This window comes from Notothenia rossii, assembly GCF_949606895.1.
Source record: "Notothenia rossii genome assembly, contig: SUPER_2_unloc_1, whole genome shotgun sequence".
NCBI lineage: Eukaryota > Metazoa > Chordata > Actinopteri > Perciformes > Nototheniidae > Notothenia > Notothenia rossii.
In genome coordinates this window covers 130,904-201,915 of record NW_027640361.1, presented here as the reverse complement: position 1 = coordinate 201,915, position 71,012 = coordinate 130,904, and the positions used below count along the sequence as shown (strand labels likewise).

The window sequence follows — 71,012 nt, the reverse complement described above, 5'->3', positions numbered from 1 at the left end:
TTGACATAAACTTCTGGTTTGAACATTTGTAGTGGAGGGCCAACACACTTGATGAAAAGCAAGGCTGACATACTTTTTACCTCTAGCGTGCTTCTAGTTGTGGTTAAAATGTTCATCTGACTGAACCCACGCTCACACTCAGCTGTGGAGATGACCAGTGTGTTCACTGCTTGAAGGAGGGGTTTTAGCTCTTCTGGTGCTTGTGGTGTCATTTCATCAACAGTTTTGAGTTTCACCATATCAACATATTCCCTCATTCCTCTCTGAATTTGTCTGCCATCATCAAGCTTGAAAAAGGAGCAGAGTTCCTGTATTTCCTTTTCGGCATAACGAACACCACACACATCTGGCCAGTTTGATGGCTGCAGCACTTTGACATTGTCAAGAAAGCTCTGGTACTCTTCTTTGCTTCTCTGTTTTCCAGGCAGTGATCCCATTCTTGTCTCAATTTTAGCAGCCAAAGCATGAACAAAATGTTGGTGGTTTATTTCTCTGCTGTGTCTTAAATTATTTGTTAGTGGCACCCCTTTGAATAGCTTCAAACCGATTGCAGTCTGAGCCACTTCTGCCGCTGGTCCAGGCTGCTCTGCCATGGACTTCAACACACGGACCTGCCGACTGAGTATTGCTACAGCCTTGGGGAGCGTCATGTTTCTGTCTTGAAGAGAGAGAGAGAATTCAGACAACTCTTCTAAAGCATCATACATGATTCCAAGATTGTGCACAAAGGTGACATTAGAAAGGCGATCTATTAAACCACTGAACATGCATTTCTCTGTTGAACTTCTTTTAGGATCAACTGAGGCATTGGAAAAGTGCTTGTGGATTGCAGGGTACTGCTGCCATACAGCTTTAATGGTCCTGTAACTGGATGCCACCCATCTAGTGCTGAGAATTCTCCCTATGTTCAGACACTGTAAAGCAAGTTCCTCACAACATTCAGTGAGCTCACGGCGGTTTTTGGCTGATGCATGATAGAGACTGTATACTTTGTCAAAGAAAAACTGGAAGTCATTCATCCCTACAGTTTCTTCAACAGCATCTCCAACACTCAGCTCAAGACGGTGGTTCATGCACTGCCACACCATTACGTTTGGAAACCTTTCTACGATTTTGGTTGCAACACCTGCTTTACTTCCAAGCATTACAGAAGCTCCATCTGATGCAAAGCAAACAAAGCGTTCACTCAGAATAGCTTCAGAGAAGCCATGATGTGACAGATTTTTCATTAGAGCTTGATAGATTTCACCTGCATTGGTAGCAGAAAGCTCAACTAGATCCAAGAAGAATGTTAGGGGCTCTTCACTCATCCCTAAGCTCGCTCTAATATAAATGATCAATACTGATTTTTTACTGTCAGTTGTAGCTTCATCTATCATAACAGAAAGTTTTGTTCCACTTTGAAGGACCTTTCCAACTACTCTCTTTCGCATTTCATTTGCTATGTGTTGGCTGATTGTTGCACAGGAATAGTCTGAATGTAAAGTTCTTCCCATGTCTAGTCCATTCAAGACTTGCAGATCAATATCGGACGGTAGATCTGTGAAAGGCCTTCCAGATTTCACAATCTTGTAAACTGTAGGAAATACCCTATCAGTAGTTAAGAAGTGATCCCTTTGCATTTCAGAAGTCAATGTTTCCAATGTCTTTTCTTTTGCTTTTTCCATGGTTTTCTCAGCTGCTTGGTGATACTCTGACATTTTATGCTTGTGTATTTTCTTACGAAGAGACTGCAGCTGTGCTGCTCGGTTTGTACCATAGGCTGTAACCTTAACGTTGGACCACTCCTCAGCAATATGCAACTGGCTGCTCCCACCTGTATTTGGCCCAACCACTTTCATTTTCTGGCAGGTTAGGCAGCCAAGTTTTTTGCTTTGACATATTAGCCATGGATAATACTTTTTTTTCTCCCTGAACTTGGTAGATGTCCAGCATTCAGGGATATCTTGCTCATTATCTCCCTGGTTATTTTGGTCAGAATCATCGACACTATCTCGCTCTGCTTCTGCCTCCTCCTCTCTTCTTTTTTCTACCACAAAAACATAAAATCTGTTCAAACCCCCCCTTGGTAGGATTAGCTACATTTCCCCCTCTTCGAAAAAGAAAAGTGTCTATTTAGAAATATCAAACCTGTTCCTTCTCCAGCTCTAGTCTCCTCTGCTCTAGTCTCCTCTGCTCTAGTCTCCTCTGCTCTAGTCTCCTCTGCTCTAGTCTCCTCTGCTCTCCTTCCTGCTTCCTCGCCATGATTATCCTCTATATGAAGAAAACAAAGGCATTATGGTTTTGTTAGAATGAGCAGACAGTGAAGTAGGCCTACTGTCAAGTTGTGGTTTTTTTTCATATAAAATAAGAGCGATGACATTCAACCACCAGAAGCCGCTATCACACGATTCGGAGGCATGCATCACATTTAAAGCTTTTTAAGTAATACATTTTGGTCGCTCACAGTGACTAAAGGTGCAATTTTCACACTTAATTTATATTATATGATCTCACTAAAATGAATGGAAAGCTTATCAAACAAAGTGCTTAAATCACTAGTGGATACATGATCATCGAATTGATACACAAAATCAGCCTAAAGATCCTCCAGGAACCTTAATTCAAATGGGTTCTTTCGGAACCAGTTTTCATACTGAAGAATCCCAAACTTGGACTATCTACCATCCTTAACTGAACTTCACCGACTGTTTCAGGAACCGTCAACGACACCTGTTCTTCTCTGTGTTCTTCTGCCCCTGTCGTCTCTGCTTGTACACTAGCTTGCTCTGCTTCATCCTAAATTACATTTAATTTTTTTCCCCGACTGAACATGTCTAGGCTAATTAAGTGTGTTGCTTATGCGGTCGCCTAAGCAGTAAAGAGCTGTGGGAAACCCTGCGAGATATTCCATGTGAAAAAGAAATCAAATCTGACATTAACTTTGTGAATATAAGAAAGGTCTAACCTGACGTTGGTTACTATAGCAGCTAGTACTAGCTGCCTGGCGTTAGGCTAGTTAACAAGAAAAAAAACGAAAGCTCCCAAACTATAACTCTGTTGTTATCGCCTCTGTCCAGAGATTACACATTTGGTGACATATCAAAAGTATTCTTGACTTACCTTCAGTGGTACTTTTTGTCCTCTTAAAGCCGAAGTAGTCCCTCAGGTCAAGCTGTCCTTGTCGCTTACTGGCCATGCACAGGCTGCGCTGCTATCGTTGACGCTGACTGACTTGACATCAATTTCGTGATCGTGATATGTGCACGAGCCCCTCGTCCACAGTATTTTAGCGGCTAAAATAATGTGGACGAGGGGCACGTGACGTGCACATATAAAATGTAGAATGTTGAAAATTAAACATTGGCAATATTTCCACATTAATTGATCAAATAACAGAGGATGGGAAGGGGGGGTGGCCGTTTCATAAGGGGGATGGTTTTGACCATTTTAATACCTAAGGGGGATGCCATCCCCCCCCATCCCCCCTCAACTCGACTACTGGTTATGAGATCTCTTAAAGGTCCCATGCATGCTTTTCCGGTTATTACCCGTCTCCTTGTATGTTCTGTAGCTTTGTCTGCATGTAAACGGTCTACAGAGTCAAAAACCCTCAAAGTACACCCTGTAGCGAGTAAAACTCAACAAAGAAAATGAACCTATTGGTCCAAATGGACCAATCCGTGGAGCTCCTCACACACGCACACTCACTCAGCCGTATCTTTTCTTAGCCGCGATACTCCGCGGATTTTCGCCAGGAGACTCAGCTGTATCTTTTCTCATCCGCAGCTTCGTGGATCTCCACTCACAGTTCGCCACACACTCACGTGTGTGTGCTCAGGCTGAGTTTTGCGGTGTCTCGCTGTCTCGCAGACCCCACCCAGCAACCAGGAAACTACATCAGTAATACAGCTCACACTGTTGGCTCCTCGAGTCTCAAAGGGCAGAGCAGCGAGCCCCGCAACGTCCCGCCAACACGGCACCCAGACCCCACGCAGCATTCTCATCTGTTTGTCATTACTGGTGTCATTTTCTGGTTGTTAACAAACGCCGTTGTAACACATAAACACACATCAGAGCACAGTGGGCTCATAGGGAGGGGGGGGCAGGAGCTCCAACAAGGCGTTTAGGACAGAGAGTGAATACACATACTATACAGAGATGCTGTATGAGAAACCAATGTGATTTTGGAAAATTGAACAATGTAAATCTATTCTAGTAGATCTCAACAATGGAATTATGATCAGTAGAAATGGCCATGACACGGGACCTTTAATGTTGCTCTCAAAGTGCACCAGATTGAGGCATTTGACTCCAATATTAAAAAAAAAATCTTCCCGGGGTAGCATGCCCCCGGACCTCCCTGCAAGATGTTAGGTCCACACACCACCTAAAATAGCACTTTACCCCTGCTTAGCCCTAAATGCTGTGAGCTGATTATCAAGCCTTCATTGTAACAGTGCACTGTGTATGTGCATGTGGGGAGTGTTGCAGTAGAAAATTCTACTGTAGCGACCGGTACATTAATTGGAAACCCTAAATGTTTGAGCACCCTCTATGAAACGTCAAGCTACCCCACAGCACCCCCAAAAGCAAATCAAAAACAGAAAACAAATATGTGTGGATCAAAAATACATATGTAAAACCTTTTTTTTTTATTGGATTTTATTTACATGTGTTGGTAGCTTGGCACGCTACTTCCCTCTGATGCGTGTGTTGGTAGCTTGGCACGCCCTCTGATGCGTATGTATGTAAGCATTTAGAAATTCAAACCAGCAACCACACTTTATCCGGTCACATACTTCAGGACGCTTGCTGCAGAGCTGACCTTCTAGGAAAGAGTTGGCAGTCCCATGAGCAATGGAGGAAATCTATGCCAATATTGACGATATCAAAACCCTAAGCTCAAGATCATCAACAATACAAGAAGGTAAGAGTGTCAGTCAGAGTGTACTGTGGATTTTGGATTTACTGTATCACTCCCTGGTCTTCTCTGTGTTCAGGTCCCAGGAGACTTCTCAGAGCGTCTGTTCTTGGTCTGGGGCTGCTGAGTGTTTTCCTGCTGGCTGGACTCATCGGCCTCGCCGTCCACTGTGAGTCTTTCTTTTCATACGTTTAATAATATCATTTTGAACGTGTGATTTTCAAGAGCAATATTCTTTTCTGAAAGATGCACATTTGACCAAAACATTTATCGTTTTTCTACTTTTCTCCTAGGGCCAAATTGGTAAAACATAAATGTTGGTTTGTGTCAGTATGATTGCATCAGGTCATTTAAGAAATATCTATTTTCATTTCAGACCATAACTCAGTAGATGGTGCAGCTGCAGATCTCTCCACTGTCAAAGCAGACCTGTCCCCAGTGACTGAAGAGAGAGACAACCTGACTGAGCGTCTCCAGGCCAGCGATCAGCTGATCAACCAGCTGATCAACCAGATGATTAACCAGCTGAATGCCAACCTCACTGAAAAGACCAGAGAGGTGGACAGGCTTCAGAGTTTGATTGGCAAGGGTGAGTGCTTCATGTGGGGGTTTGCATAGGGCGCGGTGTATGTATGTGAGATATCAATTATCATAATATTTTTTACAAAATACCTCGATATTGATATTCTAAGGCTGACTATTGATCCTTTCATAAAATAGTTACATAATGTCACTTTTCATTAATGATAATCAAGAATTCGTTTTTAATGACTTAGTTGTGAGTGATTTAATTTATAGTTTGTTTTACTTTTCTTCACCCATCATATTTATAATTATTTTTTTAATATAAGAAATAGGAGGAAGAGCTTAGAGGTAGTTTGTTCCAGATATGTGCAGCTTAATAATAATAAAGGATAACAAGGTTTCAAACCAATTTAGAACTGTTGCCGAAAGTCAGACCCAGTTTTCCAGTCGGTCTAGTAACTAACACCGAGATGTTTCCACTGTCTGTGTTTAAGTGGATGTCATTGAAGACTTTAACAAGATCAGTCTCAGTGCTGTGGTGCCTGACTAGATCACATCGAAACAATTATTTAAATCCCAAAAAAAGAGAAGTAGTTGTTTTGCAATGAAATGTGTGATCTCTTTTGATCGCTCTAAAAATGCTTAATAAATATGTTTTTTCATTATTATTACAAAAGTGACATTTAATGCACTCAAGAGTTCCATATTCCAGCAGTTAAAGCAGTAAATCAACAAGATCTTACAACTTTTACAGATAAAACGTGTCCTGAAGGATGGAGGAAGTTTGGTAGTTCCTTTTATCTCTTCTCTACTGAGAAAGCTTCCTGGGAACAAAGCAGACAGCACTGCACAGCCAGAGGAGCAGATCTGGTGATCGTAGACAGTGATGAAGAAGAGGTAATGTGTGCTGCTTGTGATTGTATAACTCCTGCTTTTATCAATCAATGTTTTTATTGTACATATACTTGCAAATGTGTCTATCAGCTATAATGACTATGTTACAACAATGGTGTTAATTACATATTTCTGAGCTAGTAAAAAGGGAAAAGTTATCTGAATGTTGATGTCCATCCCAGAAAAACTGCATTTTTAATATGTGAACAGGAATTCATCACTAGCATGATCGAGGGAAGCACTTGGATTGGTTTGAGTGACACAGAAGAGGAGGGGACCTGGAAATGGGTGGATGGATCTCCACTGAATCTGATGTAAGGCTTTACTTTGGTTTAAATACAGATGCTGGTTTATGTTGTGACCTTTCTAAATGTTTCACATGTTTCTCTAATGGGAGTTAACACAACACACAGGATGCATTTAAACGTAGGGTGTCTGCCCCTTTCACCAGAAGATTTATTTGAGTATTAAGAAAAGAACATGGCTGTGTTACTTATAGTTATTTGTATTTGATGTCCATCTTTTAGTTCATCTTGTTTCCCTGTACTACCTTTTAGGTTTTGGAGCCCAAGACAGCCTGATAATGGAAGAGGGTATCCACGCGAAGAGGACTGTGTAGAAATACGTATTGAATACGCCAAAAGGTGGAACGACCAGCCCTGTGAGGACGATCTGCATTGGATCTGTGAGATTTAAGCTTAACATTGGAGTCTGTTTGGATACTAAACATGCAATCATGCTTTCACAATTGAGTTTAAATCGAGTTATTTAAAACTATACACAATGTCTGATTTCATGAATAAGAATGACTTTGCTCGAAATTAATAAATCACATGTATTTAGTGTTTTTTTGTTGTTGATTACAATCAGTTATAAATAAATAGTCATTTAATTTGTTGTTGCCAACTTTTGTTTGCCTCAATTAAATTAGTATTTGTATTAATCCTTTTACATATCAACAAAAACAGCTTATTAAAAACATCTGCTTTTAAGCCCACAGTTCCTGAAAGTTATAATATTGAAGGTGCCTTATTGAGCAGAATATGATACAAATAAGAAAAATAAAAACAATACAACAATACTCTAGTCCCAGCATTGGTCTAACTTGTTCAAATATGTAAAATAGCCTGTGTGTTTATACAGTATGTTTCCTAACAATGACCTCTTGTGGCCATGTGAGTACAAATCTATTGCAGGTATTTAACATTCATAGGTACCATCCACTTTGTACATACTGTAAGAACTAGTGCTGTCAATTAATACAAAGATGTATGTATGTTTATCACAATAATAATCTGGGACTTTAACTGCAGGATTAGCTCATGTTTCATTTAAAAAGTAATATGCCTTTTATTTGAAGTTACTGGAATGACAGTACTTTAGTAAATGGGCAAATTAGATTTAGCTAGATCAGGAAATATAACTTTCTTTGAGCATGCATACAAAGATAAAAACCGTATGAATATATTGTGGGTGTATAACATGTTCTCTGACAAGATAAAGCTCTTCCACTTCAACAAATTGCTGTTATCAGATAAAAAGCAGCTTTACCACTTCATCTTTTTTTCTCAAAGTGAACAACTCCTCCCTGAAAGTTGTCTTTGAAAGGATGTGAACTTGTTATGTTTATGATCAGCGGCAGACAGAGTACTTCAGAGGAAAGACATTTGTGTTTATGAGCATTTCAAATTAAGATCCCTGCTTTCACAGCAATGTCATGCTATTCTCTTTTTATCAACCAGTAAAAAGGATCTATACAGGATCAATACATTTAGAATATTAATCAATTAATGCAAATATTGGTTTGAGTGACAGTGAAGAGGAAGCAACCTGGAAATGGGTGGATGGATCTCCACTGAATCTGACGTAAGGCTTTACTTTGGTTTAAACACAGACACTGGTTTATGTTGTGACTTTTCTAACTTAATTTACACTGTGAGGGCATAAAGTCACATGTTTCTGTAATGGGAGTCAACACTACACACAGGATACATTTAAAGTAAAGGTTCAAATTTGATATAACTAGATGAGGCAATGGCAACTTTTGTTTGACATGCATACCAAGATAAACACCTCAAAATAAATACTGTGGGTGTACTGAATGTGATTTGACAAGATAAAGCTCTTGCAATTCAACCAATTGGTGTTATCAGATAAAAAAGTGACTCTACCACATCCTATGTTGTTATTCAACGTGAATAACTCTAAACGTTGTATGTTTATGATAGACAGAATGCTTCAGAGGAAAGAAATTACAAAAAGTAAAAAGCACACAACTGATGTTTGGTATTTGGCTTCATCAAGTGTCAATTGTTTTTTGTTAAGGAGGTCATTTATAGTTTATTTGTGTATTTATGTAATCATGAACCAATGTAAGTATTTTTGAAATGTTGTTGAAATCCAGATGTTACATTTATCTACCTGTTACAACAAATAAAAACTATCAAAAATAGTGAATCAAGAACTGCCAATATGATTTACCTTTATGGTTAAGTTTATGTATTTAGCAGAATAGATTTCATTGCCAGTCAGTCTTAAACTGTCTCTAATTGTTTTAACTCTCAGCAAAAGACTCTTACAGGTATCCACCTAAACATTCGGGAAGGGGAAGTGAGAGTTGTTAGAGGGGCTTCAATGCGGCTATAGTTGCAAATAAGCCTTCTGTAAAAGTTAGCAAAACCAGGAACTTTTGTAGTTGCTTACAGCTTTCCAAACTGGGCCTGTCATGGACTGCTTTCACCTTGGCCGGGTCCATTCTTACTTGTCCTTTGGCCATGATGTAGCTGAGAGAAGAGACTGTAGAACAGGGCTATTCAATTGGCGGCCCGCGGGCCAAATCCGGCCCCCGGGTTATATTTACTGGCCCTTTGAGCATAATGTTAAAAAGTAAAAAAAAAAAAAATTAAAGTTTAATAAAAAAAAAAAAGTCATTTAAAAAAGATGTTTGGGGGCCAGAGTGCCTTTATTCCTGAGAGGGTGTTACATTGAGAGATAGAGGGAAAGACATTGCCTGAAAACTTTGGCAGGCTCGGGTTTCGAACCCACCTACTAGCAACTCCTGTCATTTATTGCGTCTCTGCGCGCGTCCTCGCGGCTCGCGCTGCCCTTCACTACAAGCTCGCGCACCTTCGACGGTTTCGCGCCAATGGTACGATTAATCAAACCTGGTCAGCATAGTTGGATATCAAAATGTCTCTTTCTACGTTAAAAAAACGAAAGGTTGACACCGAAAACCGGCAATTCAACAGCGAGTGGAAAGAGAAGTACTTGTGTGTAAATGTCAGTGGGAGGCCCGTGTGTTTAATCAGCAATGAGTGTTTATCGGTGTGTAAAGAGTACAACTTGAGAAGGCATTTTAAGACAGCTCACGCCAACTTTGACGCCACTTTTCCAGCGGGCTCTGATGCTCGCCGCCAGAAGATTTTGGGGCTAACTTCGTGCTATGACCAAAGACGTAGCTCCCTGTTTCGGGCTTGCACTGACCAAGAGAGAGCTACCGCAGCGTCCCTACGAGTGGCCTGGATATTAGGCAAAAAGAAAAGGCCTTTTACGGACGCAGAGACAGTCAAAGAGTGTATGCTTGCATCAATTGAGGAAGTGGTTGCAGATGAGAAAATCAGAAAAAGCGTTATTGACTCAATTAAGAACATTCCGATTTCTGACACGTCAACATCAAGGAGAGTGGAGACCCTTGCATCGGACGTTTTTGAGATTCTCTTGGACAAACTGAGAAAGGCGGAGGTTATGTCGCTAGCTATTGATTAATCCACTGACAGCAGCGATGTTGCACAGCTGTGCCTCTATTTTAGATTTTTTGATAGTGAGTTCTTTCGGCAGGATCTACTTGGATTAATTCCTTTGGATGGATACACGACCGGTGAGGTGATGTTCCACAAAGTGGTTTCGTTTTTCAAGGAGCACAAGTTGGGATTGGATCGTATTAACATGCTTGTAACGGATGGGCCCCCTGCGATGTCGGGCCGAACACAGGGACTGTCCGCTAGGCTGGCAGATGTGGCTCCACAGCTGAGATCGCTTCATTGCCTCATCCACCAAAGCCTCCTGTGCGCAAAACTGAGTGGTGAGTTAAAAAACACAATGGACTCTGTCATGGCGATTATTAACTTTATTCGTTGTAACTCCAGTTTACAGCACCGCCTTTTCCGCCAGATGTTGTCAGACATGTCAGCTCGAGATAATGATTTGTTCATGCACAGTGACATGAGATGGCTAAGCAAAGGAAACGTCTTGAAACGATTTTGTGAACTTAAGGAGGAGATCGTGGCGTTTCTCCGCAATTCAAAACATAAAAAAGCCAACGCCTTTCTGTGTCTGATAGGGAATTATGAGTTTTACGCTGCTGTTTGCTTTTTGAGCGACATTTTCCAACATCTGAACCAACTCAATGTGGAGCTGCAGGGCAGAGATAAAATGGTTACACAACTTGTGGAGAGACTCCATGCGTTTCAAAAAAAGCTCACACTTTTTTTTGCAGATTTATGTCCAGGCAAAATGCTCAATTTTCCAACCATGCGCACTGCAGGTTTACAAATCACCAAGGTGATGTCTGGATTTATGGACGCATTGAAAACCAACTTTGCCGCGAGGTTTGACCATCTCAGTCTCCCGATTGAAGTGATGAGATTTGTGAAGGACCCTTTCTCTGTGAATGTAGAGGGGGAGTTTGCACTGAAAGCAAAGGAGCTGATTGTGACATTAAATGAGGCGTCTTTACAACTCGAACTCATTGACATTCAGTCATCAGATGACCTGCGACAGTCATTTCAGCTGGCAGGTTCTGAAAAGTTCTGGACTCATGAAGTCAGCCACGAGAAATTCCCTCATTCAAGGGGTCTTGCACTTTTTGTCCTCACAATGTTTGGCTCGACTTACACGTGCGAATCGGCATTCTCACACATGAATGCCATAAAAACTAATAATCGAGCATCCCTCACTGACCAGTATCACCATCACTGTATGCGTATTGCCATGACAACGTATACTCCCGACTTCCCTGCTCTTGCTAAATCGAAAAAATGCCATTTCTCTCATTAGATGGCATATATCTGCCAAGTTGGTTGCATACTGTATGTCAGTTATCACTATGTTAATCAAAAAAGGTTTGAGTTTTAAAAGGCTGTGTGTTGTGGTTTGGTAATTAATACAAGTCTTTTGATAATTATTTTTGCTTTTAATTAAGCAATTGATGTGGTATGGCTCACTTGTCTTTATTGTTATTATACCATAATATACACTGTTGTTTGTGTATGGCCCTAAATTGCTATTTTGTGTGAATTATTCGATCATTTAATCTAAATCTAATGATGTTGATGGTTATATTAGCTTCACATGTACTGAGTTCTGAACTTGCCATTTATAAAGACCTTGGGCCTATGTTTGATTTAATTAAACAAAATATATGCACTCCACTATGCTGTTGTAGTCATTTCATTTCATACCTTTATTTATGCAGGTGAATCCCATTGAGATCATTGATCTATTTTTCAAGGGTGACCTGTTGTAGTATTTACTGTATCTGAAGCTCCTAATATGATTGCTCATATTTCAAGCCATTTTTTTCCCGGCCCCTTGCTTTGGATCATTTTCATCAACCGGCCCCCATTCCAAACTAATTGAATAGCCCTGCTGTAGAAGCATGAAACTCACCACTCTGCTTTAACGAACATGCGATTCTCCAAAACAGGTGTGCTTCACATGCTCATTTTGTTTATTTAATAAACAAATCTGAATGTCATCAAGGTATATGAAAAAAATATGGTTAAGCATGTGCCCAAGGACAACATTTACCAGGTTTTGGAATATAGCAGGGGCATGTGTGAGTCCAAAAGCCATCACCAGGTATTCCAGATGGCCCAGAGGGGTGTTGAAAGCCGTCTTCCACTCGTCTTCTTTACGGATCCGGACTGGGTGGTTTGCATTTCGGAGATCAGGTTTCGTGAAAATGGTGGAATAGGGAGTCAAAGGCAAAGTTCATTAGAGACAAGGGATACTTACACTGACAACCCTGTCTCCTAAAAATTACGTTCAGACAGAACTAAACTGCATTCTCAATTACGTTTAGCAAGAAACGTATTTTCTCCTACGTTACGTTAGTTATGAACGTATCTCAAATACATTTATTTTCTACATATCTTCTAGAAACAGATTTTCTCCCACGTTACGTTAGTTATGAACGTATCTCAAATACATTTATTTTCTACATATCTTCTAGAAACAGATTTTCTCCCACGTTACGTTTGTTATGAACGTATCTCAAATACGTCTATTTTCTACATATCTACTAGAAACAGATTTTCTTGCACGTTACGTTAAATTAAATCAGTAGGCAAGGCTGTAATTTCTCCAGCTGTTACTCTCATGAGCGAGGCAGAAAATAATAGTTTTAACATGCCAAAAAGCTGCTGTGTCTTTTATTGCACCTCAAACATTAAAACAAATCCAGAGTTACGTGTTTCTGAACTTCCTCTAAGAAGAAAGGACAGTAACAGAAGAGCTCTGTGCCTTCAGGCTTGATCGCCGTTCAAATGACAGCGTTGGTTTCCCCAAAAGTGGGCGGGGCTGTAAAGTGACGTGGATTTTACTATCATCTATTGTTCAAAACCATTCTATTTATTCTAACGTAGATCACGTGCCAGTGTTTTATCTTTTTATTTATTTGTTTTTATTTTAAATCTTATAATGTTGGACTTTTTTTTGCATGTCGATGTATCCTTGGGCAAGATACTTAACCCTGAGTTGCTCCCGATAGCATGGCCAACGGTGTGTGTGTGAATGTGTATGCATGTTAGGTCCTAGAGTAACATACACTGCTCTGTATGAATGGGTGTGAATGGGTGAACGACATGTAGTATGTAAAGCACTTTGAGGGGTCATAAAAACTGGATAAAGCGCTATATAAGTACAGTCCATTTACCGTCTGTGAGGAAAAGAAATGGGGCTGAGAGCCTCAAAATACTGAAATCTGTATTTTTTAAAATCTTTTCCTTCTAATTTTTTATTCTTTTCTAAACAACACACTTTTATTTACTCAACAATAACACACAATTATCTTTGTTTTTATTTATTCGTTTAATTCTATAATCTTGGGCTTTTTAGCATGCTTTTTAGTCTTAAATAGCCGCCAAAACTGAATATGTGACGTGGATCCTAAATATATCAACAATTAAACAACATCTTACATTTCCTTTCACAAAATATGTCTCCTTGCAGTATCAACACTAATTCGGCTGACTTTTATATTTGATCCAATTGGTAGATAGGTTATGTTTACACCATAACGGTGCACAGCTGATAGAAAAGGACTTAGGTATAGACTATGGGAAGATATTACTGATTTTCTTTGAATATAAGAATGTAAATACTGAGTTGAGAGAATAGTCAGGGGATTTTGGTGATGGGAGACACATCTACAGTATGGAATCACAATTTCAATAGCTTACCATTAAATGGCGGATATACCTTTATGTCTGTGATGTTTTACAAATCAGATATTAATGTGTGGAAGTAAAACATGAGAAATAGTATAGCAATATCCTGTAAAAAAAAATGTAAAAACATGAATAAAACTACACATCTTCAGATGTTATACATACATAAGTGTCTAATAATACAAAGTTATTATTAGTATGCTCCTCTGCTCCCTTCACTGGCTTCCAGTAACTGCTAGAATCCACTTCAAGACACTGGTACTTGCGTACCATGCTGCAAATGGACGGCCCTTCCTACATCCAGGACATGGTTAAACTGTACACCCCAGCACGTGCACTCCGCTCTGCATCAGCCAAACAGCTCGCTGCATCCGCACTGCGAGGGTAGAATAGATAGATTGAATTACTAACAAAGCACTTATATACTAATAAAGGACTGGCTTATCTAAAGCCAGTTGAGTAGCACTTGACATGTTTGGCTCTATGAAACCTGATGTACTTTTATGATTCTGTTTTATTCAAGGTTATATCTTCCTGGTCGAATGTACTTACTGTAAGTCGCTTTGGATAAAAGCGTCAGCTAAATGCAATGTCATGTAATGTAAATGTTGTGTGTGCCTTGTGTGCACCGCCTAGTGGTTAAAGCACGTTATTGAATTATTTTTGTTGAATAATGTTATTTGATGAAAAACAAAATGATGAGTACATACTTTCATAGGGGGAAAGTAGAAGGTCAATGATAGAAATATAGAATATAAAAAATCAAGAAGATACTGTAAGTGATTTCTATAAAACAGTTTAGTGCTGGATGTGGAAAGATATTAATATGAGGATGTGCAAAACAGAAAAACGAATTAACCTTTATTAACACATTAAAGAATACTTTAGGTTAATGGTGGTGGAGACCTGCAGTGGGTGAAGAGGACTGTGCAATTCTTCTAAATGGAAGGTAAACCAGAAAAAGCTGGAATGATCTGCAGTGTACTACCTTTCTGCAATGGATCTGTGAAAAAAAGGCTTAGTTTGTGTGTATGGCTGTGGGGTAGTGGGTTTGTCTTCAAATGGGAAGGTTGTGGGTTCAACCCCTGCTCCTGCCGTCAACATGTCGCTGTATCCCACTTAACCCCAAATTGCTCCCATGGCCAATGTGTGAATGTTAGCTTCCTTGAGCAGGGGGCTCTTTGTTTGGCTGACCCTGCCTATGAATAAGAATGCTTTATATAAAATGCTATTAATTTACCAATATGTGTTAATACTTTTATAATTTATGCAAAATGACTTCAAAAGTGATTTTTGTAAGAGAGTCTACATCAACAAGTGGTTGGAGGGCCGGAATGAAGATATTGGTTTGAGTTTTGGCCACATTTGACTGCTTGTTACTGGGAATATTACATGGGAAACCAGGATGTTAGCATGTATCTTTATTTATCTGTGCTTTATACGTGCTCATGACCTTCATATGCAATTAAAGAAAGCTACTTATTGTACTGCTGGGGGGCTGTTTGATAAAGAAACTCTTTAAGATTGGGAGTTTAGCCTTTGAAACAATTTACATGCATAAAAACCTATATAACACACTAGGGAAGGGAAACCCCAACAAGCATAACAAGGCCCCTTTTAGACATGAGTTGGTGGATGGGTTTTGTAGAGGATATGTTCACGCACTCTGATACTTGTAACTTCCTATTTAAAAAAAAAAAAAGTGACATGTATCAAAAAGACGTGACATTTTTACTACTTTGAAAATAACCTTTCTGCACAATTGATACATTGTACGTACTGTATTACTAATCTACGTCAAAGTAGTTTAAAAGTTTAAAAGGAATGATAGATAGATAGATAGATAGATAGATAGATAGATAGATAGATAGATAGATAGATAGATAGATAGATAGATAGATAGATAGATAGATAGATACTGTTACTTTAATATGGTGTGTGTGATCATTGTCTGGTACAGGATTCTTAAGAAGCAAATTTTAACCCTTAGTGGGGGAGTGACTTCCTCAAAAAGATAAAGTGTTTAGAAATTGAAAGTCTTCCTTGGTCACATACTTCAGTGTAACTGCTGTAGAGCTGACCTTCTAGGAAATACTTGACATTCCTATGAGTGATGGAGGAAATCTATGTCAATGTTGAAGGTGTAAAACCCCTAAACTCAAGAAGATCCTCAGCAAAACAAGAAGGTAAGTGTGTCAGTCAGACTGTAACATCCCGTCATGTCTGCTAATTTATTCATGTTAAGTTAGTAAATCAGGTTCATGTTAAATGTTTCATGTTTAGTTCATAGCCCAGGTTAGATTTATGTTTAGTCAATTCTTTTTGTTCACCTGTCTAGCAGGGCCGTGGGAAATAGGGGTGCTGAGGGTGCTGCAGCACACCCTGGTGGAGGACAGGGGATCTGCACTTCCACAAGATTAAATACAAATATAATACAAACAAAATTAATTTTCAGCCTTGATGTAACAACATTCATAACTAGAGAATGCAATTCCTGAAGAAATTGCTAGTGGGAATGCTTTATGCTGAAAATGTGACGCTAAACTGCTATGCTGAAATGTAATGTGTAAGAAGAAAGGGAAGAATTTAGATTGAAATGATAAATGTACACAGGGGGCTTAAATGTGTGATGAGAGAAGAAAAGAAAGTAAAAAGGCTTGGAAAAGCAGCAGAATATTTGAACTGCAAACTTCTGAACTAACTTGATGGCGAATGATCTGTCGCCATGGCAACAGCATTTGATGACACCCCATATTACGCTTAGATGCGTTGATGGCTGCATCGTTACCAAACCTGTGAAGTTTTGGGGCGTTTGTAGCAGTTTCACTGAAGTTATGAGAAAGCCGTGTTTCATGGCGAGCATTGTGTTGCCATGGCAACGGATTTGAAGAAATCTCAAAACTGTCCCGTAGATGTCTTCACGGCTGGACTGTTAGCACACATGTGAAGTTTGAGCACTTTTTGAACATTTTCATAGGAGTTATAGCGACATCATATTTTATGGCGAGGGATGCGTTTCCATGGAAACGGCATATGATGAGATCTCAGAATTGGCGTAGAGCTGTTGAGGCATGGACCTGTGATATACAAGTGAAGATTGGGGGACGATTGGACCGTGTCGATGGGACTTACAGCCACATCGTGTTTCATGGCGAGTTGTCCGTCGCCATGGCAACGACATTTGATGACACCCATACTATGCTTAGATTCCCACTAAATTAAGTAAAGATAACACCCTTTTCACCCCGGTTACATTTTCCATTTGCCCTGTACGATGGGCGCTGTAAGTGATGATAGTGGGGGATGTTGGCTTATCAGGCGCCCGCAGCTCACAGCTCACAGCCAGCGTGAGAGAGAGAGAGAGAGAGAGATAGAGAGAGGGGGTGCACCTGTACCGGCGGGGAATGTTGTTAGCTTCTGCTGCGCTAACGGATATAAGAAGCTCTTTCTACAATAATGTGGAGGGAGAGTTCTGTCAGACTGAGAGGCTGATAACTACAGCTCAGGTGAGGTAAATTACTCTCCGAGTGTTTAGATAGTTAACTTAGTCTAAGTTATCTCAGTGGGTCTCAAACGTTTTGATCACAATGTATTTAAACAAATATTTCCAAGGCACTCCTTTATAATTATTAGGATAAATAAAAACAGGTTTGAAATCATTCCAATGTATACTATAGGACAGTAAACCAAAAATATTGTTTAAAACTGGAGAGATTTAAAAATATGCATAAATAAATAAATGTTAACTGATCAAATAAGATATAAATGAACCACAAAATAAAACAAGTTAGCCTACATGTATTTGTTATTGGCTATGGTAGGTTATCGGTTATGTTCACATACTTATTTGATTATTAAAATGCAAACCGATCTTTTTCATATGGGTGTTTAGAGTTGTATCCCCTAGATCAGTCTCTAGTAATTGGGCGCTCAAAGTGCACCAGATTGAAGCATTTTACTTTAAAATGTTAAAAAAAATCTTCCCGGGGGTGCACCCCCGGACGCCTCTAGAGGATGTGAAGTCCACCCCCCAATTAAAACATGTTCATGCAATACTAAATACATTTGAAGCCTTGCTATATAAGCTGTCCACTATGTCAATATGTTTCTCTGTTTGTAGTGTAGTGGTCTTCTGTAGAGGTTTTTCATTGCCAAGCAAATTGGTCAAAACCGGCCCTGGTGTCATCCCCACAGCACCCCCCATTTGAAACATGTTCCCACGGCTATTCTGTCTAGTCCTGTCATTGCACTTCCTCTTTTCTTTTGTACTCGTTTCAGAGCTGTCCTGCACTTGTGTGTCTTCCTCCCCGTGTTATTGTCAGCCCCTCCCTTGATTGTTGTCACCTTTGTCCCATTACCTCTTGCGTTTATATAGTCCTCGTCTCCCTTTGTCCTGTGCCGGTTCGTCTTGTGCCTTGTGCCATCAAGAGAGCCAGCTTTTCATTCCAAGAAACATTTGTAGCTGCTTTCACAATGATGACATGCTATTCTCTTTTTATTAACCAGTAAAATAGATCTTTACAGGATCAGAATATTTTGAATATTATTCATTTGAATGGATGGTAATCCATGGTAATGGTAATCTTAAATTGTAAGATTATATGTCTCTTTAACACAATGGACATGATTATCACAATGTTTTCAGTCTTAAATCTGGATTGCCAATGTGCTTTGGCAATAATGTGTTTTTAATATAGTCATATCAATAAGGCTTATGTGAATTTGTCTTGACTCTCAGTTTGAGAAACAAACAGTATTTCCTTATAGTCTTGTTTTTTTTTTTGGATAGATATGAAAATGATATGTGACTTCCTCCAAATTATGTGTGACTTCCTCAAAAAGATAAAGCATTTAGAAATTCAAACCAGCAACCACACTTTCCCCAGTCACATACTTCATGATAATTGCTGCAGAGCTGACCTTCTAGGAAAGAGTTGGCAGTCCCATGAGCAATGGAGGAAATCTATGTCAATGTTGATGATATCAAAACCCTAAACTCAAGATCATCTGCAAAACAAGAAGGTAAGAGTGTCAGTCAGAGTGCACTGTGGATTTTGGATTTACTGTATCACTCCCTGGTCTTCTCTGTGTTCAGGTCCCAGGAGATTTCTCAGAGCGTCTGTTCTCGGTCTGGGGCTGCTGAGTGTTTTCCTGCTGGCTGGACTCATCAGCTTCGCCGTCCACTGTGAGTCTGTCTTTTCATACGTTTAATAATGTCATTTTGAACGTGTGATTTTCAAGAGCAATATTCTTTTCTGAAAGATGCACATTTGACCAAAACATCTATCGTTTTTCTACTTTTCTCCTAGGGCCAAATTAGGAAAACATTTACTTTGGTTTGTGTCAGTATGATTGCATCAGTTCATTTAAGAAACATCTATTTTCATTTCAGACCATTACTCAGTAGGTGGTGCAGCTGCAGATCTCTCCACTGTCAAAGCAAACCTGTCCTCAGTGACTGAAGAGAGAGACAACCTGACTGAGCGTCTCCAGGACAGCCATCAGCTGATCAACCAGCTGAAGGCCAACCTCACTGAAAAGACCAGAGAGGTGGACAGGCTTCAGTGTTTGATGGGCAAGGGTGAGTGCTTCATGTGGGGGTTTGCATAGGGCGCGGTGTATGTATGTAAGATAAATATTATCATAGTAATTTTTTACAAAATACCTTGATATTGATATTCTAAGGCTGACTATTGATCCTTTCATAAAATAGTTACAGAATGACACTTTTCATTAATGATAATCAAGAATTAGTTTTTAATGACTTAATTGTTAGTGATTTGATTTATAGTTTGTTTTACTTTTATTCACCCACCATCATGCCCCATACACTTGTGTAGACCACAATATTCATACTTCTCTGTAAACTATGCTTATGGCCATTTTCCTTGTCTAAATTACTTTTAGTATAAGCAATAGGAAGAAGAACTTAGAGGTAGTTTGTTCCAGATATGTGCAGCTTAATAATAATAAAGGATAACAAGGTTTCAAACCAATTTAGAACTGTTGCCGAAAGTCACACCCAGTTTTCCAGTCGGTCTAGTAACTAACACCGAGATGTTTCCACTGTCTGTGTTTAAGTGAATGTCATTGAAGACTTTAACAAGATCAGTATCAGTGCCGTGGTGCTTGACTAGATCACATCGAAACAATTATTTAAATCCCAAAAAAGAGAAGTAGTTGTTCTGCAATGATATTTGTGATCTCTTTTGATCGCTCTAAAAATGCTTAATAAATATGTTTTTTCATTATTATTACAAAAGTGTCATATAATGCACTCAAGAGTTCCATATTCCAGCAGTTAAAGCAGTAAATCAACAAGATCTTAAAACTTTTACAGAGAAAACGTGTCATGAAGGATGGAGGAAGTCTGGTTGTTCCTGTTATCTCCTCTCTACTGAGAAAGCTTCCTGGGAACAAAGCAGAGACAACTGCACAGCCAGAGGAGCAGATCTGGTGGTCGTAGACAGTTATGAAGAACAGGTAATGTGTGCTGCTTGTGATTGTATAACTCCTGCTTTTATCAATCAATGTTTTTATTGTACATATAGTAGCACATTTGCGTATCAGCTATAATGATTATGTTACAACAATGGTGTTAATTACATATTTCTGAGCTAGTAAAAAGAGAAAAGTTATCTGAAAGTTGATGTCCATCCCAGTAAACTGCATTTTGTACATTTGAACAGGAATTCATTTCTCATATGATCGAGGGAAGCACTTGGATTGGTTTGAGTGACAGAGAAAAGGAGGGGACCTGGAAATGGGTGGATGGATCTCCACTGAATCTGACGTAAGGCTTTCCTTTGGTTTTAAATACAGACGCTGGTTTATGTTGTGACCTTTCTAAATGTTTCACATGTTTCTGTAATGGGAGTTAACAGAACACACAGGATGCATTTAAACGTAGGGTGTCTGCCCCTTTCATCAGAGACTCATTTGGGTTTTAAGAAAAGAACATGGCTGTATTACTTATAGTTATTTGTATTTGATGTCCAATCTTTTAGTTCATCTTGTTTTCCTGTAATACCTTTTAGGATTTGGGCTAAAGGAGAGCCTAATAGTGGAGGAGGGAATCAATCAATCAATCAATCAATCAATCAATGTTTATTTATATAGCCCAATATCACAAATGTTACATTTGTCTCAGTGGACTTCACAGTTTGTACAGAATATCAGTACGACAATACGACACCCTCTGTCCTTAGACCCTCACATCGTACAAGGAAAAACTTCCAGAGAAAACCCCACAGTTTAAAGGGAAAAATGGGAGAAACCTCAGGGAGAGCAACAGAGGAGGGATCCCTCTCCCAGGACGGACAGACGTGCAATAGATGCCGTGTGTAAATTGAAAAGATAATACATTTGCAACATAGGTAGTCCAAATGTTTTGAAATGCATGTGTGTATAATAAGAAGATGAATCCATGAGTATATCCATCCAGGACTTATGATCCAGGACCGCAGCCACGACTCAAGATCCAGGACTCGCAATCCATGACACAGGACCGCAGGATCATCCATGACTCCGGATCCCGGCGTATATAGACACCAAAAAGAAAGAAATTTGGGGAAGCTGGGTTAATCGGAACATGAGAGTACATAGGTATAGACAGAGAGAAGGAAGAAGTAAGATGTCCCCCGACAAACTAAGCCTATATCAGCAAAACTAGGGGCTGAATCTAATCAGCCCTAACTATAAGCTTTATCAAAAAGGAAGGTCTTAAGCGCACTCTTAAAAACGGATAGGGTGTCTGCCGTCCGAACACAAACTGGAAGCTGATTCCACAAAAGTGGAGCTTGATAAGAAAATGTTGTGACCAAAAGTTGTGACCTTTCTAAATGTTTCACATGTTTCTGTAATGGGAGTTAACACAACACACAGGATGCATTTATACGTAGGGTGTCTGCCCCTTTCACCAGAGACTCATTTGGGTATTAAGAAAAGAACATGGCTGTGTTACTTATAGTTATTTGTATTTGATGTCCAATCTTTTAGTTCATATTGTTTTCCTGTACTACCTGTTAGGTTTTGGAGCCCAAGACAGCCTGATAATGGAGGAGGGTATCCACACTGGGGTGAAGAGGACTGTGTATACATCTATCCTTACACCAAAAGGTGGAACGACGTGTCCTGTAGGAACGATCTGCAATGGATCTGTGAGAAACATTAACATTGGTGTCTGTTTGGATACTAAACATGCAATCATGCTTTTACAATTTAGTTTATATTGAGTTATTTAAAACTATTAAAAATGCCTGATTTCATGAATAAGAATTGTGTTTCTTGATTAGATAAATCCCAATTTGTTTGTTTTTTAGGTTGTTTTTCAGATTAATATCAGTAATAAATAAAAAGACATTTAATTTTTTTTGCCAACTTTTGTTTGCCTCAATTAAATTAGTATTTGTATTAATCCTCTTACCAATCGACATAAAAACAGCTTATTAAAAACATCTGCTGATAAGCCCACAGTTCCTGAAAGTTATAATATTGAAAGTGCCTTATTGAGCAGAATATGATACAAATATAAAAAATAAAAACTGTCAAACATTATTGAATAATTCAGACACATACAACAATACTCTAGTGTCAGCATTGGTCTAACTTGTTCAAATATGTAAAATAGCCTGTGTGTTTATACAGTATGTTTCCTAACAATGACCTCTTGTGGCCATGTGAGTACAAATCTATTGCAGGTATTTAACATTCATAGGTACCATCCACTTTGTACATACTGTAAGAACTAGTGCTGTCAATTAATACAAAGATGTATGTATGTTTATTACAATAATAATCTGGGACTTTAACTGCAGGATTAGCTCATGTTTCATTTGAAAAGTAAACTGCCTTTTATTTGAAGTTACTGGAATGACAGTACTTTAGTAAATGGGCAAATAGATATAGCTAGATCAGGAAATGGAACTTTCTTTGAGCATGCATACAAAGATAAAAACTGTAAAAGTATATTGTGGGTGTATAACATGTTCTCTGACAAGATGAAGCTCTTCCACTTCAACAAATTGCTGTTATCAGATAAAAAGCAGCTTTACAACTTCACGTTTTTTTATCAAAGTGAACAACTCCTCCCTGAAAGTTATCTTTGAAAGGATATGAACTTGTTATGTTTATGATCAGCGGCAGACAGAGTACTTCAGACAAGACATTTGTGTTTATGAGCATTTCAAATTAAGATCCCTGCTTTCACAACAATGTCATGCTCTCTTTTTATTAACCAGTAAAACAGATCTATACACGATCAATACATTTAGAATATTAATCATCTGTGTGGCTTTGTAAGATGATATGTCTGTATTTAACACCATGGACTTGATTATCTCACTTGTTTCAGTCTTAAATCTTAATTGTCAATGTGCTTTGGCAATAGTATGTTTTTAATATGGGCATGTCAATAAAGCTTATTTGAATTTGTCTTGACTCAACTCTTGTTCTGTTATCTATAGTTTACACGTACAGGGTTAAGTATGGATGTACTTTTGGAAAATACAAGAAAGGCGATACAAATTATGTACACAGGTTTAGAAGCTCTAAAAGGTGCATTTTTGAGAAGTGATTGGAGAACTATATGTAAAGGATGTATTGTTACAACACAGAAATGTCACTAAAAGTTAATGGCCCTAAGCAACCCAATTTAAAAAAAGTGCTTTCACAAATGAAACATCAAGGTGGAGATATTATATTTATGCATGAAACAAATCTGTCAAATATACTGACATGGCTGTATTACTTATAGTTATTTGTATTTGATGTCCAATCTTTTAGTTCATCTTGTTTTCCTGTAATACCTGTTAGGATTTGGCAGGACATACAGCCTGATAATGGAGGAGGGAAATCCTATTATGGCAAAGAGGTCTGTGCACACATCCATCCTTACAGCAAAAGGTGGAACGACCTGTCCTATAAGAAGGATCTGCATTGGATCTGTGAGAAAGCTTAATATTGGTGTCTGTTTGGATACTAAACATGCAATCATGCTTTTACAATTTAGTTTAAATTAAGTTATTTAAAACTATACAAAATGCCTGATTTCATGAATAAGAATTACTTGATAAATCACATTTATTCAGTGTTTTTGTTTAGGATTAATGTCAGTAATAAATAAATAGTAATTTAATTAGTTTTAGCCAATTTTTGTTTGCCTCAATAAAATTAGTGTTTGTATTAATCCTTTTACAAATCTTATGTAGCGTTCTTAAGAACTGGAAAGTCAGAAAGCCCAACTGCTTCAATTTAAATAGATGGCTGGAGGACTTCCTAAACATCTTCAGTATGGAAGAAGCTGCTTTCTCCCTGTTATATTTGGTTAAGCCAGAAAACAGGCTCTGGGATAAGATAAGGGCTTTCCAAAGGCCTGTACTACGAAGCCGGATTTTCGCTTAGAGAGCTAACTTCAGTGAAAACTGCGTTTCCGGTCCTACGACGCTGGTTCACTTCTTAGCTGGGTAGATCTCCATGGTAACTTATGCTGAAAGGTTAACCTGAGGCCTGTACATCTAGTTCAACATACCCTGGATATGTTTGAGTTACCCGGCTTAACTAATCCAAAACAAACGCGCTCTCGCTAAGCGGTCCTACGAAGATGGTTCTATTTCGTCCCTACCAGCGCCATATAGATAGAAGAGTTACGACAGCGGAAGTCCAAAAACGGTTATCGTCACGTGGTTCATGCAGACAAGGATCGTTCCCCGGAAGTTCATGTCGGGCAATGTGAATGCATTGATAACAGGAGATAGAACTACGATTTTTGGTAATTATATTTACATCAATATGTTTTTAAAAATAAAATAGAATTTGCTAATATTAAGTGATAATATTAGGATTAGTGTGAACAACTAGTTTACATGTTAGGCTAACAGTGCCTTGGTTAAAGAGCCCTTTGCTGTTTATAGCTTTGAATTCTTTAAAACCAATATTATCTTCTTAAACTTGTATGGTAGTCAGGAGCATCACTTTCTAATGTTTATTGATATATTTAGAAGGAGGGGATCTAAAGGAATGCTTCAAAATTCAGATTGGATTAATTTCTACCATTTTCTTAAATTCATGGTAGTTTCAGTAATCCCATGGTAATTGAGGACACAAGTTATCTAAATGACTAATGTCATCTTTATGGCTTTCAGAAAGGACAGGAGACCGACAGGTGAATATCAAAGGACTAGCAGCAGCAGCAGCAGCATGATGATGATGTTAAATGTGTTATTTTAGGAACATCCATTGCAAATACATGGAATTCAATAAACATTGAATAGCATATCATGCAGTTTGTCTGTGCCTTTTCCTCCGTGTTGTCCTGGTTTGCTGTGCTGCCTCCTAGTCGCCACCATGGTTTGCTATGCTGCCTGGGGATGCTCAAATCGCTCAGAGAAAGGAGTACGAATGTATGGCTTCCCCACTGACACAGAGCGCAGGAAAAAATGGCTGGCTCAAGTCAGCAGGAGCAATTTCATGACCAACAGCAACAAAATATGTGAGGTTATTATATACAAACACTGCATTTGCACTTTTTCACAAAACGAAAACCACACCATTGGGAAAGCTTAATGTTTTGTTTAATACAAAAAAACAGGGAAAGGCTTGAAAAACACAGAGTTGAGACTCAGGGTGCAGGGTGAGGGTCTCAATGCAGGTATTCAGGCTCCATTGAATCCCCCTCTGGTTCTTGTGCTGAAAGAGGGAGTAACAGACAGGAGAAAGGGTTATACACACCTATATAGCACACCTATTGGATGGGAAATTGCCTTGGGGAGATAAGGTGTGGTCTTTGTTCCCAACTGAAGTTATGGAACTTTATTATTTGTGAGTTTAACAAAGTATGACAAATGGCATCAGTAACAGATGTGATCTGAATTTCTATAAAGTTGTCTCACATTCTTGGTCATATTTTATATACAGTATGTAATGAGTATAACATGTCCAGTAAGAATAAAGTGTTTCCTAATACTGTGTATTCAACCACTATGGAATATGTATGTGGGCAGACAAAGCTGAGTTGTTCTGTGTGTGAAGTAACCTCAAGTCACTCCGCAGGCACATTTTGATGCAGACCAGTTTGTCAAGACAAAAAAGGGCAAGACTAGGCTGAGAGCAGAGGCTATACCCACCATCTTCGTGCATCTCCCTGTGGTCAAAAAGAGAAGGGCCCCTGCACCACGATTCACCCCGGGACCTGTATCTACAAAGCCCATAGCTCATGATCACAGCTATAGAGTGAAAGGTGACACAGGTATAATAAGTATGAACTCTTAGTAACAAAAGTCATATTTCTTATTTTTAAGTGGTATAATATTTTAAATGTTCGAAGATCTACAGTGCCATGTCTTCTACTTACATTAGTCTCAAAGATTGAGGGAAGAAGGGATGAGGAGACTGAGAGAAAGGAAAGTGAGGGTGAAGAAAGAGAAGACATGGCTAGTGAGGAGAGACAGGGAGGGTGGACACCACCCACTCAGCCAGCAGCCAGTCAGCATACGAGGGAACCAGCAGCCAGTCAGCATACGAGGGAACCAGCAGCCAGTCAGCATACGAGGGAACCAGCAGCCAGTCAGCATACGAGGGAACCAGCAGCCAGTCAGCATACGAGGGAACCAGCAGCCAAGGGCGCCGGAAGCAGGGGGGCCAGGGGGCCATTGGCCCCCCCACTTTTCAGCCCTGCCCCACATTTTCGCAGCAGCAGATGCCGCGGAAAACTGTACAAATCCCGTTTCAATAATTCCCCTCTACTCTAAAGTCGCATCTAAAACGCGATCTGATCTAGCTGTGTACATTTTGTTATTTTTGATTGTTATATTCAATCTCACTAGCTTCAGGCATGTTTGAAGCTTGTAAAGGGAAGATGACAGCTCTCACTCGCCACTCTGCTGTTCCTCAGCGCCGCTCCCCCTCCCTCCCGCTGAAATTATGAATGTAAGGTGTATAGTAATCATAGATAACACGGCAGGGTCCGTTACAGTTTGTTTTTATCTGATTTCAAATAAGCAAAGTCTTGGCTTTCAGTACATTAAACTTGTTTCGGCAAATTCAGATGATAAATAGGCCTACAACTTTGAAGCTTGTAACGGAATAATTACAAGCGGAGAACGGAGTAATTTAACGTCACTGCAGGCATAACAACAGCCGGTGTTTCTCGTGAGTCTTTTCCCCGGGAAACAAACACAATACACACAAACGCAAAAATACACAAACACACACGTATATACACGCGGCGCGGAACACTGTACAAATCCCGTTTCAATAATTCCCCTCTACTCTAAAGTCGCATCTAAAACGCGATCTGATCTAGCTGTGTATATTTTGTTATTTTGTATTGTTATATATATTCAATCTCATTAGCTACACGCATTTTTTAAGCTTGTAAAGGGAAGACCACAGCTCGCCTCTCACTGGCCACTCTGCTCTTCCGCAGCGCCGCTCCCCCTCCCTCCCGCTGAAATTATGAATGTAAGGCATAGTAATCATAGATAACACGGCAGGGTCCGTTACAGTTCGTTTTCATCTAATTTCAAATAAACAAAGTCTTGGCTTTCAGAATATTAAACTTGTTTCGGCAAATGCAGATGATAAATACAGGTTTGAAGTTTGTAATGGCATATTTACAAGCGGAGAACTGAGTAATTTAACGTCACAACAGGCATAACAACAGCCGGTGTTTCCCGTGAGTGCAGTAATCCAAACGAAAATATCTTCCCTCCGTAGTATTTTTGATCATTTGCTAATAATCAATCAGATCGATGGATTCCAGAGAAGAGAAACACTTTAAAGGCCTTTTTCTCAAAACGATGACTCTGTAACAGTCATTATATAATGTGACATATTTTGCTTAATATTTGGAGTACAAAAACAATCCTGATCTCATTAGAAAGCTAGGAATCAAAATGTGTCTTCGGGTCAATGCGAACGATTTCGATGGAGCAGGTCACTTTGCATTAGGTAAAATAAAGCAGGCAGACATAACAGGAAGAATATGTACATTTTAACGCAATCAAATAGGACATTGTCACACCATTCAAATGTATCCATGTAAATTACAACCAATAAAAAAGCTTAGATTTGTTTATTTGTTACGTTGTTTACTTTATTTGTTACGTTGTTCTGCTGTGTGTGTCAGCCGTTAACCTAGAGATATAAAGAATATATACACTTGCAAACATGTCAGAAGAACCAGCGCAGAAGAAAACTAAATACGGTCAATCTAAACTTAAATGTAACAACTGGAAGGTCACATCCCTGACTACCACATCTCCGGAGGCTGGACCTTCTTCAAACAGCGAAGCCAGATGAACCCAAAAGCAGCAGCTCTAGTCTGCGGCCGCAGAAACTGTCAAAACCGCCGCCGACCCCACCGCCGCCGTTGTTGAACCGAAACAGGCTGGTTCCAACTGCATGGAGGTTTGCTGTCGGGACATTGAGGCGGTTAAAGCTGTACAGCTAACTATCAGAAAAAAGGAGACCGCTAGTAGATTATTTGGGCAAAGAGAAGGTACTTCAACGCAGAATGGTACAAAAACAGAGAGTGGTTAATTCTTTGCAAAACCACTAAACGATAGTGATAAATTGCAATGTTAACAACGTCATGATAACTTCATTTTTTTTTTTACTTAGGATCATACCTGTGTTTAGTCTAGAAAAAGGTGAATGTGTGCATTTTATTATAAAATTGTGTATATTTACAGACTGTTGCAAACACTAAGAAGCTTATAAACATCAGGTTTAAAACTAAGAGCTTTACAAAAAAGTAACACAATTAAAGTCCATGTAATGTCCAAAATAAATGTTATTCTGTGTTAATAAATCGCTTCATCACTTTCAACTGTTTCATTTGACATATCAACATCAATGATTCTTTCCATAAATACCCCCCAAATAACATGAAATGTGTTATTCCGCTCCGGTAGCGAAAAGCTTGCCAGCCATTAACCCAGCTGTGTGACGTCACACGTGGCAAACACCAGCCTCGTCTAGATTGTTTGTTTTGTATCCTTCCGCTATTTTCGCTCAACATATTATGTGTAACCGGACCTCGCTAAACTTTTTTTATCTAACAATTCATGATGGGGAAGCGATGTGTAGTTGTGAGCTGTGAATGTTTCCTGATTGCTATAAACATTGATCATGGGTGCTGGAAGATTGTGCACAAAACTCGGGTCAGAATTAAGTTACTACAGGTGTTATGCCAGCTTGAGCTAAATGTCACCAGAGTACAGTGAACTTGCCTAGTGACTGAAATATATAAAAGTTGAAGTGAAACAAGTAAGGCCAAAAATGAATTACGTCTGAATATCTTTATTATTTTTACCACTTTTAATTATGTGTGGGCTCGCACATACCAAAATAGACTAATGTACACTGCAATAAAGATCAAATGATACAAGTGAAAAATTAACAAAAGAACCCTTTTTTATTTATCAAACAGTAAATTAATACAATCTTACAAATTTGTGATTTGGAAAATGTTGTTATATTTACATGTTTCTTTGGAAAAATAATATTGTAAATGATGTACTTTGTAAATTATTTACATCATGCGAAACCATTTTAACCAGTTCAGCTGCATGACTTATGTCAAATTACAGATTTGACCATTGAAATCCCTGATAGCGGCCTCCCGGTTCAGGGTAAGTCTTCCGTATCTCGGTTACAGCACGCAGCGGGACTCTGATTTTTGGGCCGAGTACACCCCAGCACCAACGTACAAACTGTCGATAAGCTGTATATCGATACTTCCTAATGAAAAAAAAGTATACAGATTATAAATATATTTGGAGAAAAATAAAATGTTATGTAGTACTATTATGTAGCAATGGTTACAAATTGGCTTATAACATGATATTTGTATTTTACTTGTACAAAATAAATATGAGGTTATACATGACTGCTTGACAGAATCATAGACCTCTTATATATTTCCTCACATGTGTAGTTGTTTCTTTTCCCAAGCATACATTGAACTTGCATACACAGAAAAAATAAAAGCCAAGCTGTTTTTGACTGCTTGAAAGAGTTTAATGGTATCTTTAAAAGTGTACTATATCTGTAGCGACTAAAAGTATTATATGAAAGCAAAGCTGCAATAGTCAGTTGGGTCAATCAATATTTACTAACTGGTGTAGTGGGCCATCAACTGCTCTGTGTTGTTGTTTGTATTGAAGATGCGCTATTTTCAGTGTCCAAACACTGAGACAGCCTTCTCTAAAGCCTGGCTGGCTAATAATGCACCTTGGTTTCTCGTCGGTGTCTTCTATCTGGCAGAGTCCTGCACGGGTCTGATTTTCAAGACCCGCTCCCGCCCCGCACCCGTGACGTGCAGTACCGAACCCGCCTCGCTACCCGCACATATTGCCAATTAGTTCCGCAACCCGACCCGACCCGCCGGCACAAGATCCGCAACCCGACCCGAACCCGCATATATATAAGCAGTGACAACGTGCAATTATTAACACACGCAGTTGCATATTTGTCTCAAAAAGCCTGGGATGTTGTTTATTTTCTCCATCTAGGTTGACACCAAAAGCCTCCCAGACGTTGGATTTCGCTCTTGAGGAAGAGTTATTGAAAATGGTGTATTCTCCGCTAGAGAGCTTCACCTCAGCCATTCAGAATGTGGTGCGCTCAGCAGCAGATAGGTGCACTGCAGAGGTTATGATTATGCTCGGTCCCGCGGAGGAGAGGTCTGAGGATTTAAACATTAAACTAAATTATTATTGTTTAAATATATTTATTATGCAACACCCGCAACCGGACCCACATCATCTTTGTTTTACCCAGAAGCGAACCCGGAAAAAAGCGTTTGAAAAAATACCACCCGCAAATCACCTTTTTTGCGGGTTACCCACGGATACCCGACCCGATTCAGGACTCTGCTATCTGGTCAGTAGGTTGCAAACTGTCTATTTGTTCCATCACCTGCCAGATCTCTCTGCAGCATACACATTCATCTGCAGTGGGCATGCTTTCACAGCATTGACATGTACACCTGAATATTGTACATAACATTTAAAAAAAAACAATATCTGCCGGACGTGTGAGGAACAGATGACAAATTAAGATCGACATTTAGTGCAGGTCAAATTAAATAAAACAGAATTTACCATTCAGTATTGCTGACTCGAGTCTCGCCGGCTGCGGAATCCGCTTCTCTTTCACAAGTTTCTGCCTCGTTGTTCGATTGCCGGGCAGGAGGCTCGTACTGATAAGGCAAGATGCCTTGAAGTGAAAGGCTAGCTGGTTCACTCTCTACTTCTGTAACTGAATCCAGATAACCCACCGAATCTGAGCTTGAATGATCGCTCTCGCTGTCGCTGTCTGAAGTTGTCGCGTTGCTTGCCATTTGGACTGATTTGATCAGATGGCAATGTTTGCCACGTGTGACGTCACCGCTCATTCGGGAGTGATCGGGGGCGTACTCGGCAAACTTCGGAACCAACATCGGTTTTTAACGTATATGTCATTTAATTATGACCAAACTTTAAACATTTTTATTTATTTTTATTCTGGTGATATCTAAACTACATGTTAAAAAACACCTGTGTTAGATGCATTACATGGCCTTTAAAGATGTTTGGAGTTTTATTTGAGTTATTCATTTACATTTTTTGTCAAAGAGATGCTGATTTGAAACCGTTGTAGCCGTTACGGCATTTCCTGTTTCTGCCGGAGAGAGGGGAGTTTGTCCCAAAGCTTGCCGCTGTATTTACTCCCTCCATCTGACAGGAGGGAGCCTCATGTGTCACTCCACGGAGTTCACTCCGTCACGGAGGGGGAGTGTCTAGGGCGTAGTTTGGGATTGGGCCATACACACGCACTTTTTTTGGCCCCCCCAATTCTAAAATGAATCCGGCGCACCTGCCAGCAGCCAGTCAGCATACGAGGGAACCAGCAGCCAGTCAGCATACAAGGGAAGCAGCAGCCAGTCAGCATACGAGGGAACCAGCAGCCAGTCAGCATACAAGGGAAGCAGCAGCCAGTCAGCATACGAGGGAACCAGCAGCCAGTCAGCATACGAGGGAAGCAGCAGCCAGTCAGCATACAAAGGAACCAGCAGCCAGTCAGCATACGAGGGAACCAGCAGCCAGTCAGCATACGAGGGAACCAGCAGCCAGTCAAACAGATCTATTAAAAATATTTAAGAGAAAATTAAAGAGCCAAGAAGGAATCACCAAAAAAGCAAAGTCTGCACTAAGAAAAATCAGGAAGGAAAATGCAGCTCTCGAGAAAACAATGAAAATTAGGGACAACAAATATAAGAAAACGTTTTCAAAAGACCAACTTAAGGCATTAGGCAGACTCACCACAAAGGGGATGAAATGGAGCGATGAGACAATTAAGAAGGCTTTAAAAATTAGCTTTGCGTGCGGACCAACGGGTTACAAAACTCTGCAGGAATTGCAGATTCCCCTTCCAGGAATAAGGAAACTGCAAAGAAGGATGCAATGTGTTAAGTTTGAGCCCGATGTGTAACAGCTAACATCACTGCCCCTCCACCTGCCAACATCACTGCCCTCCACCTGCCAGCACCCAGCCAGAGGAGCGCAAACAACACCTCCACCTGCTATACAGTAGGTTACTAACAAGATTACTTATATAATACAGTGATAGAATACATGTTTAGTATGCTTACTTATATAAAACAGTAGTATTAAACTTACCTTGTGTTTTCACTCTCACTTAAGTCCCTCTCCCTTTGCCATCAATCCAAAATCAGCTGAGCTGCAACATTATACAGACAGGTAATAATCAACATAATCACAAGGACACAATATGGCTCTGCTAAAAACACTGACTCTTACATGCACCAAAGTTATATTTATCTAATATTTAACTCCCTCCACCCCCGCATACAATCCCGTTTAGAAGCCCCTCTTCTCTAATTCAACAACGTTGGACGAAATGACATTAAGAGAACGGAATTTACAATTAAAAGGCTGTTCAACGTGTGTTGCTAACTTGATCCGGAATCCTAGCTTTATCTGTTATCTGTAAACGTTCCCTAAATCTACTAATTTAGGGATAATCCACTGACATCCTTTAATACACATGTTAATTTGAATCAGATGTACTGATAATATCCGCAATATAAATCTTTAAACTTCTTCTTACCTTTAAAAGTCCGTCACGAACGGTCTATTATGCTGCAACTCTACAGCTCTGCTAGCCTTGGCGCTAACTTCCGGGGAACGATTGAGAGGCTCCACGATCCGCCATTGCTGTAAAAAAGTGGTCCATTGGAGTGAACGGAGATGACGTAACTCTCAGTCTATACGACGCTGGTCCCTACTGACCGCCAGAGGCGGTGCTTTTAGCACTGGATATGTCCATCGCACGCATGCGCAGTTCGAGGACCTAATAACAACAAAGTCACCTTTGACCCACGTGACTACGGCTACATAGGCCGGCGTCATTAGTGGATCGGTTCCTTTTCATCTTCTCGCTTCGCGAGAGTACCGTGGCTACATTCTTGTAGCCTACAGCAGTGGTTCCCAACCTTTTTTGTCTTGTGTACCCCCTGAGCCTTTTGTCATACCATGAGTACCCCCTCACTCATACGTGCTGATGATCCTTCACAAGTAGAACGTAACTGATTATTGAATGAAAATAACTTTATTTCATCTCCTTAATTTGAACATCTAATTCTCAGGCATTTTCTTAATTTTAACTTAAATCACTCAATAAAAATGAATATGTTGCCTTGAAAATAAATAATATAATCAAATAAATACATATGAAATCAAAATAATCAACTTATCTTTGCTATATATCTTGTAACATTTAGGCTTAAACCTGGAGCCCCTTTGAATAAGTCCCCTTTAAACAGGCATTTAAACTTTAATTCAGGAACAAAACACTTAGCAAAATAATATCCAGAATCAGTATAGGCCTAGCAGTTTTTTTTCACCAATCATGTTAGCTTTAATGAGACAATTGAGCTTGCTTGTCTTTCATAAGCTTTGATAGTTCTGGAGGCAGTGTGGAAACAGCTGTGACCAGGCTGGTCTCCACATCCAGTCTGTTCCTCTGCTTGGTTTTGATGTGTGTTAAAGCTGAGAAAGTCACCTCACACAAATAAGTAGAACCAAACGGCAAACGTTCAATCAGTGCATGTTTTCCCAGTTCAGGATATTCCTTCTCCACATTACACCAAAACTCAGTCAATGACTTCTCAGCATATGCCATTTCTAAGTCTAAGAATAAAGATAATTCATAACAAAGTTATTTTGGTGTACACTGTATGAAATTATGTAATTTGAAGATACCTCTTGACAAATCTGTTCCAATGTTTAAAACCTTTTCAAATTAAATAAAACTATGCCAAATGTAAATTGTCATTGTGATGCTGTGGTCATATGTTCTTAGTTTCATTACCAGCAGTCCTTACAGAGCATTTTCATCTATCCATCCATCTTCTCCGGCTTATCCGTGGTCGGGTCGCGGGGGTAGCAGTTCCAGCAGAGAGCCCCAAACTTTCTTTTCCCTGGCCACATCAACCAGCTCTGACTGGGGGATCCCAAGGCGCTCCCAGGCCAGCGAAGAGATATAATCCCTCCACCTGGTCCTAGGTCTACCCCTTGGTCTCTTCCCAGCTGGACGTGCCTGGAACAGCTCCCTAGGGAGGCGCCCAGGTGGCATCCTAACTAGGTGCCCGAACCACCTCAACTGGCTCCTTTCGACGCGAAGGAGGAGCGGTTCAACTCCGAGTCCCTCCCGGATTACCGAACTTCTCACCTTATCCCTAAGGGAGACACCAGCCACCCTGCGGAGAAAACCCATCTCGGCCGCTTGTACCCGCGATCTCGTTCTTTCGGTCATGACCCATCCTTCATGACCATAGGTGAGGGTAGGAACGAAAATGGCGCGGTAGACAGAGAGCTTTGCCTTCTGGCTCAGCTCCCTTTTCGTCACGACGGTTTGGTAAAGCGACTGCAGTACCGCTCCCGCTGCTCCGATTCTCCGACCCATCTCACGCTCCATTGTTCCCTCACTCGAGAACAAGACCCCGAGATACTTGAACTCCTTCACTTGGGGAAAGGACTCATTCCCTACTTGGAGTGGACAGTCCATCGGTTTCCTGCTGAGAACTATGGCCTCAGATTTGGAGGTGCTGATCCTCATCCCAGCCGCTTCACACTCGGTTGCGAACCGATCCAGTGAATGCTGAAAGTCGCAGACCAATGAAGCCACCAGAACCACATCATCTGCAAAAAGCAGTGGTGCAATCCTTAGTCCACCGAACTGCAGACCCCCTCCCCCACGACTACGCCTCGAAATCCGATCCATGTATATTACAAACAGGATTGGTGACAAAGCGCAGCCCTGGCGGAGGACAACCCTCACCTGAAATGGGTCCGACTTACTACCGAGGACCCGGACACAGCTCTCGCTTTGGGAGTACAGAGATTGGATGGCCCTGAGTAGAGACCCCCTCACCCCATACTCCCGCAGCACCTCCCACAGTGACTCCCTGGGAACCCGGTCATACGCCTTCTCCAAGTCTACAAAACACATGTAGACTGGATGAGCGTACTCCCAGCCCCCTCTAGGATCCTTGCGAGAGTAAAAAGCTGATCCGTCGTTCCACGACCAGGACGGAATCCGCATTGTTCCTCCTCAATCTGAGGTTCGACAATCAGCCTGACCCTCCTTTCGAGTACCTTAGAGTAAACTTTCCCGGGGAGGCTGAGTAGTGTGATGCCTCTGTAATTGGCACACACCCTCTGATCCCCCTTTTTAAAAGGGGGAACCACCACCCCGGTCTGCCACTCCTTCGGTACTGTTTCCGACTTCCACGCAACGTTGATGAGACGTGTCAACCATGACAGTCCCTCAACACCCAGAGCCTTCAGCATTTCTGGGCGGATCTCATCCACCCCCGGGGCTTTGCCACTGTGAAGTTGTTTGACGACCTCAGTGACCTCCCCCCGGGAGATTGGTGTCGATCCCCCGTCATACTCCAGCTCTGCCTCTAACATAGAGGGCGGAGTTGTCGGGTTCAGGAGTTCCTCAAAGTGCTCCTTCCAACGCCCTAACACTCCATCAGTTGAGGTCAACAACGTCCCATCCTTACTGTACACAGCTTGGATGGTTCCCTGCTTCCCCCTCCTGAGGTGTCGGACAGTTTTCCAGAACAACTTTGGTGCTACCCGAAAGTCCTTTTCCATGTCTTCTCCGAACTTCTCCCACACCCGCTGCTTTGCCTCGGCCACGACTGAGGCTGCTGCCCTTCGGGCCTTTCGGTACCTCGCAACTGCCTCGGGAGTCCCCCGGGATAACAAATCCCTGAAGGCCTCCTTCTTCAGTCGGACGGCTTCCCTGACCACCGGTGTCCACCAGGAGGTTCGAGGGTTACCGCCCCTTGAGGCACCTAGGACCTTGAGACCACAGCTCTCCGCCGCGGCTTCGGCAATAGAGGCTTTGAACACCGACCACTCTGGTTCAATGTCCCCAACCTCCACAGGAATGCCCGAAAAGCTCCGCCGGAGGTGTGAGTTGAAGGCCTCCTGAACTTGGGCCTCCTCCAGATGTTCCCAGTTCACCCGAACTACACGTTTGGGCTTACAAGGTCTATCCGGAGGCTTCCCCCGCCACTCGACCCAACTCACCACCAGATGGTGATCAGTTGACAACTCCGCCCCTCTCTTTACCCGAGTGTCCAAAACATACGGCCTCAGGTCCAATGATACGATAACGAAATCGATCATGGACCTTCTGCCTAGGGTGCTCTGGTACCACGTACACTTTTGAGCATCCTTATGTTCGAACATGGTGTTTGTTATGGCCAATCCATGACTAGCACAGAAGTCCAGTAACAAACCACCACTCCGGTTCAGATCAGGGGGGCCGTTCCTCCCAATCACTCCCCTCCAAGTGTCTCCATCATTGCCCGCATGTGTGTTGAAGTCTCCCAGCAAGATTAAAGAGTCCCCTTCAGGAGCCCCATACAGGACTCTTTCCAGGGTCTCCAAGAAGGCCGTATACTCTGAACTGCTGTTGGGTGCGTAAGCACACACAACAGTCAGAGTTTTCCCCCCCCATAACTCGCAGGCGTAGGGAGGCGACCCTCTCGTCCACTGGGGTAAACTCCAACAACGAAGCACCCAACCGGGGACTTGTGAGTATCCCCACACCCGCCCGGTGCCTCACACCTTGAGCAACTCCGGAGAAGAATAGAGTCCAACCCCTATCCAGAAGTAAGGTTCCAGAGCCGACACTGTGCATAGAGGTGAGCCCAACCAGATCCAACTGGTAACGCTCCACCTCCCGCACAAGCTCCGACTCCTTCCCCCCCAGAGAGGTGACGTTCCACGTCCCCAAAGCCAGCTTCTGTCGCCCGGGTCTGGTCCGTCGAGACCCTCTGCCTTCACTGCCACCCTTCTGGCAGCGCACCCGACCCCATCGCTGTTTCCCGTAGGTGGTGGGCCCGCGGGACGGAGAAGCGGAGGTTTTGCCCCCGTTGCCTTTTCGGGCGGTGCCCGGCCGGGCTCCGTGGCAAGCCCGGCCACCAGACGCTCGCCGACGAGTCCTCCTTCTGGGCCTGGCTCCAGAAGGGGACCCCGGGCTTCCTCCGGGCCGGGTATCCTCACTTCTTTGTTGTTCTTTCATGAGGTCTTGTGAACCAATCTTAGTCTGGCCCCTTGCCTGAGACCAAATTGCCATGGGAGAACCTACCAGGAACACAAGGTTCCAGACAACATAGCCCCCAGGTTCATCAGGGCACACAAACCTCTCTACCACGGTAAGGTGCTGGTTCTTTATATTACAATTAATTGATGTAATTTTAGATTGATTGAAGGGTTAAGCAAAAATGACTGTCTCTGCAGCTTCACAAGCCAGAAGAGACGATCCTTTGCATGAGGAAGGCCTTCAGCTAGAACAGGGGTTCTCAACCTTTTTTGGGCCAGCGCCCCCCTGTCCATTATCCAGGTCTCTTACCGCCCCCCATCAAAAAAAGTAGACTTATTTTCTTCCCTGAATATTAATGTTGACTAATATTCTGTGTTATTTCATTTAAAAAGCATGTCACTGAATGCCAAATAATAGATTTGATTTAACTGGGCAGTTGGAATATCATTATCATTAGTTTACCAGAGAGCAGAAAAGCCATGTGAAGGTGAATAAAAATGATATTTATGAGTGTTAAACAAACTCAGACAAGAGCAGAGAATACAAACAGACTGCTACGGAACAGCAGCAATTTCACACATGTCCAGTGCAGAACAAACAGTAGGCTACAAAACTGTACATTAGGCCTACAGAACTAGCAGGTCGGAAAGGTGTTGCATTTCGCCAAATTGCGGGGGGGGGAAGGTTAGTGTGAGCCCTGCGCTTGGTGGTTCTCCGCCAGTTTCTTCACTGCGGGTTGCAGAGAACTTAGTTTCAGTCGCAGTGCACCTTAGGCCGTCAAGTTCAAGCGATTGCGGTACTTGGACTGCATGTGGAGGACCTGGCTGAATCCCTGCTCCACGAGGTATGTGGTTGGGAAAGCCAGAAGAAGCAGCCTCGCTTTCTCCCAGAGAGCCGGGTAACCCTGAGAGTATTTGACCCACATGTTGCCCCAGCCAAAGGTGCGGAAAATAGCCTGGGCCTCATCGTCACTCTGGATTTCGATGAGATGCTCCTGTATTGCTGGCTCGCATTCCGCCACGTCCGCCTGAAAGGGCTGCACCACCCAGGTGGGAACATCGAGGTCCAAAAGATCTCTGAAGCGGATCTTCAAGTCGGCATTCACCATCCTCAGGTGGTCTGTGTAAATGAGGAGGCGCTCATCGGTAAGAGCCTCAGACAACTGCAATGAGTATAACCAGGAAATTGTTATCGGTGCAGAATGTTACCATCCGATTTTAAACTGGTTATTTTATTGCGAATTAGTTTACTAATTGATGTTTCTTTATTCTCATAATACATTCAGAACATAAGTTATTTATACTAACCAGGAACACAAATATAGTGTTGCATAGAGTAGCCTACATTTATTACATGTATTATTTATTATTATCATTATTTAGTAGCCTAGGCTAGATCACCTTGGTCAACAGCGGGAATTGAGCAAACGGCCTCCTGCCTATGCTCTGCTGGTATAGATCCAGCCTGGAGGTGAGACTGTGGATGACCGCCTTGCTCTGGATCAGAGTAACTCCTTTTCCTTGGAGCTTCAGCGTGACTTCATTCATTTTGCCAAAGAAGTCTGCGAGGTACATGATGTCGCAGCGGCTGGATGACACCTGTTCCCCGAGAGCTGCATCCACCTCCTCCAGGAACTCCACGATGCTGTCAAACAGCTCACAAAAAGAGCAAGGCAGTTTCCTTTTGAGAGCCAGCGGACATCAGTGTGGAGAAGAAGACGCTCAAAGGTCTCATCATTTTCCTGACACAGCTGTCGGAACAATCTGTTATTCAGGGCGTGGGCTTTTATTTTGTTTATTGCCTTTACTGCAACATTGAGAGAGTCGTGGAGAGGTGGACTTTTAGATTTGGCCACAAGGTTGTGGCGGTGCAAGACACAGTGGACTGTGAGGACATGCGGGACCTGCTCCTTCAGCAGAGTGGTGAAGCCACGGTACCTGCCAACCATGGAAGGGGCACCGTCAGTAGCACATGCGAGGATGTTGTTGATCGGGATTGACTTCTCCTGTAGATAAGCATCCAGTGCATTAAAAATGGTCTGGCCCTTGGTGTCTGTGACCAGATATTTGGAAAATAAAAATTCCTCAGCCATCTCCTGACTGTTGGAGGTGCTATAGCGGACATAGGCCATCAACAGAACATTGTTGTCAGAAGTGGTTGTCTCATCCAGCTGAAGGCTGAATGGAGTTTCCCGCAGGATGGCACACAGCTGCTCCTCTGTATCGCCCATTTCATCAATCCTGCGTGCTACGGTGTCATTACTGAGTGGGATGGATTTCAGCACCTGTGTGGGATCACGCTCCATCACAGTAGATATGACCTCTTTGATGGCAGGGAGTACCAACTTCTCTCCGATTGTGAATGGCTGCCCACATTTGGCTATCAGCAAGGAGATGTTATATGACGCTATTAGCCCGCTGTCAGTCTGGGTGGTCTTCCTAGCGAAGAGACTGCTGATGGTGCTCCTACCATGTTTCTCTTTGAGGGCCTGGAAGAACCGTCGCTCCTTATCTGCCTTATCCGGGTGGATCTTGGTAAGGTGCTCCTTTAAACGTGAGGGTTTCATTCCCTCATTCGAAAATACATGTTCGCAAAGTAAAAACATTGGGAGTTGTGCATTGGTAGGAGACGGTATGAAGCCATAGCTAAGAAATTCAATAGAGTACTGACTGCATTTTATCTTTTTCGCGGCCATTTTGCTGATGTGATATGATTTTTGTTGTTTTATGATGCTAATATTTAGCGGGGGGGGTAGTGTCACGATATGGCGGCAAACGCTAGAGGGCTAGCTGGTGACATGACGAGACATCGTGCGGGAGCTGACCGGAAGTCGTTGTAATTTTGAACAAACAGAGCTCTGTGTGGAGCAGCCTGGCTAGCCAGCTCTTCAATGTCGTAGCAGACATAGAAACGGGTATTATTTTCATAAACTGACCACTTAGTTCGAATCTGTTAGTGGAATTTGTCATATCAAAACATATCAAAATTTAACAAAGTGACACAGATTATTAACAGTCGCGATCCCAAAATTACTACGACTTCCGGTCCGCTCCCGGCTGCTTTTTGTAGGGTACGTTCGTAAATGCGCTCAGAGCGCTCCGAGCGTCCCCGTTCCACAGTCCAGAGCGCTGCGCTCTGAGCGCTCACAGTTGGGTGCTCTGGCGGAACAGACGGGTTGTCCGAGCGGACTGACCGTTCGTGCATTTACGAACGTACCCGTAATAACACTGCTGACAGCTGACCAATCGCAAGCAGAGTTGTGGTTTCCTATAGCAACAAAAGATGCTGACAGCTGCTTTTTGTACAGGAAAAGACGCTGTGGCCAGCGTTTTTCATGACAAAAATACATTATGCGTGAACGCCCCCCAAGAACACCTCAACGCCCCCCTTTCAAAAATATTGCTTCCAGCGCCCCCCGATGTTCTCTGAACGCCCCCTGGGGGGCGGTACCGCCCCCGTTGAGAACCAGTGAGCTAGAACATCAAGAGTTTGGTAGTCTTGTTGAGTATATTGATTATAACAGCAGTTGACTGGCACTACAGTTTTCCCCAATGTTTCCATTTTTATACTCATCTAGTTAATCATAATAAAGTATTGAGTATTGACTGTTTCATGACAAGTGAATGCATATTTGGTATAAGTATCACTTGCTAATATTGCTTTGGATGCATATGATGATTCATAGCTATTGTTGCTATTGCTATATGTTGCTATTATTAGTCCGCATATGTTTTTCCAACTCAAAAGTGGTTCAGTATACTACCTTAATATCCATCATACCAATTTTAGGTTGGCGGCTTAACAGCTGTTTTATTTTTTAGAAACACATCTCCAAGAGTTAAGGGACACCCTAACTGCACTCCAGGTTCCGGAGGCAACAGACGGAACGGTTTCTGCCTGGGCACAAAGGCAGCTTCTCACAGATGTGAGAATGAAAACTGCTTGGCCAATGCTTTTTAATGCAAAACTCTCAGCTGAGAGAATAGCCATTCAGAGGTGCCACAGATGCTGTGCAGAAGAAGCGGCTATCAGGTGCCTGGACTGTGTTCCACTGGACAAGGAGTTCCTCTGTGCAACCTGTGACATGGAGGCCCACAAGAGGAATATCCTCCATGACAGAGAGGCTGTTTTCAATGGATTTCTGGAGCCCATTCCCCCTACAACTGCTGTGGTGGTGGATGAAAATGGCCAGTCTCAGTTTTGTGAACAAAGTATGTAAAGATTAACATTACATTACAATGTCCCATTATAGTGTAGTTCCCATAATTAAGTGTGAATGGGAAGTGTACATAGCTGATTGAAAAAAGTATGATTGGTTTTGACTAGGGCTCCAAGATATGTGGAAATGATGCAACATTTTATTGAATATCTTGATAATCTGGAGAATTAAGGAAAAACTGTAAATACACCCTTCCTAACTTATTTTCTATATTGCCTCGGAAATCCTGTCCATCCTGCTCTGCAGAATGGACTCCTGAGGTTAAAGACCTGCTTTTGTATCGGTACTGGCCAGCTAGCACCAGCTGCCAGACGCTTTACAAATATGATGTGTTCACCTCATTCGAGCACATGAAGGTGAACAGCACCAGCCATGTCCAGGCAGGCATTTCTGAAAATGTTGGAGCACAGATCTGTTCAAGCTGGATGGGTAAATCTGCCTGAATCACATGGAAACATACAAAAAACAATATCATATTACTGTATACCATATCATTAATTGTTGGCATTGCTTTCAAAACAATTACTAATCCACTTTTTTAAAATCATTATACAGACAGGTAGTATCTGTGCTGATACATTTCAGCGAAGCTTCTTCAAGTTTTGCTTCTGTCAGTACAAACAAGAGGATATGTGCCAGGTCCATCACTTTGTTTGTCCAGCATGTTCTCCAGACATGTTGGCTGTCTGCTGTGATGGAAACCGCAATTATCGCTTTTCCAAGTCAAAAGGATATGTATAGGTATTAATGAAAATGATAAAGAACACACTTGAGTTCTTGGTTCTTTAGTCTGGTCTCATTATTTCAGTTTTAATAGCAATCCAAGTCTAAGTCTTTGTAAGAATTGGAAGCATTAAACACTTTTGATTGTGGAGCGGAATTGATCCATCATTTGTAGCATCCAAGTGATATTTGTTGTTATAGCCCCCTAGATGACAGAGATGAGTGCTTAAGCCAGGCCTTGCTGTGTCACTTTATTATTAACAACTAGATTTTATTCTGATTAATCAGACATGGTTTCTCTTACGAGGACTGAACCACTTCCATGGAGAAATATACGCTTACCCAATGTTTCTCCAAAAAGAGATGTCCAAGAAGGCAAATGTTGACTCCTTCTGTATGGATGTAACATGGAGGTAATCCTCACTGTCATAATGCACATCCACAACAATGTTTAAAATGGCCTATGCCTCAGCAGTCATTTTAGATGATATTGATATTGTTGTCATGTCAATTAAAAGTTTATCTTTGTAACACTCAATCACAAAAATGAAGCCCTCTGTACCGCGAATGTCAACGGGGGGGGGGTGCTAGTGGAGTATGAAGCCCTCTGTATCGCGAATGTCAACGGGTGCTAGTGGAGTGCACGCGTCTCCAACAAGCCTAGTTTGTTTACAAAATTGCGGCGCAACTTGGTGGGCGGTACCCTGGAAAGAAATCTGCGTGAGAAATACAAGGTGTGGCGTGTGAGTGGAGTGAAATGCGTGTGTCTCACGCCAAATGCGTGAGACTTGGGAGCTCTGCATAATTCTTTATTAGTAACGTGCATAATGCAGGGTAAATACCAGCACATTCTCACTCCCAACTTGTACTTCTAATTTTGTATTATTTTCTAAACCACACAGTGTTATTTACTCAACAATAACACACAATTATTATTGTGTTTATTTATTTGTTTGATTGTATAATGTTGGACTTTTGGATTCCGTCAGGACCGAGGGTCGGAAAAGCTCATAGTAGTTGCTTTAGAGAATTTTACACCCGGAAGTAAGTATTCTCTCTTCTTTGCTTGACAAACCCATCCATTGACAAACCCCGTGATAGTCCTCAAGCTCTGTGATTGGATGTTGGAGTGGCAGTGCGCCGAGCGTCCAACATCACTTTGAAATGGAATTGAACCACGGCACATGGTCCAAAACTGGAGTCGGCCGGGTCCACCCCCTCCCCCATCCCGTCACCAGAACTACACATGCTGGCTATTGTGTGTTTCGCACATAGGTTTCCATGTTCTATGTTTTATATATACAGTTTATGGTTCTATGGCACGTCTCTACTGGGAATTGTAGTTTTAAAAGACGTTTTCTTATTTCCCATAATAATAAGTTGCCAGTATTAAACTGTGTACACCCCTAGAGGTTTAGGGGATACGAAACACAGTGGTGTTATCACATTTAAAACATATAATTAATAAATGGGTGAAAATTGCTTGTGCCCATAATGGGCAGCATTAATATACCCACATGACAGCTAAGGTCAGAAGAGCTTTATTTAACAGCTGGTCTTATGTCTCTGACCCCTCCAGTTGTCCATTGATAAGCCTTGAAACAACTTGTCAAGGTTCGGAGGCAAATTTTGCAAATATGGCAGTAGCCATCGATCATCTTAAGATAAGATATACTTTATTGATCCAAAGCGGGACCATTTTTTCGTTACAGCAGCATGTGTAACAGTTGGAAATATGCAGTGGTGTTTATTTGGAAATCATTTAGTATAATCACACAAATTCTAGGTTTTATATTTAATAATTCTCTGTTCCTCATTTATTGGATGTTCAATACCTGACAAGGTCAGAGATGAAAAAGGTCAGAGATTAAAAACTTGGGTCGCAGGTTCCTCAACAGTGCATTACAAGACATCTATCGATATGTATGTACCTCCACCATTAAACTGTCATATTCTGCACATTTCTTATACTATCTAGATACATCTTATAAGAGTATAATACATATGTATAATATCAGTTAAAATAAGTGCTTCAACTTAGTTAACATTGCAGGAAAGTTGATTGTCAAGTTCCAAAACAAACTATGCAATATATTAGACGTTAAGTACTTTGTCAGACTTAATATTTGTCTGTAGATAGATACCCCCAAAGCTTTTTTCTTATTTAAAAGAAGACCTTAACTTAAAGTATTCTTTAATGTTTAAATGAAGCCTATTTAATTTGTCTGTTTTGCACATCCTCCTATTAATATCTTTGGACGTCCTGCACTAAACTGTTTTATTGTGGAGATCACAACAGTATCTTCTTAATATTTTCATCTATATTTCTATGATTGACCTTCTACTTTCCCCCTATGTATGTACTCTTAATATTTTTATGTTTCATCTAATATAACATAATTCAACAAAAAATTCAATAACGTGCTTTAACCACTAGGCGGTACGGGTTAAAAAAAACTCAACTTTAAAGTGTTAACAAGACAAATTATAGTGCTGTTTCCAGTTTAGTTTATGATGGATGTATTTTGTTATCGACACATATATTGTTTTGATATTTGTGACGCCAATCTTCGGAAAAAGTGTGTTTGGTATCTGAAATAAATTAGGGTTATGCAGGTAGCTGAGAGTGGACCGGCTCCGTTTCCACGGCAACGGTGGCTGAGGATCATGGGTAATCTAGCCTTCCGCTGTCCAAAAAGACCACAAAAAAACGAGTAAAAAACCTTTGAAGCCCCTGTACTGGTATTTAGAAGTTATCTACTGGCACTTCAGCATAGCTTAGTTAACTGGGGAAAGAATAATAACACTAAATTCCTCCCATCAAGAGCTCCCCATCAAACACCGCATTGACTTTAAAATATTACTTTTCATTTTCAAAGCCCTCAACAACCTTGCCCCCACCCGTCGCCTCAGATGTTAGCTGAAGCTAACCTACTGCCGCTCATAAGGACAAAGCTCCGGACCTGGGGTGACAGGGCCTTCGCAGCAGCCCCCACTCCCTCTCCAGCCACGTCAGATCCGCCAATACTCTCACATCATTCAAACAATCTCTCAAAACTCACCTTTTCACTCTTGCCTTCAACTCCTAATCAACTAACCCCTTTCCCTTATTCCACCTAGCTTAGCACTTTCTACTTTTGTTATTTTTGTTTTACTTGCTTGTAAGCGCTTTGAGGACCAGGAGAAGCGCTTTATAAATGTAATGTATTATTAAATTAGAATAGCCTACAAACAGTGTATTCTCAAAGGATTGAAGCATTGGCTACTTATTTCTTGATGTTTTGTGCATTAAGCATTCTGTTATTAACGTTTTCAATAATGTAATATCATCTCAAGGACCCCTTGTGTGCTGCTCCTGTGTATTTCAATCAGGAGAGACTTCATTTTGTTTAAAGAACATTTATTGACACATGCCATAAAATAAATGTTAAGTCTTTGGCGATTAGACCCCGATCCTGAAATGGTATATCTAAAGGGGGAAATGGAGCCGTGAGCATATAGGGATGATGCTGAAGATCTGGATTTGATGAGGTCTTTGGATTAGCTCTCCTGGCAGTGGATGTGATGAGAGGAGGTGGATGGGGTGGAGGCGGGCGGCAGCATGACAACCTGAAATAACAGCTGACTGCCATTTTAAAGTTTGGCTGCAGCACGGTGATTGGCTGCTGGAGAATGAGGTGAAATGTAATATGTTAAAGACAACGCCTGTGATGAGCTGATTATATGCAGCTGCGGAGTGAATGTATATATATATATATATATATATACCCAGTCTTCCTGAAAAAACTTGCGCTGAGCTTCATTTTACATCAATATGCAATTCACCTGTGAAATTAATTGCCAGTGGCCATAAAACAATGCAACAATCCTTCAATTCAAAAAAATGTTAAGTCTGTTGCAGTTGTTAAACTGTTGCACTTTATTAATTCCATACAAACACCAAAACATTTATTGTTTTGTTTGGCAATGGGGTTTGCATGGGGTGGGAATCAGGCTGCTTGCCAGGATGGAGGCCAGGACATACCACTGAGAAAAAAATAAAAATAAAGGGAGGGTGAAGAAGAATTAGTGAGCAGTAATACACATTCAATTGATTTTCATTAGGCTACTTTAAAATGTTTATACTGTTTTAGAAACGTTTGAAGACAAGTGCAGTGTTGTATGAAGTATTTGATATTCCACTGTATGGATGCAGCGATTAACCAATGTCACTTTTAACAGTTCAGCTACACTGAGTGTTTTTGTTCTCACTCTCTAAACAACTACATTATGGTACGTTAAGGTTCCTTACAGCAACTGTTGCTCATTGAAAAATATGGAAAATGGGTTAATCGTGTTAACAAAGGTAAATAGGCACAGCAGCTGAAAATGCCAAAATGTTGTGGAAAAATCCTATAAAACCTCTAATTATAAGAACACATTCATCCATCCTTAGTGTCATCATTGTAAAACCCAAAGGTGATGTTTCCTCAGAATATTATCATAGCATCAAAATGTAAAATCATTGCATCCCTAGAGCCTTACAGCACAACATTTCAAGTGAATAATAACTCCTCCAACAGGCACATTGTATTCCAAGATAAGGGATCAAATAGCATTTGATAGATAACAAACAGTCTATAGATCCCCTTGGGGAAATGATATCATGATGCGTTTGTTACGTTACAATTTGATCTGCCCAATAATAGGGTACTGATATATTACCCTTTGTTTTAGTTTACGGTTTCAACACTTGATTGTCACTGTTGTTAATTTGCACTATCTGTAGATGAATGTCTAATCATAATTCTTTGTCCTAGTTCCTTTACATTTCTGTTGTTGTTTGGTGATTATTTACTAATACTTTAGTAAGTGTGGACTTAACGCCAGAGTATCTAACGTGAACCTGGTGTCTCTGTGGTGTAATCAAATATTGACACAGCTTTAACTAAATAAACTACCTAGTTTCAATGTATCGTTTAGTGTGGACTTTGCACATTTAAAATAACTTGTGTACAGCTGGTGCTACAGACAGCAGAATTTTTTGCATTTTTCTTTAACAAATGCCACCTAAGATAATGTCGTGCCAACAATTACCACAAATGTTAACAGCACACATAGATGTAATTGTACAAAAGAAAATCAACATACCAAATGGTGCAGGGCTCCCAGTCATAAAGGTGCTCCGTCCCCCCTGTGGCAGGCAGACAAAGACATTGTACATCTGTATGCTCTTTGAACTTTGTACTTTCACAAGTACAGTACTTATGATATATGTATTGTTCAAATAGTTTGCATATATTTATAAATATATTTGTGAAAAAAGACATCTGACCGACTAGAGGGATTTACAGGATGTTTACACAAATAGCTTAATATTGTGAATTGGACAACAGCATTCCTTCACACACCAGCCTGGTGTGGTGGTGGGTGGGTGCTGGGAGCCTGGTTTGGTGGTGGGTGGGTGCTTGGAGCCTGGTGTGGTGGTGGGTGGGTGCTTGGAGCCTGGTGTGGTGGTGGATCTGCTGTTTCCTGTGGTTGCTGTCTATGGGTGATGGGAGATGGATCACACGGCACCAAATTTAAGATGTAGCTTCCATCGGGCAGTTGGTTGGGTGGGTCTTGGGGTGGTGTTGGTGTGTCAGGGTTCTCCTCTTGGTCTGGGTTGAGTCTTGTCCAACCTACAAAGGGTTTGTAGTACAAATCTGTTTAAAAGCCCACATATTTATTTATTATGTATAATACCATAATGTTGCATTGGTTAGTTATCTGTTCATATAAAATATATTTATACATATCCACATCTGTTTATACAACCTTTTCATTCATTCCTCCCCATATTAGTATTTCATTTTACTTTCTGTCTTATCTTATTCTATTTTATAAGTATATATTTGACTTATTCCTGCATGTTAGTTTTGCACCTACATTGTTGGACGAGTTTCTTCTTGCACTATTTAATTTCTTCTTGTACTGTTTGTATGCTGCATTGTTGGAGGAGCCTGGGAGTTAAGATTGTCATTTCCAACAACTACGCTGTAGCGGTACATATGACAATAACACCTTTGAACATTGAATGTTTGAAAACAGGAACATGGAATACACCCACATACATTATAAAATATGAAATTAGGCCAATGTGCAAAACATGCAAACAAAGGCAACCCTAATCAAGCTAAACTGTAAAAAAAAGATTGATTGAGTATGATGTCACCCACAGGTATCTGCTTGGCATCAGGGCAGAGGAGCCAGAGAAGCTGAGGGTTGTTCACAGAGCCACTGCTCAGCGCAATTTATTTGAAGAAGAAACACTTTTTTTTTCTGACTGTGTGACTGTGACTCTGATTGTGGTGGAGGATGTCCCAGAACACTTGTCCCCTCTTAATTCTTACATGCAGGGGGTCCTAGCAGTGCCAGTGGTCCACCATGCAGCATTACGAGTATCATACAGTAATTAAATGTTTACAGCAATCAAACTGATCGCTTCAATATTTGCAAAAGTCAATGGTATCCCCCACACTGGGTTATCATTGGAAAATGGAAGTTTGATAAGTGAACAAAATGTATTTATTTAAGTTTTGGATGCAATATAATTAGGACTCATAGGCTTTATTATATGTATAATGATGCTTATAACATGTATTTCTACAATCTGGCTTCAATTCACCACCTCACCATCTGCATAGACAATTTCCTCTGTCATCATAATCTTCTGTCAATTAAAAAAATTATATCGATTACAACTTTTGCATGGGAAGTGGCATACACCTCTTTCAAGCCCTGTTTTGTGCATACATAACAGTTATAAATGAGACCCCAGCTCTTTAAAATGACTCTCTTTGTTGCTTTGAAATAAACAGGACAAATCAACACCACACATTGTATAACAGATAGTCAATATATGCATGAGTGACTCGTGCAGATGGTTATTAAATAAATGCAACTCACCTGCAACCATCAGCTTGTAAATGGCCTCCACATTGTCGAAGCATGTCTTGGGTGATTGGCTAAGCTGGGCATCAAAACCTTCCTTTTAGATGTCCGTGGCACCCTCTTGGTAGGGGGATACGCCAGCAGCAGCAGGGGCTTCAAGCCAAGGGCATGCAACTTCTCCAGCTAGGAAAATAATTGTTGAGAGGTAGAAAGATCAATTAGATAAATACACAAAACTGTTGTTTACATTTGAATTTATCCTAATATCCTGGCATCATAATAAAAACAATGATTTGTTCAGAATTTTTTGTTGGATACATTTGGGATTTTTAACTTATGAGACACTTCCTAAACTTCCTACACATAATAGTTAATTCTGTTTGAAAATCATTAATCATGAATTATATTCTCATTAATGATACAATTAATACTGTGGATGTGAAGCAATACCAGTTCATTTATAATCCTCTGTCAAAGTAATAAAACTACTTTTCACACTTTTGGTGAATGAGATAATTCTGCAAACTACATACCAGAAGGGCGGCGTCATCAAGAATGTGGGACTTGATTCTGTTTTTAGCCATGGATGACAACCACTGCTTCTGCTGGCTTTGGAATCTGTCCATTTTCTTTTTGAGTCTCACATTGTTTGGCTGTGGATGTTCACATAGTGGGCAGATTTTATTTCCACAGTAAATATTTTCTCTGCAGTTTGGGCAGGTCTTTTTTTGTGACCCTCCAGCCATTTGTAGGACTGAGAGAGTGATTACAAGAGAAAGTGAGAGAGTGATTGAAAGAGAAAGTGAGAGAGAGTGATAGAAAGAGAGACAGTGAGACAGAGAGTGGCTCTTAAAAGTGCCATTTGTTTTATATGTGTGTGTGTGTGTGTGTGTGTGTGTGTGTGTGTGTGTGTGTGTGTGTGTGTGTGTGTGTGTGGATATGTGTATCCACACACACACAAAGCAGTAAACCTAGGGGAAACACTGCATATTGTTATATTATGCACATATTTTTTACATACTTGTTTTTCTTATATCTTCTACTATATATTCTAATTCTACAACGTAACAATCCCAATTTCCCCCGGAGATCAATTAAGTATTTCTGATTCAGAGTGGGACATTGGGTGGTCCCCACTGGCCAGTCAAATCCTCTGGAAAAACTTCAGTTCCACATTTTTGTTCCACTCCATCGCCGATGCCTTTTAGCCACTATTAAAACTCTGTGTTGAACACTGTCTTTACAAAACATGTGCAAATACATGCATTTAAACATATCTTTCTAGCAGGCACCTCCACTATCCAACTGTGCCGGGGACAGCTAATGTCATGTAGCTGTATAAACTAGAAATGCTATCCAGCTAAAAACTTTGACCGGAAGGCCGGAGGCCGCTAGTAGCTGGTAGCTGGACGTGGCCGCTACAGTAGGTTGCACGTAGCCTATTGTAAAAGCTAAACACACTACAAAACTCAACCTAATATCCAGGAATTAAAAGCTATAGAGACTGTGCTACAGTGGAATAAATAAAAGCAATATTATTTCGTGTTTTAAAGAAATAAACTCCCCTTGATTTTCGATACTTACTGTCGTCCGTTGTCAGATGAAATTAATGAAAGTGAGGTGATTGTGTAACGTGGCTACGTCACGTTGCCGTCAAGCGCGACGTAACGTTGCCGTGGTAACGACGGAATCTTCTTCTGGTTTATTGTTGTTATAATAAAAATCATTATTATTACTACAAAAAGCATTTAAAATACAATCAGTAGCCATCGTCATTCCGATGTGGGGGGAGTGGTTTTCACCATCATCATCATCATTATATATTTTTTAAATGACTAATATTGGCCTACAATACCCCTTTATTGATCAAATACGAATATAATTGTCTTTTAAATAACGTAAACTAAAGGGAACAATCTATTTGACACAGCTGAAGTTCTGGCCTTCCTTAAAAAATAACTAATTTAATAAAAATCACAGTTGTAATGACAATGCACTGTTTTTTGAGAACACACATTTGGTAAATAATGCACCATAATACATTCTGACGAAAAATAAAAATTATTAATACAAATACAACAAAACAAGCCTCCCGTGAGTTACTACAAGCTATAAAGTAGATTTTACGTTTTATAGAATAAAAAGCTCACTGCAGGACGTTGTAGAAATGCGTGTGTGCACCACGACAAAGGAGCCTCATTCACTTTACATTGGCGTTGTTTGCGTGGTGCCGACACGTAAATGTAACAAATGTCGTGACTCCACCACGCAATGCAGTGTTAAGGAGTCGTGGTGGAGTCACGCATTCTGGTGAGATCAAATAAAAGCAATAATTGTGGCTTGCTATTGAGTAAGAACATGTTTTCATGAACCACACAGCTTCCAGTCTTCGTATAACACGTAATGCCGTGAGACTACCAATAGAAATACATTGCTTTTAAAATCGTGCTGTGCAACACGAAAAAAAGGGGGAAATCGTGTTGGTGAACACGAATCAATAGATTAAAAATCGTGTTGGTGAACACAAAATGCCATGAGACTGGGTTGTTAATGTAGCTGAACCGTGTATTACAATGCCGTTATGTGATGACTTTCAACGAGAAAAGCAAGCACACTCCGAATAAAGTCTTATTTTATAAAAAAAAAAAAATCGGATTTCACATCACATAAACACCATTTCCCAACGTGCATTACGGCTAAACCATCGAATCACCGAGCTGAGGACCTTGCCAACGTCTGTTTACGGTATTTTTTATGATGGATGTATTTTGTTATACACATTCCTTCACATTTACATTTTCATTTACATTAAAGTATTTCGTGAGGCCTTCTAAAATGTTTTTAAATAGAACTACGGTTCTAGTTGAAGAGTTTGTAAATTAGCATTAACCGAAGCTGTTGCCTGGCAACGCAATCGCATAACTTCACGTCCGTTAATTCCACATCCACACAAATGGATTAACATCGATTTAATACATTGATGTAGGCAGCCTTTGTTTCTGCTAAAACAGGTGTCGACCAGCTGGGGCAACAAGAAAATCGGCAAAAATCGAGTTTGACAATTAAATAATAAATCATTATTATATTAATATTGACTATAACAACCGACCGTCGGGGTAGCATTTGCTTGGCATTTCCGGGTATATCTCCACTGGTTGGTGTTAACAATACCGTGTAACTTTCACATTTGAAGGGACGAAATCGTGAAATCTTCACGTCTCCCAGCATGGTAAATCGTCACATGTTCACGTCTTGCCGTGGTTGTATTTATCTTTGAATAATGAACGCAATAAATCATACCCTCGTGGGGGCGCGCTCACTTGATTGGCTTACAATGGGGAGGCTGTGGCACAGTGGACTAGTGCGTTGGTGTTTGGATCAGGGGTACACAGGTTCAAAAACCACTGCACTCAGCATGTCGTTGTGTCCCTGGGCAAGATCACTTCACCCCAAATTGCTCCTGTGGGGATTGTCCACAGTATTGAGTATGTAAGTCGCTTTGGATAAAAGAGTCTAACAAGTGTGACATGTAATGTAATGGAGGAGACATCTGATCGGCTATAGAACAAAGTAAAGTATACACATCGGGTCACCGTCAGGGGAGTCTCAAAAAACCCACACACGAATGCACAGCGATCCATGCTCAGAAAGCAGGTTGTGTGTGCAGGTGCAGCGGTTTTAAACGGAAAACAAATATGTGTGAATCAAAAACACATATGTAAAACTTTTTTCTATGTAAAACTTTTATTTACATGTACTGTATATGAGGAAACGGAACACATGCGACACAACTCTCTGAACAACACAACCATCTGATGCGTGTGTTGGTAGCTTGGCACGCTACTTCCCTGGAACCGTTGCTGCTTCCAGTGTTTCCTCCTGAAGTCTGTGATCACTACCCAGTCACCGGGCTTGAAGTGGTGTTGTGGCGCATCAGCTGGCATCGGCAGTACGGCTTTCCCCTGAGAGTGGATAGCTGAGAGGGAGACTGAAAGACTTATACAGTAGTTCAACAAAAGGTAACTTCAATTGTCTCAACTTTCAGAAACTAACATTACATTAACAGAATAATATTCTTTAAATCTGTGCCAGTTCGTCTTGTGCCTTGTGCCATCAAGAGAGCCAACAAAACTATTTGTAGCTGCTTTCACAATGATGACATGCTATTCTCTTTTTATTAACCAGTAAAATAGATCTTTACAGGATCAGAATATTTTGAATATTATTAATCCTAATGGCTTTGTAAGATTATATGTCTCTATTTAACACAATGGACATGATTATCACACTTGTTTCAGTCTTACATCTGTATTGTCACTGTGCTTTTTAATATTGTCATATCAATAAAGTTAGCATTTCGTGATCTTCTTCTTTTTTTTTTTATATATATATATAAAATGATGTGTGACTTCCTCAAAAAGATAAAGCATTTAGAAATGTAAACCAGCAACCACACTTTCCACAGTCACATACTTCAGGATACTTGCTGCAGAGCTGACCTTCTAGGAAATATTTGGCAGTCCCATGAGCAATGGAGAAAATCTATGACAATGCTGTTGATGTCCAAACCCTAAGCTCAAGATCATCAACAATACAAGAAGGTAAGAGTGTCAGTCAGAGTGAGCTGTGGATTTTGGATTTACTGTATTACTCCCTGCCTGGTCTTCTCTGTGTTCAGGTCCCAGGAGACTTCTCAGAGCGTCTGTTCTCGGTCTGGGGCTGCTGAGTGTTTTCCTGCTGGCTGGACTCATCGGCCTCGCTGTCCACTGTGAGTCTTTCTTTTAATACATTTAATAATGTCATTTATTAACGTGTGATTTTAAGGAGCAATATTGAAGAAGAAACATCCATTTTCATTTCAGACCATAATTCACTAGTTGTTAGAGATCAGCTGATCAACCAGCTGAAGGCCAACCTCACTGAAAAGACCAGAGAGGTGGACAGGCTCCTGAGTTTGATGGACAAGGGTGAGTGCTTCATGTGGGGGTTTGCATAGGGCTCAGTATGTGTATGTAAGATATCAATTATCATGACATTTTTTACAACATACCTCGATATTGATAGTCTAAGGCTGACTATTGATCCTTTCATAGAATAGTTACACAATGACACTTTGTATTAATGATCATCAAGAATTTGTTTTTGAATGACTTAGTTGTGAGTGATTTAATTTATAGTTTCTTTTATTTTTCTTCACCCACCATATTTACATTTCTCTGTAAACTATGCTTATGGCCGTTTTCCTTGTCTAAATAACTTTTAATATAAGCAATAGGAATAAGAACTTGTATTTAGTTTGTTGCAGGTATTTAGAGCCTTATAATATTAATAATAATAATAATAATAATAATAATAATAATAATAATAATAATAATAATAAAGGATAACAAGGTTTCAAACCAATTTAGAACTGTTGCCGAAAGTCAGACCCAGTTTTCCAGATGTTGCCGCTGTCTGTGTTTAAGTGGATGCCATTGAAGACTTTAACAAGATCAGTCTCAGTGCTGTGGTTCCTGACTAGATCACATTTAAACAGTTATTTAAATCCCCAAAAAAGAGAAGTAGTTGTTCTGCAATGATATTTGTGATCTCTTTTGATCGCTCTAAAAATGCTTAATAAATATGTTTTTTCATTATTATTACAAAAATGACATATAATGCACTCAAGAGTTCCATATTCCAGCAGTTAAAGCAGTAAATCAACAAGATCTTAAAACTTGTCCTGCAGGATGGAGGAAGTTTGGTAGTTCCTGTTATCTCCTCTCTACTGAGAAAGCTTCCTGGGAACAAAGCAGAGACAGCTGCAAAGCCGGAGGAGCAGATCTGGTGATCGTAGACAGTGAGGAAGAACTGGTAATGTGTGCTGCTTGTGATTGTATAACTCCTGCTTTTATCAATCAATAATGTTTTTATTGTACATATACTAGCAAATGTGTCTATCAGCTATAATGATTACTTCACAACAATGGTGTTAATTACATATTTCTGAGCTAGTAAAAAGGGAAAAGTTATCTGAATGTTGATTTCCATCCCAGTAAACTGCATTTTTAATATGTGAACAGGAATTCATCACTACAATGATCAAGGAAGACACTTGGATTGGTTTGAGTGACAGAGAAAAGGAGGGGACCTGGAAACGGGTGGATGGATCTCCACTGAATCTGATGTAAGGCTTTCCTTTGGTTTAAATACAGACGCTGGTTTATGTTGTGACCTTTCTAAATGTTTCACATGTTTCTCTAATGGGAGTTAACAGAACACACAGGATGCATTTATACGTAGGGTGTCTGCCCCTTTCACCAGAGACTCATTTGGGTTTTAAGAAAAGAACATGGCTGTGTTACTTATAGTTATTTGTATTTGATGTCCATCTTTTAGTTCATCTTGTTTTCCTGTACTACCTGTTAGGTTTTGGAGCCCAGGACAGCCTGATAATGGAGGAGGGTATCCAGGCGAAGAGGACTGTGTAGAAATACGTATTGAATACACCAAAAGGTGGAACGACCGGTCCTGTGAGATTGATATGTATTGGATCTGTGAGAAAGAAGCTTAACATTGGTGTCTGTTTGGATACTAAACATGCAATCATGCTTTCACAATTGAGTTTAAATCGAGTTATTTAAAACTATACACAATGTCTGATTTCATGAATAAGAATGACTTTGCTCGAATTGATAAATCACATTTTTTTAGTGTTTTTTTGTTGTTGATTACAATCAGTTATAAATAAATAGTCATTTAATTTGTTTTGGCCAACTTTTGTTTGCCTCAATTAAATTAGTATTTGTATTAATCCTTTTACATATCAACAAAAACAGCTTATTAAAAACATCTGCTGATAAGCCCACAGTTCCTGAAAGTTATAATATTGAAGGTGCCTTATCAAGCAGAATATGATAAAAAATAAGAAACTGTCAAACATTATTGAATAATTCAGACACATACAACAATACTCTAGTCTCAGCATTGGTCTAACTTGTTCAAATATGTAAAATAGCCTGTGTGTTTATACAGTATGTTTCCTAACAATGACCTCTTGTGGCCATGTGAGTACAAATCTATTGAAGGTATTTAACATTCATAGGTACCATCCACTTTGAACATACTGTAAGAACTAGTGCTGTCAATTAATACAAAGATGTATGTATGTTTATCACAATAATAATCTGGGACTTTAACTGCAGGATTAGCTCATGTTTCATTTAAAAAGTAAACTGCCTTTTATTTGAAGTTACTGGAATGACAGTACTTTAGTAAATGGGCAAATTAGATTTAGCTAGATCAGGAAATTGAACTTTCTTTGAGCATGCATACAAAGATAAAAACCGTATGAATATATTGTGGGTGTATAACATGTTCTCTGACAAGATAAAGCTCTTCCACTTCAACAAATTGCTGTTATCAGATAAAAAGCAGCTTTACCACTTCATCTTTTTTTCTCAAAGTGAACAACTCCTCCCTGAAAGTTGTCTTTGAAAGGATGTGAACTTGTTATGTTTATGATCAGCGGCAGACAGAGTACTTCAGAGGAAAGACATTTGTGTTTATGAGCATTTAAAATTAAGATCCCTGCTTTCACAGCAATGTCATGCTATTCTCTTTTTATCAACCAGTAAAAAGGATCTATACAGGATCAATACATTTAGAATATTAATCAATTAATGCAAATATTGGTTTGAGTGACAGTGAAGAGGAAGCAACCTGGAAATGGGTGGATGGATCTCCACTGAATCTGACGTAAGGCTTTACTTTGGTTTAAACACAGACACTGGTTTATGTTGTGACTTTTCTAACTTAATTTACACTGTGAGGGCATAAAGTCACATGTTTCTGTAATGGGAGTCAACACAACACACAGGATACATTTAAAGTAAAGGTTCAAATTTGATATAACTAGATGAGGCAATGGCAACTTTTGTTTGACATGCATACCAAGATAAACACCTCAAAATAAATACTGTGGGTGTACTGAATGTGATTTGACAAGATAAAGCTCTTGCAATTCAACCAATTGGTGTTATCAGATAAAAAAGTGACTCTACCACCTCCTATGTTGTTATTCAACGTGAATAACTCTAAACGTTGTATGTTTATGATCAGCAGCAGACAGAATGCTTCAGAGGAAAGAAATTAAAAAGGGAAAAACAACCAAATGATGTCTGGTATTTGGCTTCATCAAGTGTCAATTGTTTTTTGTTAAGGAGGTCATTTATAGTTTATTTGTGTATTTATGTAATCATGAACCAATGTAAGTATTTTTGAAATGTTGTTGAAATCCAGATGTTACATTTATCTACCTGTTACAACAAATAAAAACTATCAAAAATAGTGAATCAAGAACTGCCAATATCATTTACCTTTATGGTTAAGTTTATGTATTTAGCAGAATAGATTTCATTGCCAGTCAGTCTTAAACTGTCTCTAATTGTTTTAACTCTCAGCAAAAGACTCTTACAGGTATCCACCTAAACATTCGGGAAGGGGAAGTGAGAGTTGTTAGAGGGGCTTCAATGCGGCTATAGTTGCAAATAAGCCTTCTGTAAAAGTTAGCAAAACCAGGAACTTTTGTAGTTGCTTACAGCTTTCCAAACTGGGCCTGTCATGGACTGCTTTCACCTTGGCCGGGTCCATTCTTACTTGTCCTTTGGCCATGATGTAGCTGAGAGAAGAGACTGTAGAAGCATGAAACTCACCACTCTGCTTTAACGAACATGCGATTCTCCAAAACAGGTGTGCTTCACATGCTCCTTTTGTTTATTTCAAAAACAAATCTGAATGTCATCAAGGTATATGAAAAAAATATGGTTAAGCATGTGCCCAAGGACAACATTTACCAGGTTTTGGAATATAGCAGGGGCATGTGTGAGTCCAAAAGCCATCACCAGGTATTCCAGATGGCCCAGAGGGGTGTTGAAAGCCGTCTTCCACTCGTCTTCTTTACAGATCCGGACTGGGTGGTTTGCATTTCGTAGATCAGGTTTCGTGAAAATGGTGGAATAGGGAGTGAAAGGCAAAGTTCATTAGAGACAAGGGATACTGTCACCGATCAACCATAACATCATGACCACTGACAGGTGAAGTGTGGCGGGGGGGACCCTGGAAATGACCTTTCTTATTAGGGGATCGCCCCCTGTTAATGGTGGTGGAGATCTGCAGTGGGTGAAGAGGACTTTGCAATTCTTGTAAATGGAAGGTCAACCAGAAAAAACTGGAATGATCTGCAGTGTAATACCTTTCTGCAATGGATCTGTGAAAAAAAGGCTTAGTTTGTGTGTATGGCTGTGGGGTAGTGGGTTTGTCTTCAAATGGGAAGGTTGTGGGTTCAACCCCTGCTCCTGCCGTCAACATGTCGCTGTATCCCACTTAACCCCAAATTGCTCCCATGGCCAATGTGCGAATGTTAGCTTCCTTGAGCAGGGGGCTCTTTGTTTGGCTGACCCTGCCTATGAATAAGACTGCTTTATATAAAATGCTATTAATTTACCAATATGTGTTAATACTTTTATAATTTATGCAAAATGACTTCAAAAGTGATTTTGTATGTGCCACATTGTATATATAGAGAAAGAGAGTCTACATCAACAAGTGGTTGGAGGTCAGGAATGAAGATATTGGTTTGAGTTTTGGCCACATTTGACTGCTTGCTACTGGGAATATTACATGGGAAACCAGGATGTTAGCATGTATCTTTATTTATCTGTGCTTTATACGTGCTCATGACCATCATATGCAATTAAAGGAAGCTACTTATTGTACTGCTGGGGGGCTGTTTGATAAAGAAACTCTTTAAGATTGGGAGTTTAGCCTTTGAAACAATTTACATGCATAAAAACCTATATAACACACTAGGGAAGGGAAACCCCAACAAACATCAAAGGGCCCCTTTTAGACATGAGTTGGCGGATGGGTTTTGTAGAGGATATGTTCATGTTACCAAAAGACGTGACGTTTTTACTACTGTGAAAAGAACCTTTCTGCACAATTGATACATTTTAAGTACTGTATTACTAATCTACGTCAAAGTAGTTTAAAAGTTTAAAAGGAATGATAGATAGATAGATAGATAGATAGATAGATAGATAGATAGTTACTTTAATATGGTGTGTGTGATCATTGTCTGGTACAGGATTCTTAAGAAGCAAATTTTAATCCTTAGTGGGGGAGTGACTTCCTCAAAAAGATAAAGTGTTTAGAAATTGAAAGTCTTCCTTGGTCACATACTTCAGTGTAACTGCTGTAGAGCTGACCTTCTAGGAAATACTTGACATTCCCATGAGTGATGGAGGAAATCTATGTCAATGTTGAAGGTGTCAAACCCCTAAACTCAAGAAGATCATCAGCAAAACAAGAAGGTAAGTGTGTCAGTCAGACTGTAACATCCCGTCATGTCTGCTAATTTATTCATGTCATGTTAAGTTAGTAAATCAGGTTCATGTTACATTTTTCATGTTTAGTTCATAGCCCAGGTTAGATTTATCTTTAGTCAAGTCTTTTTGTTCACCTGTCTAGTCCTATTATTCATTTTAATGGATGGTAATCCATGGTAATGGTAATCTTAAATTGTAAGATTATATGTCTCTATTTAACACAATGGACATGATTATCACAATGATTTCAGTCTTAAATCTGGATTGTCAATGTGCTTTGGCAATAGTATGTTTTTAATATAGTCATAAATAAAGCTTATGTGAATTTGTCTTGACTCTCAGTTTGAGAAACAAACAGTATTTCCTTATAGTCTTGTTTTTTTGTTTTTGGATAGATATGAAAATGATATGTGACTTCCTCAAATTATGTGTGACTTCCTCAAATTATGTGTGACTTCCTCAAAAAGATAAATTTAGAAATTCAAACCAGCAACCACACTGTTAGGGTGAGTGAAGCAAGCAGGACCCAAATGCAGATAACACTGAAATTGCCTTTATTTCAAGGAGAATAATGTAACTCGGAAAAAACAGCGGAGGACCCGGAAGGGATCTCGGGCGGACGGCCCGGGGGAAGGCAGAGACCATGGAGGGGGTCTCGGGTGGACGGCCCGGGGGAAAGGCAGAGTCCATGGTGGGGGTCTCGAGCGGACGGCCCGGGGGCAAGGCAGAGACCATGGAGGGGGTCTCGGGAGGACGGCCCGGGGGAAAGACAGAGTCCATGGTGGGGGTCTCGAGCGGACGGCCCGGGGGCAAGGCAGAGTCCATGGTGGGGGTCTCGGGCAGACGGCCCGGGGGCAAGGCAGAGACCATGGAGGGGGTCTCGGGTGGATGGCCCGGGGGAAAGGCAGAGTCCATGGAGGAGCGAAGACCACAGCGAGCAAACTCAGGGGGCCGATCTTGAGGGCGAAGGCCGCGGCACTCAGGGAGCCGGGCTCGAGGGCGAAGCAGGCGGCGACGGAACAACTCCGGAGGCCGGGAAGGAACCGGAGCCGGTGGGACAGGCTTCGGCAGGATCCCCCACTGAAGAGGACCAGGAGTTGACAGGACCCCCGGCGAGACAGGTGGCGGCGGGACCTCCAACGGAACAAGACATGGGATTGGCAGGACCCTCAGCGGGACCTCCAATGGAACAGGACATAGGATTGGCAGGACCCCCAGCAGAAGAGTAGTCGACGGGCCCCCCAACGGGACAGGACATAGGGTTGGCAGGACCCCCGGCAGAAGAGTAGTCAGCGGGACCCCCAACGGGACAGGACATGGAGTTGGCAGGACCCCCAGCGGAAGAGTTGTCGGCGGGACCTCCAACCCCGGCAGAAGAGTAGTCTGCGGGACCCCCAACGGGGCAGGACATAGGGTTGGCAGGACCCCCGGCAGAGGGGTAGTAGGCGGGACCCCCAACGGGACAGGACATGGAGCTGGCAGGACCCCCAGCGGAACCTCCAACAGCACAGGACACAGGGTTGGCAGGACCCCCGGCAGAAGAATCGTCGGCGGGGCCTCCAAAGGCACGGGACATAAGGTTGGCAGGACCCCCGGCAGAAGAGTAGTCAGCGGGACCCCCAACGGGACAGGACATGGAGTTGGCAGGACCCCCAGCGGAACCTCCAGCGGCACTTCAGTAGGGACTTGAGTAGGGACTTGAGTAGGAACTTGAGAGGGAACTCGAGAGGTGACTAGAAAGGGGACTCGAGAGGTGACTTGAGAGGGGACTCGAGAGGTGACTTGAGAGGGGACTCTAGAGGGAACTTGAGTTGGGACTAGAGAGGGGCCTCGAGATGGGACCAGAGAAGGGACTAGGGAAGGGACTAGGGAAGGGACCAGAGGAGGGGACCAGAGGAGGGACTAGAAAGGGGACTAGAAAGGGGACTAGAGAAGGGACTGGAGAAGGGACTGGAGGAGGGACTAGAGAAGGGACTAGAGAAGGGACTGGAGAAGTGACTAGAGGAAGGACTTGAGAAGGGAATTGAGTAGGGACTAGAGAAGGGACTAGAGAAGGGACTTGAGGAGGGACTAGAGAAGGGACTGGAGAAGGGACTGGAGAGATTCTAGAGAAGGGACTTGAGGAGGGACTAGAGAAGGGACTAGAGGAGGGACTGGATAAGGGATTTGAGAAGGGACTAGAGAAGGAACCATGGCCACTGAAGCCAGAACTGGGGCCGGAACCATGGCTGCTGGGGCCAGGACTGAGGCTGGAACCATGGCTGCTGGGGCCAGAACTGGGGCCGGAACCATGGCTCTTGGGGCTCAGGCTGCTAGCCTGGACTTGCGACTCCTTCTCTTAGGAGCCGTTTGGAGGCTCCGTGGACCTCCAAAAGCCAGACGAGTTCCAGAGAACGGCTCCTGGACAGGAGCAGGAACTGGGGCAGATGCAAGGGTTGACTCCAGACGAAACACACCGAAGCGTATCGTGTCAGGTTGGGAATTGGGAGGCAGGGAGCTAGCATGCCTGGGGCTAGCAGGCCGGGAATCACACACCGTGAGGAAATTCAAAATCCAGCCAGGTAAGAATTTCACCAAGCCTGGTCTCTCCGTAGCCATCTGGCGAGCCTCTGCCAGAGCAGCCTCTCGCTGCTGAACCCCGGACGCTCCCCTCTATCGATCAGAGCAGTAAGTCAAAGAAAAGGATAAATCCAATAATTCCTGCTCAAATGGATCTGCTGGGCCCATCCTTGGTTGGTTGGTTCTGTTACGGTGAGTGAAGCAAGCAGGACCCAAATGCAGGTAACCAGTGCTTGAATTGGAATAAAAAAGGTGCCAGTACTCTAAATCAGCAACAAGTATTTGGCACAAAGTCATAGTATATCCTATAATGCTGGTGGGTTTTTCTTTACTGTATATGTTAGAAAGGCTCACTGTACTTAAACAAAATGACTCAGGGTGCATCTGAGATTAGAGGGGGTGCAGTGGTAAAGTGCTATTTTTATAAGTGGGGAGTGGACCTGACACCCTCTAGTCTAGGGGGGTCCGGGGGCATGCTCCCCCGGGAATTTTTTTTAAAATATTGAAGTTAGATGCATCAATCTGGTGCAATTTGAGAGCAAAATGAAGAGATATATGGATACCTCTCAACATCCATAATGAAACAACTGTAAACAGATTGACTTTTTCTTTATGGATATAAAAGAAAGTAAAGCTTGACTCCTACTGGCTGGTTAAATGACTCCTCGTCCCTGAGGCCACTACCAGTTTTTTGTGCCATTTTGCTGGATTTATTTGTCAATAGCGTTGCTGCACAAAGTGATAGCCCTCTAGTTTAAATCTACTACCCAAAAAGAAACATATGGAGATGGGTTACTATTTAAAAACATTTCCAAATCTATTTGGGATCCTATCCTCAAATCCTATAGGGGGTCCGGGGGCATGCTCCCCCGGTAAGATTTTTTTTTAAATGTTGGACTTAAATGCATCAATCTGGTGCATTTTGAGGGGGAAATAAAGAGACTACACCCATGTGAAACAAAAATGTATACATTTAAATAATCATAAAATCATAAGTACATGGCCATAACCAATAACATACAATATCCAATATGAAAAAACATTGAAACTTGTTTATTTATTTGTTTTTGGTTTATTTATAGTTGTGAGTGTGCCTGGGCTCCTGAATCGGCCTCTCCTGTCTCCCTCCTCTCCCCCCTGCTCCTCTTTGAGGCAACAGCAAAGACTAGTTTTAGCTCTCAACAAGTTTATCTTACCTTTTTTCACCTAATTAACATTTTGTTTGTATTATTCATGCATATTTTACGAATCACTACCCCCTCAAATGGAAATATGTGTTTACATAAATGGTGACCGAACCGTTTGAGACCCACTGAGATAACTTAAACTAAGTTAACTATCTAAACACTCAGAGAGTAATTTACCTCACCAGAGCTGTAGTTATCAGCCTCTCAGTCTGACAACAAAGGACTCTCCCTCCACCTTGTTGTTGAAACAGCTCCTTATATCCGTTAACGCAGCTAGCTAGCACCAGATGCTAACAACAATACACGTAACAGGTGCGCGCGCTTTCTCGCTCGCGCGCGCCACACATACACCAACACACACCCTCCCGAGCTTGAATGACACACAGAGACCAATCGAGGGCTTTAGTGTATGATCTGTATGAAAGTGGCAATGTCGGCAGGCCACGTCATCTAGACAGCCAGTCACCCTCTGTGAGGCAGAGTCAGACCCACATTTGCGCTGCGTTGCGTTTACAATATATACGTATATTGCCGGCGGCTGAGTACCGGCATTTTACTGAGTACCGGCACCTTGCCGGTACTCAGTAAGAAGTGCCGGTACCACATGGGTAAAAATCAGAAGTGCCGGTACTGCGTACCGGTGAGTACCGGCCCAATTCAAGCACTGCAGGTAACACTGAAATTGCCTTTATTTCAAGGAGAATAATGTAACTCGGAAAAAACAGAACACTCCCCGGTGAACTCGGTCACCAACAAAAGACAAACCAACACTGAACACAGGAAGAGACAAGACTAAATACAGGGAGGGGTAATCACGAGACGAGAAACAGCCGGGCAGGGGAGGAGAAACACAAGGGCAACAGGTGAACACAATCAGACAATTAGACACACCAGGGAAACTAATGACAGGGAGGAAAAACACAAAAGCCTCATCCCAATACCCCTCCTCGACTCCTCCTTTCCTTCACTCGCTTCCCTTCCTTGCGTCTTAGCTCCGCCTCCGTAAGATGCGAGTGAGAGACACGAGGAGGTGACGCAAGGACAGAGGAGTCCTCAGGTATTAATTGGGATGTCCTCGTTCACTCAAACGTCACTCTTAAACGACGTCTGTTAATGATGACATGTGCACAGCTGTATCCCCTCTCATCGGGCTTAACTGAAGAACCCCTTAGAACCGGCCCATTTCTGGTTAAATATTTATTTAAATGAATGAATCTTTCTCTTGTTGGTCAAGGAATTCAATGTATGATGGTTGGTCCTGCTTTTGTGTTCCGTTTTGGTGTAAAATGTAGCCTCCATTTAAATAAAAATATAATTATAGTAATGTGAAAGCCTTTTAGAAATGAATTGCACATAATAATTCCCACGGAGCTGTGAGCAGTTATACATTTATGTGACGCTTTTCCACTCATCTTCCAGTTGTCGGTTTTTCTGTGTTGTAATGGACCAGCTGTGAAGGTGGGGGCGGGGCTTTTATACACGAGTAGTGAAAACACTTCCGCGTAGTCTGCTCGCGTGTATCCCATGGATGTATAATAAGAACTGGATACAGCGTGGGAGGCGGGGCCTCATTCATTCCTATGAAAGTTGCTCATTGGCGCATGGTGATAAAATGGCCCAACTTTTGAGAGAGCGAAACGTCACAGATTACCCGGCATGCCTGACAAGTACCCGTATGTGCGCTCATAGCGCATGCGCTACTTTAACCAAAATGCTCGTTCACATCAAGCACGTCAATTTGCGTACACGTAACAGCACCACACGTTCATGACAGCATGGTAATGATTTGTTATTATGATGAATTTGATATTAACGAGGCGGCAGTTAGCAGCTAACGGCTAGCTAGCAATTATGCTAATGTAAACATCAGTCGTTATGTACTTACATTACGCTGTAACAGGATCTAGTGATATCCAAGCAAGAGAGCTTCATTTAGCATGAAATAATTATTGCACTGTATACAGTATATATATATATATATATATATATATATATATATATACACAGTGCAATAAGCTTCTTAGTGCAATAAGAAGCTACAGGGACGTTCATCTAACGTCGGTAATATTAACTTTATTTAATATAACATTTACGGTACAAGATTTAATCATACAGCCCATTTTGTATAATAATGAATTACAGCAAACATGTGCAATATATCCATTACAGCTCCGTGGGATGGCAGTAAGATGATATGGGTCCATTGTGCATCCATGGGTAAAGATAAACGCATGTAGTGCTGAACCTGCTGAACACGTAACATGAACGTGCCGGGCGGTGCGGTCCCGTGGGTTAGATGCGCGTTCATAATGCAGAGGGAAATAACTCTCAGAATAATGTTATTAGCACATTTTTACAACTTGAGGAACTAATGTTTTTAATAAGGGCTAGACAAGTGTTCATACTGGGTAGTTTATTTAGTTTAAAAACCACGAATATTTTCATCTGAGTCCGGCGCACTTCCTGGGGGCTTGGGTGTATCCTCCCTTTCGTCTCCTCCCGCACCCCTCCTCCTTCACCCCTCCTCGACTCCTCCGTGTGCATTTCAGCTATTGGGACGTCCTTCAAAATGGCGTGTCTTGATCGATTTCCGGGTCAAGTCCCGGAGGAGGGGAAGAGAGGAGTCGAGGAGGGGTATTGGGATGAGGCTAGAGAGAGGGACCAGACAATACACAAGGGAGACAGGGGTTGCGGTCGGATTGTTTAAAAATCAGCTCCTAAGTTCTAACCCTATCTCCTATTCCTTGAACTCTGAGTGAAACGTCATGGGGTTAAGGAATAGTGGATATGAGAATTCAAAAGGATTTAGGAGAAGAGACTGTGGTGCTTTAGTTTAGAGAATCCGACTGCACTTTCACTATCCGACGTGTTTATGATGTGCCAGCGGACGTCATTTTGTGCGTCTGCTGCTGTGGGGAAATTATGAAAACTACAGTTTTCTATACAACGGACTACAACATGGATGTTTAATAAGAACGACGGACTCATCTAGATACTCTGCACTGTGCTCTGATGCTGTTGCTTTATGCTTTATGAACAACAGAGAAACATATTCTTCATGACCAAAATTGGAATTGAAATAAAAAATGAAAATGAAACTTATGCTCGTCACCCTCTCCCTCCGGCCCACATTAATACAAATGATCCCAATACGTATGATTGTATGAACTATGAAAATATCTTGAAATCAATACAAATATATTTATTATAAACGTTAGTCTTTAACACCTATCACTGTGTATATCTCTGGGTCATTTCACTCGGTTAGGAAGGTTCCTAAGCTAAATGGACTATTCGACTTCAGACAGGGAGAACCGAACAGCAAAATAAACCCCAACCTAGACATACAAAACTAAAAGCGTGGCATAACATGAGAATCGTGACACACACTTTCCCCGGTCACATACTTCAGGATAATTGCTGCAGAGCTGACCTTCTAGGAAATAGTTGGCAGTCCCATGAGCAATGGAGGAAATCTATGTCAATGTTGACGATGTCAAACTCCTTAGCTCAAGATCATCTGCAAAACAAGAAGGTAAGAGGGTCAGTCAGAGTGCACTCTGGATTTTGGATTAAACTTCCTGGTTTTCTCTGTGTTCAGGTCCCAGGAGACTTCTCAGAGCGTCTGTTCTCGGTCTGGGGCTGCTGAGTGTTTTCCTGCTGGCTGGACTCATCGGCCTCGCTGTCCACTGTGAGTTTTTCTTTTAATACGTTTAATAATGTCATTTTGAACGTGTGATTTTCAAGAGCAATATTCTTTTCTGAAAGATGCACATTTGACCAAAACATCTATCGTTTTTCTACTTTTCTCCTAGGGCCAAATTAGGAAAACATTTACTTTGGTTTGTGTCAGTATGATTGCATCAGGTCATTTAAGAAACATCTATTTTCATTTCAGACCATAACTCAGTAGGTGGTGCAGCTGCAGATCTCTCCACTGTCAAAGCAAACCTGTCCTCAGTGACTGAAGAGAGAGACAACCTGACTGAGCGTCTCCAGGCCAGAGATCAGCTGATCAACCAGCTGAAGGCCAACCTCACTGAAAAGACCAGAGATCAGCTGATCAACCAGCTGAAGGCCAACCTCACTGAAAAGACCAGAGATCAGCTGATCAACCAGCTGAATGCCAGCCTCACTGAAAAGACCAGAGAGGTGGACAGGCTCCTGAGTTTGATGGACAAGGGTGAGTGCTTCATGTGGGGGTTTGCATAGGGCGCGGTGTATGTAAGATAAATATTATCATAATATTTTTTACAAAATACCTCGATATTGATATTCTAAGGCTGACTATTGATCCTTTCATAAAATAGTTACAGAATGACACTTTTCATTAATGATAATCAAGAATTAGTTTTTAATGACTTAATTGTTAGTGATTTGATTTATAGTTTGTTTTACTTTTCTTCACCCACAATCATGCCCCATACACTTGTGTAGACCACAATATTCATACTTCTCTGTAAACTATGCTTATGGCCAGTTTCCTTGTCTAAATTACTTTTAGTATAAGCAATAGGAAGAAGAACTTAGAGGTATTTTGTTTCAGATATTTGCAGCATAATAATAATAAAGGATAACAAGGTTTCAAACCAATTTAGAACTGTTGCCGAAAGTCAGACCCAGTTTTCCAGTCGGTCTAGTAACTAACACCGAGATGTTGCCACTGTCTGTGTTTAAGTGGATGTCATTGAAGACTTTAACAAGATCAGTATCAGTGCTGTGGTGCCTGACTAGATCACATCGAAACAGTTATTTAAATCCCAAACAAGAGAAGTAGTTGTTCTGCAATGACATTTGTGATCTCTTTTGATCCCTCTAAAAATGCTTAATAAATATTTTTTTTCATTATTATTACAAAAGTGACATTTAATGCACTCAAGAGTTCCATATTCCAGCAGTTAAAGCAGTACATCAACAAGATCTTAAAACTTTTACAGAGAAAACGTGTCATGAAGGATGGAGGAAGTCTGGTTGTTCCTGTTATCTCCTCTCTACTGAGAAAGCTTCCTGGGAACAAAGCAGAGACAACTGCACAGCCAGAGGAGCAGATCTGGTGATCGTAGACAGTTATGGAGAACAGGTAATGTGTGCTGCTTTAACACTTGTGATTGTATAACTCCCTGCTTTTATCAATCAATGTTTTTATTGTACATATAGTAGCACATTTGCGTATCAGCTATAATGATTATGTTACAACAATGGTGTTAATTACATATTTCTGAGCTAGTAAAAAGGGAATAGTATGCTGAATGTTGATGTCCATCCCTGTAAACTGCATTTGTGAACAGGAATTCATCACCAGCATGATCAATGAACAAACTTGGATTGGTTTGAATGACATAAACCAAGAAGGGACCTGGAAATGGGTCGATGGAACTCCACTGACTCTGACGTAAGGCATACAGAACATATTCATATATTTTGGTGTAGCTGCATCCTACTGATGTATATCGGTGTTTTTTTGTATGACTGTCCAAAAATGTATTAATTATTATCAATTTCAGAATGAACTAACATTTTAACATTCATTGCAAATAAAGCTGCTCTGGTGGCAATAGAGAGAATAATTTAACCAGTGCTACTTTGAGAATAAAAATGAGAAATGGTAAAGCGTCTTTCTTTTCTTGAAACAGCAATTCGCCCTAAAATAGAGGAAAGAGTAAATGAGAAGATTTCGCAAGAAAAAGGGTTGAGCTGTGGGTGTGAATGTGTTATAAGCAGTAGGCTATAAGCTGTGGGTTATGAAATAGGGAAATACATAAAGCAGCTTTAATTATGTGTTGGCCACATGTGGCAGCTGTTTTTTTTAGCCTCAATTGGAATGGCCTTTAGTTAATGTGTCCGAATGTTGTCTTTCGCTGTGTGTTTTAATAGGTAAATGCTATATATGAAATGTATATGAAAAGCAATCTAAAACAGAATGCATTACATCTATCACATTTGTGGGAGGATCCTGAAAATCAACTTTCCTATTACCTCCTATAGGTACTGGGGATCGACCCCTGATAATGGCGGTGCAGCGATTGGTGAAGAGGACTGTGCAAGTCTTGTAGATGGAAGGGAAATCAGAGAAAACTGGAATGATCTGCGGTGTACTAGCCGTCTGCAATGGATCTGTGAAAGAATGGCTTAACTTGTGGCTGTGAGGCAGTGGGTTTGTCTTCAAATAGAATGGCTGTGGGTTCAACCCCAGCTCATGCCATCAATATGTTAATGTACCCACTTAACCCCAAATTGCTCTCTTGGCTAATGTGTGAATGTTAGCTTCCTTAAGCAGCTGGCACTTTGTTTGGCTGCCTCTGCGTATGAATATGTGTAAATGCTAGATATACAGTATGCTTTAAGGAGTTATAAAGACTGGATAAGTGCTATATAAAATGCAGCCAATTACCAAAACATTTGTTAATATTTTTACACTACACTTGTTTTACACCTTTAAAAGTGTGATCTCAGTGCTGCATTTGACACTGTTGACCACAACATATTACTAGACCGACTGGAAAACTGGTTGGGACTTTCGGCAACAGTTCTTAATTGGTTTGAATTAAAGGACAGAAAAAACGATCTATTGTTTTTACTTGTTCTTGTTTTATGGTGTGTGAGCTGTGCTGTGTAGTTTTTTTGTATGTTTTGTTTTGTTTATTTGACTGTACAGCACTTTGGTCTGGAGGTTTAAAGTGCTTTCTAAATAAAGCTGTATTGTAATGATTAATTTCAGTTCTGCAATTTTAATCTCCAATCAGCAGCTTTGTTGTCAAGTGTGTAACCTAATTCTGTTCACAACCCGTACTCCGACTGGTACTGCCGTAAAAGTAACGGTTTAGTTTATGACATATTGGTGATGTGTAACCTAATTCTGTTCACAGCCCGTACTCCGACTGGTACTGCCGTAAAAGTAACGGTTTAGTTTATGACATATTGTTGCCAAAAGCAAAACAATAAATAATTTAGTCTGATTTGCACTAATATATAAATAGAGCATTGTTTGTCTTAAATAAATATGCATTTGTTTGATAATGCCTCTTTGTGTTGAAGTCTTCATATTTCAGTTTGGTCCAAATGTTTGTCACCTACCTTAAATACTAAATAACCAGATTCCTGACATTCTTTCTATAATGATTTGCAGGAAGAATCAGAGTAGATTTTAAAGCAGCAGGCATGTTGTTTGCACTATATTAAACAGGTTTGCACTCACACTTTCAACAACAGTTGTGACACCTTCTTTTCATGAGTTCTTTATATATTTGTATTCATTTTTTCTTCTGAAGACTGATTTATAATAATTCTACATGTTCTTGTTATCTCATGTAAACATAATGATCAGTTAGGTGAACAAAAGCAGCATCATGATTTGGCATCACCCTCTTAATGTCTGCAAATTAAAATACTATCTGCCAAACTATATTCAAAGGGTCAACAGTAAAACGAAAGGGAAAAAGACAACAGCACAGTAGTAAGTCTTTTTTTTTCTTTATTCAAAGACAGGATGACATGAAACCAACAACTTGTTCATACCGTCTTAACAACCCCAGTTCCTGTGTACAAGATAAGGGTGAGATTAAAGAGACTCACCGTTAAACTCAAAGCAGCCACATCTAGAAATGTGAATTCATTTATTGGAAAAACCCTTACGGCCCGTCTACA

General features: G+C 40.9%; 5 protein-coding genes and 1 long non-coding RNA gene across 11 annotated transcripts; 4 read left to right on the top strand and 2 right to left on the bottom strand.

Annotated features, from left to right (window-relative positions):
- Positions 1-3,219: 3,219 nt before the first annotated feature.
- On the top strand, positions 3,220-7,219 carry LOC307030861 (CD209 antigen-like protein C). Its single transcript, XM_079696243.1, has 6 exons — positions 3,220-4,909; positions 4,983-5,072; positions 5,280-5,492; positions 6,183-6,325; positions 6,533-6,636; positions 6,880-7,219. Exons 1-6 carry the CDS (start codon positions 4,840-4,842, stop codon positions 7,016-7,018), a joined length of 759 nt encoding a protein of 252 aa, XP_079552369.1. The 5' UTR covers positions 3,220-4,839; the 3' UTR covers positions 7,019-7,219.
- An 8,668-nt stretch (positions 7,220-15,887) lies between these two features.
- Positions 15,888-20,346, top strand: LOC307030852 (C-type lectin domain family 12 member B-like; the record flags this gene model as incomplete). Its single annotated transcript, XM_079696231.1, has 6 exons — positions 15,888-15,956; positions 18,684-18,792; positions 18,866-18,955; positions 19,163-19,351; positions 20,111-20,253; positions 20,341-20,346. Exons 2-6 carry the CDS (start codon positions 18,723-18,725, stop codon positions 20,344-20,346), a joined length of 498 nt encoding a protein of 165 aa, XP_079552357.1. The 5' UTR covers positions 15,888-15,956; positions 18,684-18,722.
- Positions 20,347-25,323: 4,977 nt separating this feature from the next.
- Positions 25,324-26,374, bottom strand: LOC307030863. 2 transcript variants are annotated; one of them, XR_013805807.1, is made up of 3 exons: positions 26,120-26,374; positions 25,893-25,991; positions 25,324-25,455 (listed from the first exon to the last, which is right to left on the bottom strand). It is a non-coding gene; the product is annotated as an uncharacterized lncRNA (long non-coding RNA). The 2 variants fall into 2 exon arrangements; XR_013805808.1 differs by lacking the exon at positions 26,120-26,374 and having other exon boundaries at positions 25,893-26,110.
- A 19,409-nt stretch (positions 26,375-45,783) lies between these two features.
- On the bottom strand, positions 45,784-50,890 carry LOC307030868 (uncharacterized protein). Its single transcript, XM_079696247.1, has 6 exons — positions 50,840-50,890; positions 49,789-49,908; positions 49,271-49,438; positions 47,734-48,003; positions 47,474-47,516; positions 45,784-46,369 (listed from the first exon to the last, which is right to left on the bottom strand). The coding sequence occupies exons 3-6, from the start codon at positions 49,278-49,280 to the stop codon at positions 46,333-46,335; spliced, it is 360 nt and encodes a 119-aa protein (XP_079552373.1). The 5' UTR covers positions 49,281-49,438; positions 49,789-49,908; positions 50,840-50,890; the 3' UTR covers positions 45,784-46,332.
- A 1,658-nt stretch (positions 50,891-52,548) lies between these two features.
- Positions 52,549-57,568, top strand: LOC307030862 (CD209 antigen-like protein D). The gene is made up of 7 exons (XM_079696244.1): positions 52,549-53,274; positions 53,721-53,856; positions 53,934-54,023; positions 54,118-54,222; positions 54,984-55,108; positions 55,318-55,421; positions 55,664-57,568. The coding sequence occupies exons 2-7, from the start codon at positions 53,787-53,789 to the stop codon at positions 55,806-55,808; spliced, it is 639 nt and encodes a 212-aa protein (XP_079552370.1). The 5' UTR covers positions 52,549-53,274; positions 53,721-53,786; the 3' UTR covers positions 55,809-57,568.
- Positions 57,569-59,471: 1,903 nt separating this feature from the next.
- Positions 59,472-70,387, top strand: LOC307030860 (C-type lectin domain family 6 member A-like). 5 transcript variants are annotated; one of them, XM_079696239.1, is made up of 7 exons: positions 61,832-62,183; positions 66,970-67,059; positions 67,267-67,395; positions 67,480-67,551; positions 68,306-68,448; positions 68,657-68,760; positions 69,354-70,387. In XM_079696239.1, exons 1-7 carry the CDS (start codon positions 61,847-61,849, stop codon positions 69,499-69,501), a joined length of 1,023 nt encoding a protein of 340 aa, XP_079552365.1. In that variant the 5' UTR covers positions 61,832-61,846; the 3' UTR covers positions 69,502-70,387. The 5 variants fall into 5 exon arrangements, with proteins under 5 accessions (XP_079552366.1, XP_079552365.1, XP_079552364.1 ...); XM_079696240.1 differs by lacking the exon at positions 61,832-62,183 and adding an exon at positions 59,472-59,607 and having other exon boundaries at positions 67,267-67,551; XM_079696238.1 differs by having other exon boundaries at positions 67,267-67,551.
- The last annotated feature ends 625 nt before the right edge of the window (positions 70,388-71,012 follow it).

Bases quoted from the DNA above. Each gene is read 5' to 3' on its own strand.
- LOC307030862 (XM_079696244.1), top strand. From the start codon at position 53,787: ATGGAGAAAATCTATGACAATGCTGTTGATGTCCAAACCCTAAGCTCA. The intron at 54,024-54,117 runs GTGAGTCTTTCT...TTTTCATTTCAG, and splicing joins CATCGGCCTCGCTGTCCACT to ACCATAATTCACTAGTTGTT. The intron at 54,223-54,983 runs GTGAGTGCTTCA...CTTGTCCTGCAG, and splicing joins CCTGAGTTTGATGGACAAGG to GATGGAGGAAGTTTGGTAGT.
- LOC307030860 (XM_079696238.1), top strand. From the start codon at position 61,847: ATGGCTGCTGGGGCCAGGACTGAGGCTGGAACCATGGCTGCTGGGGCC. The intron at 62,184-66,969 runs GTAAGAATTTCA...CTCTGTGTTCAG, and splicing joins GAAATTCAAAATCCAGCCAG to GTCCCAGGAGACTTCTCAGA. The intron at 67,552-68,305 runs GTGAGTGCTTCA...AAACTTTTACAG, and splicing joins CCTGAGTTTGATGGACAAGG to AGAAAACGTGTCATGAAGGA.
- LOC307030868 (XM_079696247.1), bottom strand. The intron at 47,517-47,733 runs GTGTGTGAAGGA...TGCCTGCCACAG, and splicing joins CCCACCACCACACCAGGCTG to GGGGGACGGAGCACCTTTAT. The intron at 46,370-47,473 runs GTATGTTGATTT...TTTTTTTCTCAG, and splicing joins TGGGAGCCCTGCACCATTTG to TGGTATGTCCTGGCCTCCAT.
- LOC307030861 (XM_079696243.1), top strand. From the start codon at position 4,840: ATGGAGGAAATCTATGCCAATATTGACGATATCAAAACCCTAAGCTCA. The intron at 4,910-4,982 runs GTAAGAGTGTCA...CTCTGTGTTCAG, and splicing joins ATCATCAACAATACAAGAAG to GTCCCAGGAGACTTCTCAGA. The intron at 6,637-6,879 runs GTAAGGCTTTAC...ACTACCTTTTAG, and splicing joins GGATCTCCACTGAATCTGAT to GTTTTGGAGCCCAAGACAGC.